The following is a 66,752-nucleotide window of genomic DNA, read 5'->3' on the forward strand; positions in this document are numbered from 1 at the left end:
ACCTCCTTGGAACAAATCTTGCCAAAACCCAATAAGTTGTTACAAGTTTCATTTGTTTCTCTTAACTTATTATGTTATAAGAAATATTTGGAGAATTGATCATTACATTATGACCCATGAAGTAACAAGCATTAAGAACTTGGATGTAACTAGTCACAGATACATTTGTTGTTGTGTGCCTTCAAGTCGTTTCTGACTTGTGGTAACCCTAAGGAGCATGGGCCCCCTCTCAGAATTGCTTCAGTGATTCGAATTTATTGGGAACCAGGGATGTTTGAACCGGTTCAAACCAATTTGCGATCCGGTTCAAAAGGTAGTGGGAATGATGATCTCCCTCTTAGTGGGACATAGGGGTTTGAGTATTTCCCTATTTTTCATCTAAAGCTTTGAGGGGGATTGGCACTCTAGCATACACTGAACCTGGGTCCATTTTGCCTGTTAAAGATAAGCATTTGAGCTTGCCATATATAAAATATTGTTTGTACATCTTAACTAGATAATTAGATCATAGGTAGATCTTAGTGCACAATGTACCTATTTTAAACAATATTCAAAATACATATTTTCATGCTGTGTTGACTTGTAGTAGGGTATGTCACAGATTGGCAAAGTGCTTCTTTTGTGGCATTTCAATGAAAGCAGAGGCACGCTTAAAGAAAACACATCTTTCCTGCACTGAAAAATATCAAAACACCATAGCTCATCATGTTGCTTTCTCATAAAAATGGTCAGAAATACTGTCTTCCTGAGCTTATAAAATATTTTATATTGCTACTGAAAATACTAAGTTGTGTTAGTGCCTCTGTGTGGCATTCTTGTTGTAAACTGTTTAAACTTGGCAATAATGCACCATAGCATTTATTGTACAGAGGTGAACTTATAATACAGACGTTACTGTATGTTTAGTAAGGTTTTCAAGAATAAAATCAGACATATTATTAAAGTCTGTAGGTGCCATCAGCTAGGTACTAATAGGGAGAGGGTACATTAAGGGCAACTGAACACAAATATTCTATTGAATATTGTTTTTACAGAATAAATATTTGAAAACTGTGTAGTAACATTATTAGTTTGTTTGTTTGTTGTTGTTTTTAAAAGGCATTATGGATGTAGCAGCAAATTAACGTTTCCTGGCCTAATGCTTACCTGGAAAACTTAGCAAAATAATTGGTAGAAACACTTGGAATATTTAAGAAAAAACCTCATAAAAGAAGAATCAATGTGGTTTCTATAAATCGCTTATTAACCTGCATTACCAGTTTTTTATTGGGTTTTTTTTTTTTTAGCAAACCACAGAAATACCTGGCAGTAACATAAAACAGTTCATAAACTGAATGATCTCTGTCCTGCTTCATGTACTTTGCATGGAACTAAAACTAAATAAATCTGAGGTCATGAAATTAGATCATTGTGTTGGAGAAGATAATAAATGCAACCAAATAAATGCAAAACAAGCTGTTTTTTATTAGAATCATCCAGTTGCATGCATCTCTTTTTAGTACAACATGTGCAATAGGAAAGTCCACCCTAAAACAAACAGAGGTATTTAATAGTCAATGAAAATGGGACTAGATCTGAATTCCATAATGGCCAATTCAACTTAACTCGTGTTTATGTTGCATCATTATGATGCATATTTCTTAACTTCTATGAACATTCATAATTGTATTGGGATAAAAGTAAGTATACAGTGCACCGAGTTGTCATTTGTCAACATTCTCATTATTTTAATAGTTCTGTCCTGATTTGCACATTGATTTGCAGGTCTGTGTAGTCACTTTATTCCTGATGCTTATTAACTGGCAATAGCTCATGTAAAAAGCCTCCAATGAAAAATAGAATTTTTGAAAAAATGTTCAGGTGAGATGAAAGTTTTGCATGTGATGTCCAATTTATGCAAAAGATAAGCATATAAGGCGCATTACAGACGCGCCCAAGGGGTGTATTAGGGTTAGGAAAGGGCGTAGTAGGGTTGAGAAGGGGCGTCACTTCTGGACGCCCCTCAACCCTAGTACGGACCGAGTCCGTACAAAACGGGGGCGCCCGTCCAAACGGGGGCCACCATCTTGATGTAGCGGACGCATTGCGTCCACACGTCGCACAGCACAAATGATGCCAAGAGTGCGCCATTGGTGCCTCGCGGCGTCATAACCGCGCCACAAAGAGAAGCGCCATTTTGGGGCTTCTTTTTGCAGCGCAGAGGAGCCATGCGGTTTGTATGCTGGGGCTCCTCTGCGCTGCAAATGATGGTGGCGGCAGACCGCCCATTTTGGGCGGTCTGTAACGCACCTATGTTAAAATAATAACAATGCAGGGGGAAAAAACACAGAAGGATAACATGCACATTTGTGAAGTGTTCCATAATTTTATACAACCTCACCACCCTGGAAATATTTAATTTTGTCTGGTTTGGGACTATAAACAAGGTCAAACCTGGTTAGTACTTCCACTAGTGAACATGAGGGATCTCTAGGTAAAACTCTAACTCCCAACATCCCCTGCCATTGTCTATCTTGGGCAGGACTGCTGTGACTTGCACCTACAGGTGCACCTAGAGGAGCTTCTCTCCTTACTGTGGAGGGAGGTTAACAGAATAGCTCAAGTAAAACTGTGGCTGTTGTCATTCCTAAAGTACACAAGCTATTACTGTAGCCACTTTCTAGTTCCAGATTGTATCCCTGGGTGTTATCAAACAATCTCCAGACAGACATACTATTTCTAAGATAACAGCAATCTGATGCTATGCACCGAGAGGGAACAGGAGCACCCAACTTCTTATTTACAATTAAAACTATAAAACAGACTCTGAGACACCTGAACAGTAAGGCATGGTTTTTTGCTGTTCTTATGATGCATCCTTGGATTTGTTGCACTAAAGCAAAGATATGGTAGATATCATATGCCCCTAGTGTGACATTTCGAGGCATTCAGTAAAAATTGGTTCCCAGATTTTCTTGGTGGGTTCTTAGGCATGTGGAAAAAAAGTTTATGAATTGGGGTCTTAGGTGGCCCAAGGGTTACATACTGAGATAGAGAAAAGAAATTGAGGGAGGGACAGAATACAGATTGAACAGCAAGAAGAGAGTTATTTGGGAAAAGTTATCTTACTTCTCTACCTCTTCCTCTCCCCTTGCCCAGTAAGTGCCAGGAGAGGAATAATTGAATTTAAATTGATTGGCCACAGGTTCAGGAGGGAAAATAGTGTATGGAATTACCACAGGATGATGTGATGATCACTTACATAAATGGTTTTAGAGATCGGATAAATTCATAGAGGAAAGGTCCATTGGCAACTATTAGCTGTGAAAGCAAGAAACGCTTCTTCCATATTCAGGGGAAATATCCTGCTCATAATTGAATGCTTGGAGACAAACAAGGGATGCCTGTTATTATCTTGCCTTGCCTATGAGTTTCCCAAGGGCATGTGGATGATGGACACAGAGTGCTAAATGGACTTCTGATCTGACCTCAGCATCACCCTGCTTATACTTTTACAATTCCTCCCCAAACATACAGCCTAGCTTAACGACAATAATATCATTTTGCAGTGGTATAGTATTTTGATTGTTTCAACTGCATTCATTCTTTATTTTACTGGCCTTTATTAACTGAATCTTTAACAGACTACAAGGCAGCAAGTGCAGCAGCAGTAGAAGACACAGGAGTTTTGAATTTATGCTGGCATTACACCTCTAATTCATTATTAATACTGCACACTGCCATGTGTTCCTAGGGTAACCTGTATGCAGATGAGTGGCAAGATAGTAGCAGGTCTTAGTGCTGATCTCAATAACATTCCCAATAAGAGTGTGCATTACCACAAAAAAGTGGGTAAGTGGTTTTGTGACAACACTTCAATGGTAAATTGTAAATTATGAAATATCCTGATGCTTCTCATCCCAACTCATTCATCTTCCATCTAACAGCCCCTTAAATTCCAACTCATAGCACAGCATTAGATATGTATGTGTAGGGTGTAGGACGGGGGTGAGGTTAAGGATGATGGTGGAAGAGGGATCTTGTAGCACCTTTGAGACATAGGCCCAGAACAGATGGGCCAAAAGTAGTAGCTTCTGACCACTTTGGATGTGTGTTGTTCAAATGACGCACACCTCCAGCACATCCCAAAGCTGTGCTGATGCCATAGCCAGTCCTTTGGAATAGACCAAAGAGAAGCTGGGATAATCCGGCTCCTGGCAGCATTGGATGGGTCCTGTGGCTGTGGCCTGCTTTTGGAGTGGGCCATGCAGTTGGCACAGTCCCAATCCACTTGTGCCTGGAGGAGACACAGGCCAATCCTTCATGCCTGTCTGCATTAGCCCTGATAGAAAGAAAGCATTTGGTAGCATAAGCTTTCATAGACTTAAGGCCAAACAGGCCAAACAGAACAGACAGGCCAAAACAAAGCTGCTTTGGGTCACTTTGAAGGTATGCTGTTTAAATGACACACGCATCTTAAGAGGCCAGAAGCTACACCAAAGCTGCGCTCCAGTTCTTAGGACTGGAGAATAGCTTTAGCATGGCTTCCGGCCTCTTAGGATGCAGACAGCATTTAAACAGCATACCTTCAAAGTGACCCGAAGCAGCTTTATTTTGGCCTGTCTGTTCAGACCCTTAAATCTACTTTCTCACATGTAGTTTCAAAGGTACTACATGATCCTTTTGCATACTGTGTCTGGTAATAATGAAAATCTGATTTTGCTCCTCCACATCCCCCTCCACCTGATCTATCTTCCCCATGCCTCCTGCCACCTGCTCTCACTCCCCTGCCCCCCCCCCCGCATCTGAATGGTCTTCCCTGTGCTCCTGTCACCTGATCTCACTCCCCCATCCCCTCCATCTGATCTGTCTTCCTTGCACCGCTCACCACTGATCTTGCTGCCTCCCTGTTGGAAGATTTTTGCATTCTCTTTCCCCTCCTTACATAGATAAGGATTTCTTGCATACAAATTCCCCCCCCCCACACACACACACACACACATTCAAACTAACCATGTGATTGGGTGACTCCCTCTTTGGGACTAACAGACATTCTCTCAAACATTTTCAACTGAGCTATTGTGTTTCCATCTTCCTGCTCTCTCAACCTTTTTGGAAAGACGGGGAGATAAATATTTCTTTTACCTGAACTATTCACTAGTTAGATTAGGCTATAGCTTCTATGTAAATATAGATTAAAGCCATTAGTAAACCTTTGTTTTTAAGCTACAAACTACGTGTTTGTTATTTTTCAGTCACACTCAGTTATTAGGAAAGTACAGTTAGACAAAAGCACATTTCTGCCACTCTGCTGTTTTAAAGCCAGGCTAACAGGCTTGGCTTTGATGTTTTGATATTTAAATGTTTTTGTTTCCTTATGAAGGCTGAAGCCTTAGGAAACTTAAATTACCCCACACTCCAGTGCCTGATCTATCTCCCTCTGCTCCTCCTATCTGCTCATCCTCACCACCTGATCTTGTTTTGCCCCTCCTTCTCACCACTGATCTCATTCTCTCCCCCCCCCCCCCTGCTCATGCTCTAATAACTGGGAGGTGGTGCGGCAGTGAAGATCCTAGTGCACCATAAAGTGCAGCACCATTGATGTGGAGGTGATATAAAGATTGCATCAATACCACTAAGTTTCTGTGTGCTCCAGAAACATGATTGTTGCGCTATAAAAGCCTCATGTGATAATCTTTTTTACTGTTTTCAGGTTACCTCTGAATATTCAGGTTGTCAAGAATTTGGAGCTGTACCTAAGAGAAGCCCTGGGGCATATAGCTGCATGTGTCTGTTGCTGATCTTCTGACTGAGTTAGAAATTGCTGTGGATTCTGCCTGAAGAAGAGCTTTGTTGTGCTGGATCAGTTCCATAATGTGATCATGCACCCTGCTGTTGCAATACACTACTTGGTAGCTTGGATACTGTGAGGCAAGATCAGTGTGCACTAATAACATTTGTGAGTTGGGAATTTACTTTACATTACTTATAGTTTTTGGTATGTTATTTCTTACTCCTATAGTTTTGCTTTGTACTTTGAGCCAGGATTGGATTGCACTCTGGAAACATTATAAGTAATGCTAATGAAGCAAGATTCTAATGGTGTGGGAAATGTGTGGCCCTCTAGATGCTGTTGGACTACAACTTCCATCAATTTTAGCCACACAGCCAATGATAAGGGTTGTGGAAGTTGTAGTCCAACAACATCTTGGACCTTATCACATAAACTTTTGCCCCCGATATGGGCACAGGCAGGGGATGCGTGAAAACACATTTTATCGCATGTCATACTATCCTCAAGGTGGCACCATGCCATTGCCCAGCGCTAAGCCATCCCTGATCAGGGCTCAAGTGCATAAATTTTGAAAGGCAGAAGCTTCTGGTTGAGCATAACAGACATGGCTAACCGAGCCCTGACCAGGTACAGCTTAGTGCCGGACAATGGAATGGGGCTGCCTTGAGGACAATATGACATGCTATAAAATGCATTTTCACTTGGCCATGCACATTCCCTGCCAATGCCCAGATCGGTGGCAAAAGTGTGTGTGATAATGTCCCTAGAGGGCCACAAGCTTTCCATCCCACCCTATGACATGTCTGCATATTAAGAGTTGTAGCAGCTTCTTCCTCTAAATCCCCTAAATCACTGAAATACAGTTTTCCCCAGTTTTTTTCAGTTTCTTCCATTTATTAATTTAGTTTCAGACTACAGAATGACATTTTTCACATGGCAAGCTCAAATTCATTTTCAAAAGATAAATAGAACCCAAAAAGAAGAAAAGGGGATGCCCAGTTTATGTAAGGTAGAACACAGAACAAGGGCATAAACTAAAGCTGCTGAAATATAGGCAGATAAATGTTAGATTTGAAACTACATCTATGAATAGATGGTGTGCTGACAACCCTGGAGGTCTACACCATGTATTGATTCACAGCACTAGTACGGCACAAGGAGAGGAGCAGCTGCAGTGCACAATTCCACATGGACTGCAGGGTTCATGTAAGATGCATTAGCTTCTCTCCAGGAGGAGTACTCCACCATTGTTATCTGCCAGTATGGCAATTTTTTGATTTTGCCAACAGCAGTACTAAAACTGGCAAAGCAGATTGGATAAGAAAGGCTGCAAGAGAGGGAATTTTTTATTTACAATATAATAAGATGTCAAACACTGTTATTCCTTTTGTTTAAACCTATGTAAATATATATGCTAGTAATCTAGTTTTAATGTTTTTAATTATTTCATATTGTTTATGTTTTTAATATGGCAATTTTTTAATTGTGTTTTAATTTTATTGCTTTTTTTTTAGCCAATTTTGTTTCATTGCTTGTAAGCTGCCTTGGAGCCTCCACTGGGATAATTGATCCAAATACTCTGATACTTCATACAATACAGAGTATCTGCGATAATTAATTCTTTGGGCCAAGTAATATTTAGGATTTGTAATCCAGAATTCCACTGGTTAGGTCTTCAAGTAGTAGGTTAGTGGGACGTGGGGGGGGATACTTGTTCTATCAACACATAATGGAACTGGAGGTGTAAAACCTCATGAATTACATAGGATTTTCTTAGGCAAGGAATACTCAGAGGTGGCCTTGCCTGTTCCTCCCTCTGAAATATAGACTAAAGCACCCAGTATTCATTGATGTTCTCCCATGCAAGTATTAACCAGGGTTAACCCTGTTCAGATAGGATCTGGAGTCTTTAGGTATTTAGGCCATGACAGAATACCACTTGTAGTGTTTGATTAGTAGAGACTTAATTGTGCTTTAAATGAAGGGCTCCAAATGCTATCCATCAGGCATTGTACAGTTATTTTGTCTTTTACACTTTATTCCCTCGTTAAAAAGAGGGAAGAAATGATGTGAAAACACAGGAATCTTACCAATGGAACACAATGCCATCTGTTCTCCTGGAAAATCCTACTGGAATCCTCTTGAGATTGTATGTTGCAACTCAGTGGCTGATGACTGGTCACAAAACTGTAGCAAGAAAATTTCATTCTGTCATTGCCAGAAAGATACCTGGAACCTCATATAGAATTTTAGTTGAACTTTATACTCCACCAGCTTCATACAGGGTCTTGGCCTCTATGTTGAAGACAGAGCATATGCAGGATAAAAATCACATCTGGAAACATCCTACAACTTATTATTTGGATTTAGACAGATAGCATTATACTCCATAAAACATGGTTAGAAAGACCTCTCTGGAATCCCAAAGCGAAAAAAATTACAAGATATCATCACCCCCTCTCCTCTGTTCATATTGAAGAATTGTGCTCTTGGGAACTACAATTTCCAAGATTTCTCAAATGGCATAATAAGTGAAGCTGTGCCACTAATGCTGGCTGAAATTCCGGGAGTGGTTCAGAAATAATTCTTTGAAGTCTGCTCCTAGCACCTGCTCCCCAATGCTTTCCTGGACTTGCAATATCAACTCACCTGTACTTTTTACACTTCAATTTGTCCTCAAATTATGTCTCTGGCTTTGTGATTCTTAAACTAGAGGGCATGGTGGGGAGCACTGTCCCTTTCCACAGCCATATTATATCACCCTTAGCTAAATGAAAGATATGCCTCTTACCACAACATTTTCTTACATTCAAAACACTCAAGGACATTGCAGCTGTTACTTCGCTATTTTGAAGAATTAGCAATATCTCCAATGAAAGAAAGTCTAGCCAGTATTCATAATATTAATACATATTTATTTTTCTATTTTGACTCCTTTTGAGTGAACGATCAGTGTATTTGCAAATACATGTTCCCCCATGGGCCAAGCCTGGTGCTGACAAAAGTTGTCTTCTGGATTGGTTCTGTTTTCATATTCATTCCCAATGTAAAGCTGATTTTCAGTTTAGTGTAAAAAAAAAATCCCCCATCAAATTATGTTGGCAATGTTAGCAGGTTCAGTAAGACAAATTGAAGGTCAAAAAAATCCACACTGCCCTCGTCATTAATCATCATGAAGTTTCAGTATTTTCCCCTATGCATGGGAAATTAGTACTCAGATAATTAAATCTCTGGTTTCACCTATACACTATGGAATTTTATAAAACACAATGGAAGGTGGTATTTTGACCCCCCCCAAAAAAAAAAAAGATGTTGACACCTCTGTTACTGTGTTACCCTTCTCCTGATGGTTCCATCATCTTTATACATTCTGAAAATTTTTCCCCTTAGAAACAGAGGCAAAAATTAGGTGGCACAAAAGCTCATTTGGTCCATTTCCCTCCACTGCTACTTGAGTCCGCCACAAAAAATATCCACCATCAATGTTTCCTCTTGAATCCACCTTTTTAATCTAGATTATAGTGAACAGAAGGTACTGTTGAAATAGAAAGAGCAACATATCAGATTTATTCAGAAAGTTTTGGAAGAGTTAAATTATTTACTAGGAGGGTGCAGAGTTTATATGGCAGAGCCAGGATGTTTCTCTCTGGATTGAGTTTCCTATGTAATAATAATAATTATTATTATTTATTTATATCCCGCCCCTTTGAGGTCAGTAGGGGGGGCTAACAGCAATAAAATACAATACATCAAAAATCTACTTCCCTCCCCCCCTTAAAAGTTAATTAAATCAATTATAATTAAAACCAACAAATTAAAACAACATCAACAGATACACATTATTACAAAACAGAACAAAACGGAACAAAACAGAAAACTATGGTAGCATTCTACTTAAATTTGAAAGGGAGGACCTTGGGGACTCTCATGGGAAGAGGATTCTTGAGGCCGGGGTTATCTATCCCGGAAAGGCTTGCCGGAAGAGATCCGTCTTGACAGCCTTTTTAAAGCTGTCTAAAGATGTCAATTGACGGGTCTCATCCGGCAGGTCGTTCCATAATCTGGGGGCAACAACAGAAAAAGCCCTCTGGGTGGTAGCCGAAAGCTTAGATCTTTGAAGCTGCAGCAAATTCCTCCCAGAAGATTGGAGTGTGCAGGGAGGATTATATGGGAGGAGGTGGTCCCTGAGATAGTTTGGACCCAAGCCATTTAGGGCTTTAAAGGTGATAACCAACACCTTGTACTGGGCCCGGAAACTAATAGGCAGCCAGTGGAGGGGCTTTAATTCCGGAGTAATATGGTCTCTCCTCAATGTTCCTGACACTACTCTGGCTGCCATGTTCTGCACTAATTGCAGTTTCCGAATCAAGCACATGTAGAGCGCATTACAGAAATCTAGATGTGAGATTACCAGCTCGTGTACAACTGTCTCGAGATCCCTTACTTCCAGAAAAGAGCACAGTTGGCGTATCAGCTGAAGCTGATAACAGGCGCTCTTGACTGTCACATTTACCTGATTTGTCATCAGGAGCGATGAGTCAAGGAGCACCCCCAGACTGCGAACACAGTCACTAGAGGAGAGTGTGACCCCATCCAGGACTGGAGGTTGCAACCCAATTCTTGGTTTCGGGGCCGCTACCGTGAGCACCTCCGTCTTGTCCAGATTCAGTTTCAATCTGTTTTTCCTCATTCAGCCCATTACTGCCTGGAGACATTCATTGAAAAAGGAGATGCCATTAGAATTCGAGGCCGACAAACGAGACACGGAGAAATAGATCTGGGTGTCATCAGCGTACTGATAACACCCAGCTCCATAACTCCGAATAATCTCACCCAGCGGCTTCATATAGATGTTAAATAACTGCGGGGACAGTAATGCACCCTGTGGAACCCCACAGGTGAGCTCCCTTTTACTGGAGCAACTGTCCCCAAGCAGCACCCTCTGAGACCTGCCCGAGAGGAAGGACCAGAACCATGTGAATAAGAATTCTTGTCTGTTCAGTGTTGTATATATGATTGTATCTTCATATAAGATTTATCTTGCCAAGGCTTTAATCTCAGTGATACTGCAGCCTTTTACTAAGATACACTGGTGTAGAATATTTTGTGTGTCACATAATTATAGAGTTAGGATTCCAACTGCCATGGGTGCCTTCTGTGAATATTGGGGTTTGTAGTTTGGTGAGATATTAGAGCTTTTTGGCTAAGACTTTCAAATGCCATTCCCTAAAGCACAAATCCCAAGATACCATAGGGTGTTGTCATGACAGTTCACAGTGCTATTATTGTGTAGCATGACAATACCCCTGAATAGCATCTAGTTCCAGTTGTCTCAAACAACATTGTCATTCTACACATTTTGTCAGCAGTGCAATTATTTAGTCTTCCAGGTACCATTGAACTGCTAGTCCCAACTGTCCTACATCAGCATAACCAATGCAGAGAAAGTTGGCAGTTCCAGCCCAACAACAGCTGGAGAGCAACACCAGCACTGCATATAGCTATGGCGAGTCACTTTTTGAGGATGAGCAGCTGATGACCCTGGACAAATATGTTTCCCTAAGCAATGTCTCCCTGTCTGTCAGTGGCCAATCTAGATCTGAAGATGGAATTACTCCCATGGAAAGATAATGTAAAAGCAGCATACTTTATGAGACAGGGAACTTTATCGCGCACCTTTTTTCCTCATTATAAAAACTGGGACTGTCAGGGCCACGCGCAACCTGCAAAAATGGATTTTATCACACAGCGAATCGTCCTCAAAAGGGCCCCATTCCGTCCCCCGACGCCAAGCATCCCCGTTCAGTGCTGAGGGGCGCCATTTTCCTCGGTCAGACTTCTGACCAGAACATTTAATGCTCTTCAGCACTGAACGGGGACAGCTTGGTGGCGGGGGACAGAACGGGGCTCTTTTTAGGACAATTCACTGTGCAATAAAATCCGTTTTTTGCAGGTTGCACACAGCCCCGAGAGTCCCCTTCCGGTTCCCATAATGAGGAAAAAAAGGTGTGCGATAAAGTTCAGTGTCTAAGACATAGGCAGAGCACACATCTAACTCATTTCTCAATATGGCAGTTTATAAAACCTAGTTGCTCAGGTGAATCTTGCTTTGCTAGAATTATTTTCTACTTTAGATCAATAAGACAAGCTTTCACACACAGAAGACTGATATAGAAAGTTAGATGCTAGAGATTTTTTTAAAGACGCTCTGAAGGTATAGTGCAAAACTGATAAAATGTAATGGGTACGATTGCTTTGTATCTTTCCTTTGAGCAAGATCTGTGCTGAAAATCCACCTCCACCCCCCACACATGAACATTCATTCCCTGAAGTGAAGCATACAAAGAGACTGGCAATGGAAGGAGTGCATGGATATGTGTGGGTGGGATGAACTTGCTCCAAAGGAACAAACATTGAAATAGCAGCATTACAATTTTGCACTTTAGCACTATGCTTCTAAAGTGTTTTTTAAAAAATAAAAAAACTGGGGAAGAAAAAGAAGACCACCATAAGATGATTGCAGCACATCTGGGGAAGGATGTGAGAGGGTTGAATGCACCCATATTTAATGTCATAGCCCATAATACAAGTAAAACACCCAGAAAGGAACCAAAATAGATCAATTTTTTTTAGAGAGAGAGTCAGTCAGTCAATAAGTCAAGGACGTTTGGACAGGGAAATGACAGGGAAATAATCCCGAAGCGGGATTAAAGCAAGTGAAAACATCATAAAATCCATCAATCAAAGAAGAGAAAGTAAAAAAAGGAAAAGTCATTACAGTATTGCTCACAGTCATGAGGATCGAGTCATCATATTCAGGTGTAAAATATTATTCAAAATCAGATTAAAGGAGATCAGTTGGATAGGCCAGCAAGAAGAGATTTGTCTTAAGCGCTTTTTTAAAGACTTCCAAAGAAGTGATATGACGGATCTCTTCCGGTAAGTTGTTCCAAAGTCTAGGGGCCATTACCGAAAATGTTCTACAAGAGGTATTTTCAACCTGGTTTTAGGATATTCTAATATTTTTGTTCCAGATGTTCTGAGAGTGCAGGGTGGATTATGTAGGGAGAGGTGTTCCCTTAAGTAACTCGGGCCCAGGCTATATAGGGCTTTATAGGTAATAACCAACACTTTGTATTGTGACCGGAAGCTAATCGGTCAAGAAGTAATATTAAATGGTGCTATATAATTTGGCAGAAATCATCAATCTGAATAAGTGCTTGCTCTAAACTAAAGTATTTCTTGGTATTTAAACTAGAACCTTAAACAAAGCGCCATGAAGTTGAACATGAAGTCTTATTAAATAGACAGTGAATGGAACAGGCATAGAGGCCAATGGAGATATGTCTTGTATTTCTAGTCACTATACATGTGAATTAATAAATCAGTATGTACATATATTTCCAACTCTTATGTATTTCTTTCACTTTAAGTTCTCATTCATTTCCTCTTTTTTTGACAAGACATGGCCGGCAACCCTAATCTGAAGCTGCAAAATCCACTGCTTCTACTACCGTCATTCTGCCGCTTATACACAGCAGGCCTCACTTCCACTGATAACTTGTGCTGATAACTGTTGTGCAGAATTATAGCCCAAGTGAACAATTACTATGACTAACAGCAGTCATAATAACATTCATACAACACACAAGATCTTTAATAGTTTAAAAGTAATTAGCTAATTAATCTCAACAATGGCCCTGTGTGACTGCTGAAGGATATTTAGAGACCAGCTCACCCACCAGCAGAATGTACTGCCTCCCTAAGGAGCTTCTACAACAGCTGTTCAACAACACTTGGCAGAACTATACAGCATTTCAGGTCTAATCCTGCAAGGAGAAAAGAATCTTAACTCATCAATGCTAGGAGTATGCGCCTGAATGCTCTTTAAAGACAAATTCACGAGCTCAGGAGAAATGTGTACTGCACAGAACAGAAGGCACAATCTAAAAAGAAGAATACTGAAAAGCAGCACAAAGAGTTGCTGAGATGCTAAATGACCATGATATCATTGGGGGGGGAAACAGTGAGGTCAGCGATATGCCAAATTTGGGACTTTACCTGGCATCAGACTAACAACAAAATAGACACCAGGTAAACCACCTTGAGGAGAAAATATCCTAGGGCCTGAGCAGATGGACAGGATATCATGTGCCTCTAGTATCCTGCTCTTGGTTCCAACCTGGATCAGCCCCAGGCCAGCACAGTGATGGTTGGGTGTTCATACACCCATCTACCACCATGCCATGGATCCGCCACTATTGCATACCCCTTACCTGCTGCCACCACATCTTCTCAGAAGGGCTTTGCTATGGCCATACAGGTGGGAATGGGGCACCTGGCTAAACCCATGGGGCCAGGTGACGCCTTTCAACATCAGAAACTGTAATGGAGACCTTCCAAGAAGACAGGATGGCAGCAGCAGGTAAGTCTCATGACCAAGGTTCCCCAGAATTCTGTTCTTTGTAAAATGCATTGTTTTCTGTGCACATGTTAAATCTTATGCAAAAAAAAGTTACTGAAATTTTCCATTATCACATGCAAGAATGAAATAAATGAAGATTTAAATCCCTAAAGGATCCTAGTATATAGTATTATTCTGAATATTGAGAAGATCCTGTAGTATTTGAGTGATGTAATATTCTAAGTATGGTTTTTCTTCTCTGTTTATTTCACAGCATGAACAAAGAGGCTGAACTGAATACAGTTCTAGCTGCTATTATGATAAATAAAACATTACCTAAACTGTAAATGTTTGACTTTGCAGCCAACATAATGCAGTCCTCTTAAAATGGTTGTATATGTAAATATGGTAGTTTTTTAAAAAAATGAAATTCTAAAAGCAAGATTTTCATTAATAATTCAGATGGAGAAACTCACCTTACTCCTTATATTTGATGTCTGCAACGTGTATACTTTTTCTCCTTAAAATAAGCATGTTTATCCAGTTACACTTGCATCTTTATAACATTTCACATTTCAGATAAAGTATCCAGGGGAATTCACAAGGCAACTGCTTATTTCAGAGCTTGGGTGTTGCAAAGTACATAAAGTTGTGCTTGTGGGATGATTTGAACATGTAAAATTCTTTGCAGCTGCCTAATTTATCTATTATTTATTCCGAGTATTTATACTCTGTCCTTCAGCCAAAAATCTCCCAGGGCAGCTTACAAATCATTAATATGACACTTCCTGCCCTCAGGCTTACAATCTAAATAAGGCAGGACACATAAGGAAAAGGGGGTGGCAATGGGGAGGGGGAGGATTAAGTCTTGCATTTGCTGCCTTTTCTCTCCTTCTGCAGCCACAGTAGTGGCAGTTGGGATGGAGGGGAGGGCCTTTCATAATTCTGTGATGGCAATCATGTGCTATCTCAGAAGTTGTCTGACTACTAATAGAGTAGCACTCTATTCTGCTTTGGTCAGGCCTCAACCTGGAATATTATGTCCAGTTCTGGGCACCACAGTTCAAAGGGGATGTGGACAATCTGGAACGTGCCCAGAGGAGGGCGACTAAAACGGTGAAAGGTCTAGAAACCATGCCCTAAGAGGAGCAATTTAGGCATCTGGGAATTTTTAGCGCAGAGAAGGTTAAGAGGTGATATAATAGCTCTGTTTAAATATTTGAAGAAATGTGATATTGAGGATGAAGCAAGCTTTATTTCTGATGCAGCAAAGACTAGGACATGGAACAATGGCATTGAGCTATGGCAGTTAAAGCAATGTCAAACTGGATTATTTCTGAATGCTGATGCGGCCATTGTAGTCCCAATCTGGGTCAGGCCTTCTGCACCATTGTCGTTCTGCTGTCAAGATTTTGGTTCCATCATACTTTCCTTCCACTATAAACAGCAGTTTTGGAAGGTGAGGGCTACAGAAAATCCAGACCTCTCCTATCACCATTTATCTTCCTTTACCCACCTTACACTTTAAAAACCATGGTATAAGAGCATGATGTCATCAGTTTGTCACCAGATCTAGGGTTGTGAGGTTAGGTCTTTTCAAGGCCTGAAATTTCATTGCTAAGAACTGGGGTCAACCCCTTGTTATAGTTACTCAAAAAGATAAAGACTTGAAAAGAAATGCTAATGGTGTCTTTGAAATGTTGGGGAATATTAATTAGCTCAAAGACTTGCAAGAGGTTGGGCAATTTGTGGTAAGATCTGTACACCTACAGTCAGCCCTCCATATTCATGGATTCTTTATCAATGGATTCAATCATCCATGGCTTGAAAATCTTTTTAAAAAATCCCAAAAGCAAAGCTTGGTTTTGTCATTTTATATAAAGGAAACCGCTTTAATTCCATTGTATTTAATGGCACTTGAGCATCCACGTATTTTTTTATTCATGGGGGGGGGGGGGAGGCTATCCTGGAATGGATACCAAATGCCCACTGTATTTATACCAAGAACAACTGCAAAGAGACTCCAGTTTCAAATAACTAAGAGGTTTTTATTTAGAAATGTCCCAAAGGTGCATATTTTCACCCATACAAGAGCACAGCCAAACAACCAAGATTCACTCAAGACTACAAAAAGGAGAGGTTTGGAAAGTTTGGATAGAGACATTAAGGGATAAAATGTGGGAGAAATTACCAGTCCAGAAGAGGGATGTCCTAGAAGAGGGATGTCCAGAAGAGGGATGGCAAGGAACATTAATAAAGAATAAACATGGAGAAAAACACTGAACACACAGAAAACAGCCCAGGGAATGCCAAGAAAGAGTGATTAAAACAGATTAAAGAGATTACAGAGCAGATTACAGATTAAAGAGTAGATGCACATGGAAAAATGAGCACCAGAAAATTTGAACTGGGTTTTTTAATACTCACAAATCTTCTGTCAAGGCATATGTGTATACCCAAAACAGTATAGAAAAAAATCTTAGATGTTTTTTCCTGGGAGGGACAAACTTTCTGGAAAACTTAAAGAGCTTTAGCATTAAAAAGTCAAAGCACTTTTAAGTCTGAAACAGAAAAGGGAAATTCAAAAAGGGGAAATGGGGTCTGATCTCTGTCAGTCTTGACAAATGCCTTCCTTTTATTGTCTTCATTTACTTTCCTATAGGAAATGCAAAATAAGCAGGTGGGGGAACTAAGATGTTAGCATAACCCATGGTGCTTGTCCTTTTGTTCTGTCTATGCCCAGCATAGATAGTGACCCCGAAACTGGTTCCTTTTAACTTCCTCATATCATAAGACCCCAAAACACGGGCCAGGCCATCATGATTTCCAGTCATATTCCCCACTAGATATTAATTATGATTTACATATATCCAGCAGAAGGGTATGCAAGGCCAGGTAATATGATATCACAGGGACTGAACTTCTATGATGTTATAAGAAGAAATTACATGGGGCTCCCCGATGATGTCAATACTTGTCATACATTAACTGTCAATCACAGTTGCACAGGGTATGCCATTCAACTAAAAATATCGAGACAAATAAATGGGCAAACTATTGGAAAACAAAGCAGCCAATCCCAGCACAGAGAAACATGTGATGGGATGGAGGGATCTCTGTGAGTGAGAGGTGTTTTTGTTTTTTGTTTTTTGAGCCGGGTTCCAGACCGCCCAAAAGTACATACTCGGCACGTACTAGGGTTAGAAAGGGGCGTCCTTTCTGGACGCCCCTAACCTTAGTATGTGCCGAGCACGTACAAAATGGCGGCACCCATTCTACATGGGTGCCGCCATTTTGATGTAGCGTCGCAGAAATGATGCCACAAGTGCACCATTGGCGCCTTGTGGCGTCATTTCCGCGCCGCAAAAAGAACCCGCTTTTTGCGGGTTCTTTATGATGCATTAGGGAATTGCACGATTTGTCCACTGCAGTTCCCTGATGCAGCAAACACCGGAGCCAGCAGACCGCCCTTTTGGGCGGTCTGTAAAGCACCTGAGATTCACTGAGAGAAACAGAGTGGAGTTGAGAGCTGGCATTTGGAGAGTCAGAAGGGAATGAATGCGTCCTGGTTGTCTGAGTTGATTGAAGGGCAAAGGTCTGACATAACCCCGGATCGGGTCTGCAGAAACCGCATGCCATGGCCCCAATCCAGCCTTTCCAGGATGTGAAAAGGAGCCCTGGAAAGGGTGCAATAGACATGGCACCATGGCTATACGGTGCTCCTTCAGTGCTGCATCATGCAAACGCAGCACCAGAGAAGCACCATCACACCACACAATTTGTGGAGTGATGCACGATGTTATGGCACCCTGGAGGATGGAATCAGGGAATGTGTCATGTGGACATGATGCCCTGACTCCACCCCCAGGCCAATCTTAATAGCTGGTCGGCACGGGGCCTCTGACTGAAACTTGCTAAAGCATTTACTTTTCTAAAGGATATAATAAAACACATTAATTCTTTTGTTATTTTGTTAACTCTGGCATGGTACACACAGTGCTAAAGCGCTGTGCTGGCACTGTACTAGGGTTAAGGGACCGCGCAGCAACTGCATGGTCCCTAATCCTAGTATGGCGCGGTGCCATAACAATGGCATCTCTCTGTATACATGGTGCCACCATTGTTATGTAAGTGCTGTGCGGCATCTGAATGTTGCTGCATGGTGCTTACATTCCTGTGGCGCACTCGTTACGCCGCCCCTGCAGCTTTAAAAGAACCTGCTTTTTGCGGGTTCTTTTTCTTCCGCAGGGAAGCCGTGCGATTTGGTGGCTGCAGCTTCCCTCCAGAGGAAAAAAGGCCGCCGTCGCTCCCACACCTAAGGAAGGTATGTACTGGGCCTCTGGGTCTATTTTTTTAAAACCTACATCTAGGGATGGTTACATTTAGCATTTGTTGTTGTTGAGTGCCTTCAAGTTGTTTCTGAATTATGGTGACCCTAAGGCAAACGTATCATGGGGTTTTCTTGGCGAGATTTGTTAGGAAGAGGTTTACCTTTGGCATCCTCTGAGGCTGAGAGCATGTGACTGCCCCAGTGGGTTTCATGGACAAGCAGGGAATCAAACCCTGGTTTCCAGAGTCCAATGGAAAACAGAACACAAAACTAAGGAGATTAGCGCACTCTTTTTAAAGCACCTTATCCTCGATGGGATAGAGGAGCTTTTAAATTTACAAACAAGTTTTATCGTATTCACCGTGACCAGGCAAATGCAGCCCATATATGTGGACTAGTGTGTCAGCCAGGCTTATTCTGTGGCTTTTCAAGAACAGGAAAAGCCTGTTTTTGAAAAGACACAGAATAAGCCTGGCTGGCATCAGAGGTGTATACAGGGCTGTATTCACTGACATCCAGGCTATATATGGGCTGCATTCACCCAGCCATGAGTAAATGCAGTAAGACCCATTTGTAAATTTAAACACACCTCTATCCCATTGGAGATAAGGTGTTTTTAAAAAAGTGCACTAATCTCCTAACACACACATTAGTCCACAGTAAGATCAGCTGGAGACCCAGTCAACCCAGATCCAGAGGTGGATTCTGAAAGGGGATTTTGGGCTAAGGTGAGAGTAGCTGGCATCCAAGGCTAGGAACTGTGGGGCTAGTTTTGGGAATGCCAACATCACAGCTACACAAACATTTTCCAAAATGTTGCTCTCACTTTGAGATTCTTTCCTCTCACCCTGAGGACTGAGAAGAAAGGCCAGATCCTGAGATTTGGGAACTCCCACTGGACCCCACAGGGTAAGAGACCATAGAAACCAATGCCTTACAAAATCATATGGCATCTTTCCACACTACGCAATTATAGCACTCTGATTCGACTTTAACTTCCATGGTTATAGTCTAGGGAAATCTGGTGTTTGCAGTTTAGAGAGACATATTGAGAATTCCAAAAAGCAAAATTTGCTTTTGCCATTACTAGTCTTTCACCAAATTACAAACACTAGGACTCCACAGGAAGCAACCATGAAGTTCAAGTGGAATCAGAGTGCTATTACTGTTTAGCGTACAAAGGCCTACAGTCCAGTGATGTGCCATTCTCATGTCTTGAATGCATTTGCCTGCTTTAATTCCACTTGAATTTTCTCTTATTCACCCATTTCTGCCTGTTTCCAGCCCATGAACTGTCAGCTGTTTCTATGTGCTATTTCCTTACTAGACCTCAGCGTCTGACTAGGATAACTCATTGTGGCAGGTGAAAAGGAAAGACCAATAGTGAAAAAAACGACATGACCTACTGAAAGAAGGCCATTAAGAAAAGGTCCAGGAAAGAGTCTTTCTGAGGTTGTCCTTGCCTTTTATTTTCCCTAAATTGCTTGGCCTAAACACCTGCACTCCATTTTGTGTTATTTGGTGTGATCTAAAATCCTTCAACACAAATCATGAGTTTAAAATAAAATATGTAAGGGAGGGAGGCTGGCCTGCTATCCTTCCAATACCTCATCCCTTCCACATTTCTGAGAAGAAGGGAAAATAAATGGTATCACAGTTAGAGAGGAATTTCCTTCAGTCATTTTTGTGTTTAATGTTGAAAGTATACATCCTGCTTTGATCATCCTACACTGTCTGTCCCTCTTTTTTACTTTCCCCCCAAAGTTCTTGCTTTGTACTCTTGATAAAACGAGAGATATTATTCAGTGCTTTTAATGAAACAGTTTTTTAAAACTGTAGGTTGGATCCCTGGCACATGTTCAAGCTATTTCAGACAGCCTGGAACTAATAGAAATGAATGAATTATTAGAGAACATCTGTGTAAATTATTCAGGATCAATCAGAACTGAATAGTTAGGGTTATGCCTTGCATACCGTGGGGGAAAAGCCCCTCTTTACATCCTTAAGCTTAAATGACAGGCCTTTATGAAGCATGGTTTTGTGTTAACGTCTGGTATTTGGGGCGTTCTCTGGATAGCTCTGGAATTCATGAGAAAATATTCTCTCCTTTTCTTGTTAGGCAAAGAGTTTTAGGACCTTCTAAAGGAAAGAGCTTGAAATCTGGGCCACTTTTGTTTGCTTCTTTGTTAAAAGGATTTATATCTGTTTGAAAATCCACTAGCTGCCTAATTATCATTAAAATCCTATGTAAAACATTGACACAATAATAATCCATAGAATAGTATAGTATTGATGGCAAATTATCAAAATGCCCAAAATAATTAGCAGCAAGAGATCAGAACCACAGTGGTCCAATTTCCTAAAGTAGAATCATTGGTTGACATAAATGGAGGTTTAATCTGCACTGCAGAAATAATGCAGTATGACACTGTTTAAACTGTCGTGGCCCAATGCTGTGGAATTCTGGGATTTGTAGTTTTGTCAGATACAGTCAGCGCATGGTTGGGGTTTAGTTCCAGGACCCTCCCCCCCCCCCCCCATGGATATCAGCATCTGTGGATGCTGAAGTCCCATTAAATACAATAGTGTAGTAAAATGAATCCCTTATATAATATGGCAAAATCAAGGTTTGCTTTTTGCAATTTATATATTTTTAAAAAATTATTTTCAAGCTGTGGATGAATGAATACATGGATAAGGAATCTGTGGATACAGAGATACTGTATTCAGCCTTCTCTGTCAGAGAATTCTAGTGTCAAAACAAATTATAAATCACAGAACGTTGTAGCTTTGAACCATGACAATTAAGGCGTGTCAAACTACATTATTTCTGCAATGCAGATTAGGCCAAGGAGAACCAGGATAGGATCCTGGACCACACTAACTAGAGATGAAATTTTGAAATCGAGTGGTATTGTGCAGACCTCCAGATGTTACTGAAATAGAGGCCCAGAACAGACAGGCCTTTGCGGCGCCCTCGTCACATGCAAGGTTTGCCTGGTGGGCGGAGCACCCACATGCCTGGCAAACCTTGCATGTGATGAGGGCGCCGCAGCTGGGGCGCACCCACCAGACAGGGTGCGTAACAGTGATGTCGCAGCTGTGCTGCTTCCAGACAGGGCGGCACAGCTGCGACGTCACCAGGCTAGCTCTAGTGCTTTGTGGCGTTGCAGCAGCGCTGCAAAAAGGAGTCGCTTCCAGTCACTCCTTTTTTGCTTTGCAGAAGCGCTGTGCAATTTGGTTGCTGTGGAGCTCCTGCAGAGAAAAGAGAGGTGCCAGGAAGGCACCTCTTTCTGGCAGTCTGTACCCCACCAGAATTCTCACATTCCATACTATTGAATACACTGGCTAGGGCTTCTGGGAGTTGCAGTCCATTAACATCTGGAGAGCCCTATAATTCGTAGACGTAAGTGCATATAGTTACTTTTCCAGTTAAGACTGTAATGCTTAAACCCTAGTGATATGTAAAGAACAATGGTTATTAAGCAAAAACTACTGTGATTCAGTTTGGGATGCCTTGTAAATCAGCCTTCAGTCTCAGTTCCATAACAGTTGTTCACTAGATTTACTAATATAGAGTATGCCACTGTTGTTTGGAACAGAAGAACGGTATTAGAAACAGCTGTTTCTCCTTCAGAGTCTTCAATATGTATTAAAGCAACCATGCATGGGACTGTTGTCTATAACTTCTTAGATGGGTAAGAAGTAGACAAGCCAGGAAGTGGAATGGAAATGCTAGGCCAAGGGAATAGAGGCAATTGAAAATCCTTCTCCCTTGATAACTAAAACAGGGGAAGAAAATATCCCAGTGTAGTGCTGCACGAGTGATATTATATTTGTCTCTAGAGTCTTCACTGGTTACCACTAAGCTCATACTGTGGCGATCTCTTTTTCCCATTGTAACTACCTCTTTGGGGGGAATACATTCTCTGAAGGTGCATTTTTGTAAGTCACCACAATCCTTCTCAGTCTGGCTTGAGTAATCATGAATGAGTCTAACAACCCAACGGTCATGAACAGAAGAGTTTCTACAGATGAAAGAAAAAATGCCAATGGCATTTTTATTTGTTTAAAATATGCAGTGGATTAAAATAGCAGCGGATCTATATTGTTTAATTTTTGTATGAAAACAACAAGAAAGGACTTTTTTTAGAGACAAATCTTTTAGTAGGTTGTGGTGTTTGTAATTTTATTCACTGGGTTGTTGTTGTTTTTAATCCAAATGATGTTTCTGTAGTCCCACACTATTTTCTGACAATTCCTGCATTAGGTGCAACATTTCATTCCCATAGTATTTATTGATTAGACCCCAGAAGAGTGGAACTAGTGGACATAGTGGAAACAACAAACACCCAAACCCAAAGTGCTATGGCATAAGAACTCACATATCTTTAGAATAAATCATCTGGAAGAGCCCCAAAACTGATAATTACGAGAATATTTTTTCAGTTATTGACTGCTTTTTAAAAGTGTAGGGGATCCTTCGTATAATGTTCTTTATATGTATGTTACCCGGTAGAACTCTTACTCAACCAAGTTCTCCCCTCTGCTAGTGCTAGGCTCCTTTTATTATTTTGCAGGCATGGTGGGCAGAACTTGTGTTTTGCTTCCATGCTGAGTCACTCATTTTTACAACAAAAAGCCATGGGAAAATCTGAACACCCTGGAACTATCAAATTAATAGATCTTTATTGATGTTGATCAAGAAAGGAATAGGTCATTATTTTCCCCCTTTCTTTGGAGCAAAGGAAGGAAAACCACTTTCCTCCTAATTTTGAAACTAAAAATGAGAAGAACCCCCTTTCTTTAAATTATAATTGGCAGCTCTATTCCCAATCTCCATTGTGGTTTACATCACTGTTTTTACTGCCTTCTCCCATCTCACTTTCCCAGTATTAAAAGGAAATAAAGAGACATTATAGGAAATAGCAGACATGACTTAGAAGGCTTGTATAATCTCTGCCAAAATTAATTTTGATAACTGTTTAGAGGGGAGAAATACACAATGCTTTGTTTCCTCCATAGTATCTGTAGCATTAACCAAATCATTAATGCCAGATATGTACTGTAAACCAATGTGATCAAATACATCATGATGTAACATAAAATTTAGGATCACATATTTCAAAAGATTATGCGTGTGTGTCCTTCTCATTCAAACATATTTGTGACATTCCAAAGTCATTAAAGCTTGGGAATGAGCACCTGGAGATTTTCTTCTCTGTTTAATGAAATACAGAAAGAAACATGTCACACAGCATTAGTAATACAGCAGTAGTTAGCACAGGTGAAGGAGTTCTGTGAACCCAACTGATTCCTTTAACTAGGAGCCCAGTGACAGATAGTTCACTTTTGCTCCTCATTGCTGCTTCCTGCCATGGAAACATCAGAGCTGAATCTAATGAGCTTCCCCTCCTGTAATCTCCACATCTTTCTCAGATGAATTGTAGTGTTCAATTACATCCCTGCTAGAAGAAATCTCAGTATGGTCCATACAGAGTTGTCAAGATTCTTTAATTCATTCTTAACTTTGAAAAGAGGATTTCATCTAGCCTTCTCCTATCTGGGGTCCTTTCACATGTCAAAACGGCAGTACCATGATTCCATTTTAACTGCCATATGGAATTCTTGGATTTGGGTTTGGTTTGGGATTTAAGGTTTGAGTATTTAGAATTTCTGCCAGAGTTCCAATGCCTCAACAAGCTGAAAGTCCTGACACAGGAGTGACATTTCACACCTGAGGACTAATGGGGCTGTGGTACAATTGGGAGCTTATTGACTGGTTTTCCCCATCAGTGAAAAAGGACATCCTAACCACACTTCAAAGACAATCAACTAGCTGTGGCAACAAGCTGGATGGAAGGAATGTATGCTTTGTACCACAGGTCAGCACCTTATAAAATTCAAATGTATTTTTAAAAATCTTGTTACTTTTGAAAAGCAAGGAAGCACAGAGTCACCAATCAAAACTGTAACTATAATATTAGCTAGCAATTTAGGCACTGGGATCATAACTGATTGCTTGTTCAAAGTAACTTTCAAACCTCTGAGAACAGAATTAGAATGCATTTCTAGAAATGCAATATTCTCTCAGTGCAGTACTATGAAAACACCAATTCAGTTGTTAAGAAAAAAGCATAAGTCATTCAAACTTCATATCAGAAAAGAAAGGGCTGATGAAGTACATGCCAAATTTTAGCCCACACTTATATCTCTCCTCCAGCACAACGTTGGCCTAAATCCAATTGTTTGTCCCAACTAAAGTAAACTCATTGAATTAATGGAATTTACACAAGCACTGACAAACCAGTCTGCAATTGATTCAATAAATCTGCAAAATGAGTTTTTTTGGACAGGGACTAACAGCTGGATTTAAGCCAAGGCTAACCACAAGCCAAGAGGGTATGGCAGTTATAATGAATAAATATTTATGTAGTTCTGCATATGGATGCCTAACAAACATCCTTCAGAAGCTGCAATCTAAACGTGTTTGAGATCATATTTCAGATATATCTAGGGTTCAAATTCTCACTCATCCATGAGGCTCACTGTGATTTGGGGTCCATATATTTTCTTTTTTTCTATTTGCAAGTTTGTTGTGAAGTTAAAAGGGGGTCCTTGAGCCTCTTGGAAGAAAAGCAGATAATAATGTAACGAATAAACAATTAAATATTGTACGCTTGTGCTTTTACCATGTCTTATCAGAAGCTGTTTTCAAACAGTGAGCAACTTGAGGTTCCAATAATGAAAGTGTATTTGTTTTGACTCACACTGTAGAAGACTGCAGGAGTCATGCTGGGGGGGGGGGGATAACAATATATATAACAATATATATTGAAAGAAACACTATGTTTCAGGGCTTCTAAGGTATCCCATAATTGTTAGAATGAGCATTGTGACAATTTTTTCTGTAGGAGAAGTGGCAGGGTGGAGGAAGAGATGAAAGCTACAGTTATCCTTTACAGTCTCTGTAGCAGTATATGGAAGAAAACTTAGAAACCTTCTGTAAGGGTATGTACCTCCCTGGAAATGTTTTGACATTTTGCACTTCCTGAGACAAGACTCTCTTAGCTCTTTATGCAATAATTTAAGAGCTTGAGTAGTTTTCCTTTTCCGATATTTGGTTAATGTGCACACTCTAGTGGCACACTGATGTATTTCTAGCTGCTACACTCCACTGTAGTGATTCTAGCTATTCAGAAATATTGGTGTAGTATTACTCATATTTCATACATGAAGCTAGTTAGGTTTTAATGAAACAGTATGCTTGTACATTAGGTGAACTCATTAATAATGGACATATTTAAGTGGATACATTAGCAACTGAAATAGCTGGTGATTATAGCAAGCAAGATTGTGCTTTAGTAAGAACTACATCTTAATGAAGATCATCAACTGCACTCCTATGCAACATATTTACTTGTTTGTAAAAAGAAGGACTTACTGAGGCCCTTGTGATTGTGTATTACTTCTGCTTTGCTATTTGAATCTAACTCCATCCTCAGCTGTTGTTGCTGCAGCTGGAGTTGTCATATCCTAAAGGTAAGATGGAAAGAATGAAGAGATAAGAAGGAAGGAATGGTGTCCACACCAACTTATTCAAGCATCAAATGCTATGAGCAGCTGTGGCAGACTCCTGAAATCCCAGCTGTTGCCTTCTGTTGGAGGGCAGAGCTGTGTATGTCCTAAGCTCCCAAACAGATCCTCCAACTCAGATAGGGTAACAAACATTATTCAGTCACCAGTATTTAAGGAAGTTTCATCTTTCACTCCAGTAAGCTTCTGTATGTGGACTGGGGAGGAAAAGGGAGAAACAAAAAACTGGGGAGCAAAAAACAGAATCCACAGGAAAAACCACAGGTGAGTCTCAAAATGCTCAATAGTTGGCTGCTATATTTTAGAAAATGTCCAATGCGTTTTGGCCTATACTATATTTACATATATGTGGACTCCCTCAGGGAGGGAGAAATTTTTAAAGCTGAGAATCTCATTCCATTCACTGGGTAAACAGACTGGAAAGGAAGAGTTATCTTGTCCTTCACCTCATGTGCAGAACATTTTGGGCTGATGGTATCATGTTGGGACTTCAGTTTCAGTTACTCCAGATAAGACTCAATTACCCATGGATTTTTATCTTGAAGTCTTGTGCATTTCACAGGATGTCCTACAATGTTTTTATGTGTATTGTTCACATAGAACACTGGTCATAAAGCTATGTAGTAGCTCAAAAAGGCATAGCTTATGCTACCTGGATTATCTTTTCTATAATCAAAAGTTCAAGATAGATTTTAGGAAAGGGACCGAAGAGGAAAGGAACAGAAAGAAAGAACAATATCAGATAATTTTGAACAACATCAAATAAGAAATGTCTATTCCAAAGTAGCCTGCACTTATCTACATTTGATAAGGTGACATTTTGGGTTGTGCTTCTCACAATCACAGCACAGAGGATTACAAAGGAAAAGGCAGCTATGTTCCAGTTGACTTGAAACAAATGAATATAATCAGCAATAAAAGGGATTCTTAAAGAACAGGTGCTCTACCTGAGATTCCTGTTGGCTGCTCCACAATGCAGTATTTGGCAATTGTAATTTGCTATTTATTATAATCACTGTTTAGTACTTCTCAGTAACTTCTACAAACATCAGTGGTAATCAGTACTCCTTTGTAGTAGACAAATATGCAATCTTGCCAGGAATCTGGTTAGAGCCAAAAGAGACCCAGCTGTTTTGAAAACATTAAAACCAGAGCTTGGAAAAGTTATTTGTTTGGGGTGTAAGTCCCAGAACCCACCAGCCAACATGGCTACTGGGAACTGTTGTTCAAAAAAGTAATTTTTTTTCCAAGCTCTGGTCATGAACAGCACCACATTAAGGGTGACTTCCAAGGGAAGGTGCTGGGTTATCCATACATTCCTGTTTTCAGAGCCAGATTAAAGTGGGAATCTTTGCTTGACTGTGTTCTAAAAATCAAAGTTTCTTGTCTGTCAAAAATCTCAAATATCATTTTAAAAATCTGATGCCCAATAGAATGCAAGGAAGATTCACTCCTCTGGTGTGTCTAGTTCCCATGGGTCAGTGCTATGGAATTCTGGGATTTGTATTTTGAGAACTCCGGTGCACCACCAAACAACAAGTCCCAGAATTCCATAGGTTTGAGCCATGCAAGTTAAAGTGGTGCCAAACTGCTTTATTTCTGCAGTGTGGCAGGAGCATAGAGGTACATTTCATACTAGTTTAAAATAAGCCAGCCCTAGGAGTTGGTTTTAAAAGACTCTGATGATACCAGGACTAACAAAAATATTCTGCAATTATCAAAACATTATAAGGATCTGCAAAATAAAATCAGAATAGACAGGAACAAAACCAGAGACTTTTGGGATTTTCCCATCAATGCACGAGACCTTTGTTGCCTTTTGCCAGTGATCAACTCATGGCAACTCTGTGAAAAAGAGACCTTCAAGAGCTTCCACGCATTAACTCCCATGCTCAGATCTTGCAAACTCAATGTTGTGGCTTCTTTGATGGAATCTTTCCATCTGCAATATAGTCTTCCTCTTTTCCTTTGGAGGTTTCAAGACCTTTTCACATTATACAATTATAGAACTACAATTTCCTTGGCAACATTCCATGTAATCCTGATGTTTGTAGTTTGATGAGGCACTAGCGATCTCTAGCTAATAATTCCCTACTCTGCAAATTCAATAGATGTTGTCATGACAGTTTAAGTACAATCATAACACTAGAACTGGAAGACCCCCAGGGCTTTCTGCTCCAAGCAGCAGGATCGCTCTGTTGGGCATTTATATCTGAGGGCCTGAAATCCTGAGAGTCAGCATATTGAACTGTATGGATTTTAGGACTGTGCAAACCTCCTTTCAACAAATCTTGCCCAAAGAACCCATGATAGGTTGACTTAGCGTTGCCATAAGAACAACAATAATAACAATACTAGAGTTGGTACAAAAAAATGGGGGGGGGGGAGACAGCAAATATGAATGCCCATCAGATAGATATTTTCCAGTTCTAATTTTCAACTTGATTGCATTTTGAAACTAATTCTATATGCAGGATTAGCACATAGTTAACTACAGATTTGTTGTTGTTAATTGCTCTCAAGTCGACTTCAATTCATGGTGACCCTATGGATGAGATATCTTCAAGACCCCTGTCCCCTACCAGTCTGCTCAAGTCCTGCAGGCTCAGGCCTGTGGTTTCTTTGATTGAGTGTAACCATCTGGTATGTCATCTTTCTCTCCTTCTACTGCCTTCCACTTTTCCTTGCATCATTGTCCTTTCTAATGATTCACTTTTTCTCATGATGTGGCCAAAGTATGAGAGCCTCAGTTTAGTCATCTATGGCCCGGTACAGACGGGCCCCAAAGGACGCCCTTGTCACATGCGAGGGGCACCCCGCCCACACTCCCTTTGCCCCTTGCACGTGATGAGGGCATCCTCGCTGCACAGCGCCGAATAGACGGCGTGGGTAGTGATGATGTCACTGCCGCGTGGCCTCCAAATGGAGCTGCGCAGCAGCGACATGCTTGCACCACTGCCAGCTATTTGCAGAGGTGCAAAAAGGAGCCACTTTTTAGCGGTCCTTTTTTTGTGTAGCCGCGCCGTGCAATTTGATTGCTGCAGTGTGGCTACGCAGCAAAGAGAGGCAGCTCCGGGCCGCCTGTTCCTGGTGCTCTGTACCGCACCATAACTGCCAGAGAGAGTTCAGGCCTGGTCTGTCCTAGAACCCATTTGTTTGTCTTCTTGGCCATCTATTCTCAGTACTTTTCTCCAGTGTTCCATCTCAATTGAGTTTATTTTCTTCTTTCCTTTTTCACTATCCAGCTCTCACATCAATACATGGTGATGTGAAATACATTTTCTTGGATGATCCACACTTTAGTGTTCAGAATTATGTCTTTACATTTTATGATTCTGTCCAGTTCTTTCATAGGTGCTCTTCCCAATTCTAATCTGATTTCTTGACTGTAGTCTGCACTCTGGTCAATATTTGAACCAAGGCATGGGGACACTTTGGCTATTTCAGTTTTCTCATTATCTAGGATGAATTCTTGTATCTCTTCTGTGATCATTATTTTTGTTTTGTTTTATGTTCAGCATTCATTCAACCTTGGCACTTCATTCCTTGACCTTCTTTGTTTGTTTTTGCTAGTAGTATTGTGTCACCTGCATAGCTTAGGTTGTTAATGTTCCTTCCTCCTATCTTCCCATCTTCACTCCTCCTGACTCTGGTTCCAAGCCTGCTCTGTGTATGATATTTTCTGCATGAAGAAATAAAGGTATAAGTTTCCCTTTTGACAAGATTGTCTAGATTGGCAGAAGCTGGGACTAGTGATGGGAGCTCATTCTGTCACATGATATTTGGGCCTCGAACTGCTGACCTGCTGATCATGCAATTGTCAGAGTCAGCTAAGACACTGTGTCTATACACACACACAGAGAGGTTAAATATATAGGGTAATAGTATCCATCTTTGCCTGCCCCCTTTGCAGAATGGGAACCATTCAATTTCTCCATATTCTATTTTATGTCAGCCTCCTGTCATGAGTACAGGTTTCTCATCAGAAGAATCAGATGCGGTGGCAGTCCCATTGTTCTAAATGTAAGCCATAGATTTTTATGATCTATGCAGTCAAAGGCATTGCTGTAGTCAATAAAGCACATGCAGATTTTCTTCTGGAATTCACTGGTGCACTTCTGACAAAAATGGATCCACCAATTATTATTTTTCTTTTCCCAACCTTCAGTTTTCTATGATTTCCATTTTAGTGGCCAAACCTATAGATTTATGCATGTTAAGCATAGATCTATACACTATGACAACAGAATGGAAGTGGTCCATTTGTTTGCCCCCTTTCTCTCTGTTCACACATGTTCAATAAAGGATTCTGGAGATAGCAGCTCTTTACTTTGCCTGTAGTGGGTAGGCACACACAGCTAAAGTGCAGAATCCCATTCTTTCTCAACCCAAACATTTATTGCATTGTTCATTGAAGACAAGCTGCTGCAGCACAACAGTGAAAGTCTGTGTTTCCCCAGTCCTCTTCCACTATTGACCCACTGATGAAACTGCTTTTAAAAAGTCAAACTAGACAAGGGCAAACAGAAGAAAAGAGCTGGGAGTACTAAGCAGACTTTGTAAAAAGGAATTTCATTGCTAGGCACATTGGCCTGTTACAGACCGCCAAAATAAAGCTGCTTCGGGTCTCTTTGGAGGTATGCTGTTTAAATGATGGATGCATCCTAAGAATCCGGAAGCTGCACCAAAGCTGCACTCCAGTGCTTAGGAATGGAGTGTGGCTTTGGCACGACCTCCGGACTCTTAGGACCCATGCATCATTTAAATAGCATACCTCCAAAGAGACCTGAAGCAGCTTTATTTTGGCAATCTGTAACAGGCCTTAGTTAACTGAACTATATGCCATACTGTAGCTGCTAGGTAGTAAATCCACAAGATGACATGGTTTTTGCTTAATTTGAAACAATTGTCTCAAGAGTTTTCAAATTCTCCTGACACATTTTCTCCATTAATATTGTAGATCCTTCTGATTTGAAAGGCACAGCCAACTGGTTCTGATGCTTAGTAGTTAAGTATTGCCAGAAGCTTAGTACAGTAGTTAAGGCAGCAAGGTAGCCCAAGTTTAAGGAATGGGGTCATCATCAATAACAGCATTGATTTTGTAAGTCTTTTGGATACATGTTATCACACATTTCCTCAGCAGTTGATAAAATGACTGTCTCTGCCTTGTGCTACTTTCACAGGTGATTAAACAGAACAGTAGTTGTGATGATTTGTAATTTGTATGTGTTTGTGCACAGCTGAAAAAGTAAAACACTGAAATTTATGAACTGTGAAGTAAAACCACTTGTCTAAGGCCTACTAAGATTTTTTCTTTGCCCTGCCTTTGCAAATATAGCCTAATGGGACAATTTCCAGAGATTTATTTTCTCTCATCAGACTCCACTGTGATTTCGGTTGCTATAGAAGATTTGCACATACAAATCTAAGTGTGCACTGGACTGCACTCATAATTTCTTTTAGGATGCAATGACACAAATTAGTCAGAACTTGGCAGCATCATGGTATGACTTCACAGATAAGTTTCTATAAGACTTCTCTTTCAATTAATAATATGTAAAGTTCAAGAGCTCTCTAAAAAACTTGTGTTTAACATGTCCATGTCATTTTTTTTAAACAATCAGGTCACAGATTTAAGGCAGATTTGATTCCCGCACTGAATGAAGCATAATTAACCTTTTTGGGTTTGTTATTATTGGGTGCCTTCAAGTCATTTCTGAGGTATGGTGACCCTGAGGCAAATTTATCGTGAGGTTTTCTTGGCACGTTTGTTCAGAGGGGATTTGCCATTGCCATCCTTTGAGGCTGAGGGATTATGATTTGTCCAAGGTCACCCAGTGGGTTTCATGGCCAAGATGGGATTTGAACTCTGTTCTCCAGAGTCAGTCCAATGCTCAAACTACTACATTACACTAGCTCATCAGTCCACAGATCTTTAAACAGCATAATCCTGAGTGTGTCTATTCAAAAGTAGATCCCACTGAGCTCAGTAGAGCTGATCTCCAGAAAACTGAGGCCTAATTCCCACTTACCTTATAGTCCGGTTCCAGATCCGAATTCTTCATTCAGTTCTGGTCCTGGTGTGGTTCCCACTATGTTTGTGTGGGGTTCTATCACAGCAGAGGAGGTTGCAAAGAGGGACGCTGGGAAGGAGGTTGCATGAGCAACACTGGCTCTTTGGCTTAGAAATGAAGATGAGCACTACCACCTATAGTCAGTTACGAATAGACATTCATGTCAAGGGATTGCCTTTACCTTTACCACTTTGAACAAAGCATAAGGAAGAGTAAGTTACCTTTGTTCTTGCTAGTTACCTTTGTTATCAGTGTCGTTTGATGAAAAAACAAGCCAGGGACAAGCCATCTTTCCAGGCTGGCATGTGATAGCAAGGGATCTTTTAAACAAGCCAGAATTTTTAAGGTAACAGAAAACTATAGATTCACGTTGTATTTTTGTAGCTTAGTAACAATCTGTTTTTTTACAAGACATGCAGATTTTGACAAACTACAGCATTGCTTGTTGGGATGTGAATGCTGCCTGTGGTTACAGTGCTTATTGTACATACATGTATTCTAACTTTTTTCAATATTCTGAAGGGTTTTAACTACTGAAACCTATTAAATTTCATAAGGTATCATGTCATAGATGTACAATGAAGTCAAGTTAACACTGCCAACCTGATGTTGCTTATTAGTCAATTCATATTTTATGATTATTATTTTTTTGCCATTTTGAATATTTTGAATATTGTAACAATCAGCATTGCATTACTGTCATAATGATACCTGTGAAGACAGCTGAAATCCTCCTGGAGGTGTTAAAGATCAGACACATTAGGGGCTACTGGCATAACACTGTCACCAGTGTTTTTTCTCAACAGTAATGAGGCAGGCAAGTACCTTCAACGAGAACGAAGCATTCCCTCTTTTAAAATGTTATTTCCAGTTACTGTATTCCACTTGGCTTCCACTAAAAGGCTTAAATGATTTAATATCATTTAATTATTTAATAAAGTAACCAACATATAAAAATAGCAGTGTGTGTGTGTGGGGGGGGGGGTGTCTTGTGGTTTTAAATATCATTAAGCATGGAAGGAGACAGTGATGAAGCAAACTTGTGAAACAATAATGTGTCTAAAGAGGAGAAATTGCCTTGAAGTAGTCTCAAAAGATTCTAGAGATGAATTAGTTTCAGGATTAGTTAAAGGCAAAAAAGTGAAAGCTGCTGACTCCTGTTTTTATAAATTATTATTCATAATTAATTTATATTAAATATTAACATTTTTAGTATTTTGCACTGATTTTAGTCCTTGCTACTAGCCATCTTGGAATTTTTTAAGATTGCTTGGCAGTTTATAAATATTTTTATGAATAAGGTGATGAACAGTTAGATAGTCAAACAGATGCGTATTATAAATGTGCTTGTTTTTGATCAATTTTCTTTCAGTATATTTCTAGAAACAAAGGAGTTCTGTATAATAATGGCATTACAAGCAGGCTTATACCTGTGGTTGTTGCTGTTGTTGGGTTCACAATAAAAGAAGCTGATTCAAGCCCCTTCAAAACCTTCAAGGTTGTAGGTCTCTGTGAAGTCAAAGGCTTCTAGAACATGGCCACATAGCTAGGGTTGCCATAAGTCAGGACCTCCAAATCGGGACAAATGTAGGACAACATTTTCAAATGGAGGACACAGTTTTAAGAAATGGAGGACACGCAAAAAAAAAATGATGATTTTTTTAAAAATGTTAATATAAATGCAGGTTTCTTAGCCATGATCCAAATGGAGGACATTTTGAAATTTGACCGAAGAGGACATGTCCTGGAAAAGGAGGAGGATGTCTGGTCACCTTGTCTCTGGTCCAAAATACACTGCAGAAATAAAACATAGCTGGACTGAAATGCCCAGAGTTCCTCACCAAAGCTGCATCCACACTGAGGAAAGAATCCAGTTCGAGAGTGACTTAACTGTCCTGGGTTAGTGCTGGGGAATGCTGGGAATTGTAGTACATTGTGGCCCCAGAGCTATCTCTGACAGGGAGTCCCATAACCCTCCAAATGTAGTTGAACTGCAGTGCCCTGAATTCCTCCCCAGGTGCATCCACACTGAGGAAATGGTCCAGTTTGAGACTGCTCAGTGCTGGGGAATCCTGGGAATTGTAGTCTATTGTGGCCTCAGAGCCATCTCTGACAGAGAAGTCTCAATGTCTCCCAAACACTCGCATTCCCAGGATCCCCTACCATTGAGTTAAAGCAGTCTCAAAGTGGGTTATTACTCCTGCAGTGTGTGAGAGAGATAGAAAGGCTAGGGACTGGATTCATTCATTAACTCACAAAAGGAGGATATCTGTGTCCAAAACACACTGCTTTGACTGCCAGGGCTCAGTGCTATGGAATCCTGGGAATTGTAGTTTATTATGGCACCAGAGCTCTCTGACAGAGAAGGCCAAATGCCTCACAGACACCAGAATTCCAGAGCATTGAGCCCTGGCAGTCAATGTTAGAAAAAATACACAGGGGCAAAATGAATATTGAAAATGGCCACGCACCTCCTCCTCCTCCTCCTCTTCCTCTTCCTCATCATCATCCTCGCCTCGGTGCCAAAGGAAATGGCCCTCTCCCCTCTGCTGCCTTGGGGACCAAACAGAGGAGGAGCTCCTATTCCTGAGTCTGGCAACAATTGTTGCCAACAAGCCTCGAAGATAATTCCCCAAACGTTTGGCCCAAAACTCACCAAATCCCCCCATATCTCACCAAATATTCAGTCAAAATCCCTGGAAAGTCCCTGTAATGTTAATATGGCAACAAAACGTAGCCCTAATTGAATAAAAATAATTGGAACTTATTTCAACTCTCAAAATTACCATTAAAACCAACCACCAAAATCACACCAAAGGCTCTGAAAAGTACCCATTTTGGTGTGAAAGTCACCAGATTAGCAACACAAACTGAGTCAAGGAGAAAACCGTGCAGGGACGCCCCCTAGTGGTGAAAAACCGGGAATGTCCCGCCGGCAGGAGAGTTATGGCAACCCTACACATAGCCCAAAAAACCCACAAAAACTATAATTGTAGGTCTTTCTTCTTTGCTACCATCACTTGTTCAGCTTTCCTTTTTCAGTAAAGGATTACAGATTGAATATTCTTTACCCAAAATCTGAAATCCTCCCAAATTGTCCACATGAGTGGCTGAAATAGCTTTCTGATGGTTCCAACATCATTAAAAACATGTCTAATATAATACAGGACCTTCAGGCTATCTGTATAAGATGTATACAAAACATACATTTTGCATTTAGACATGGATCTCATCTCCAAGATATTGCCTTGTATATGAAAATATTTTGAAATCCAAAATACTTCTGGTCCCAAGCATTTTGGATAAGGGAAATTCAACCTGTAGTGGCAAAAGCTATAGCAGCTTCTGGTTGGTATGGTGTGTTGTTGTTGTTGCTGTCCTGTGCCTCCAAGTCATTGTATCTCCCCATTGTACAGGGATGCAATTCTTTGCTAATTTTCTTCTCAAAGAAAGCAAAAAGTAATCTGAGCAATTTCCTTCCTGCTGCAAGGATATTTTCAAAAACTGCAGACTTTGCAAAAACTACAGATTTTTCCCACTCAGCAAAAGGCATGCTTTGACAAATGTCTCTCTTTGAGAAGAGAAGAGAAGTGCTACAAGGGCATGTGGAGGGGCATGGTGAAAGCTACTCCTGATCAGTTTTACTTCGCTTTTCTCTTGTGGTAAAGTCCCTAGTCTACTCATGAAGTGGTACCCAGGAACAACCTTTATAGCAACTGCATGAGTAGCCACAGAATTGCAAAACTTGTGGGTTTGGTGATGAGGTCATGAGTTCAGCTTTAACTATGGTTATTGAGGGACAAAGGCAGGAGGAAAGATGTTGCCTAAGGCCAGGGTTGGTGAATTATTATATGAATAGTGGAGGAAGTTTTGAAACCAGAAAGGAACTATTCAAGAGCATCTCATGAGGCTGAGGTGTTAACCAGTGTTATAATATATATAGGCGGGATACATACTGCCATTTAGTATGTATAGGATACATACTAGGGTTAGGAAGGGGCGGTGCTTCCGCACCCCCCTAACCCTAGTACGTATTCAATACGTACAAGATGGCGGCGCCCCTTGTACATGGGCGCCGCCATCTTGACGTATCGGACGCTGAGCGTCCGTACGCGTCGCGGGCGTTGTGACGTAGCGAGTGCGCCCCTGGCGCCTCGCTACGTCGCAAACGCGACTCAAGAAGAAGCTCCATTTTGGAGCTTCTTTTTCAGTCTGCACGGGAGCTGCGCCGTGTGGAGGCTCCGGCTCCCCCGCAGACTAACCGGCGGCGGCGGCAGACCGCCGCAAAGCGGCGGTTTGTATCCCGCCATAGTGTGCCAATAACCCATTGTTTCTGTTCAACCCATTGTTGATGGACTGGAATTTGTGAATATATTCAATTTAGCTGTTTCTCTTTCCAGTCTTTCTTTGTAGCTTTTTTGTTCAATGACAGCTGTCAGGACAAAGTCTACAAAACATCTTTCACTCAACTAGTCTTAAAGGGGCTGCAAGATCCCTTTGCATACACATATTCCTCCATGTTAAAATAAAACTGATATTTAGTACATTTTACTACAGTACAAAATAAAGAAAACACATATTATAAATAAACATCTCAAATAAATTTGTGCAAAATTCAGTAAGAGTTTATCATCCCAGTATGGTATATTGGTAACTGATCAATATTTGTCCAATATAGTAGGATCCGAGGGGGGGGGGGGCTTTTTCAGTGCTGATCATATAACTCCCTCCTTTAGGCATACTAGACCTCTGCCTTGTTTTGGTGAGACATTGACCTCGCTCATATTCTACCCATTCAGGCTTTTTTGCTAGGCCAGGAAGGGCAAGAATTTAACACACCTATTACCTCTCTCACCTTTCTAAGACTATCATCCACATTCCCAGGATGTGTTGACATGTATCCTTTATCACTGGGCAAGCAGGGATCAATGTTACATCCTCTGGATCTGTATGAATTATAGCACCCTGGCTGGAGAAGATTTGAGCAATTTTATTTGCAATGTGCTAAGCGAGCTATTCACAGCAAGCTGTTGAGAGATCTGGCTTCTCCTTTCATGGACCTATGTGTAAAAGACCCCTGACAGTGAGTCTCAGTACTCAGTACCATCCTAGCCTGTGGTGAAGAATGCTGGGAGTTGCAATTCAACAGCATCTGTAGAGCTGTACTTGCCATAGCGCACCCTTAATGGTGATTCCAATTGCCTTCCCTAAATGTTCAATTTTTATTTTTAGATAAATTACAAAGGGGTCTTTCAGAAAGCTTTATATTGTGTAACTGCCCTGCCTCATTCATATGGGGTCACAATGATATCTTCGATTTCTAATCCTCTCATTTTTCCTATTGTTTCTTCCTTCTTTTTTTCATTTTGCACTGCATGCTACCAGAGTGCTCCTATTACTACCAATCAAAAGATATTGTGCTATTCCATTTTTACCCTCCTTCACAGATTTTAAAAGAAAGGAAAATGACAGAAGCAACTGTGGGAAGATGTAAAAGGCTTAAAAGTAGGATTCTTGTAATTCGGACCTCCCATTCAGTTTCTTGAATGTGGCAGGATTATTGTATGATAAAAGCCGGAACAAATCTGATAAGGAGGCAAAAACCCAGAGTAGCTGTACAGCATCCGGTGACCTGTAGTGCTAGGAAACATCTAAAGTCCCTACCTGCTCTGACACAAGTAGACAAATGGAGCCCATGTGGTAAGCAATGGCTTTGTGTGAGTCTTGCAACTGCAGTCCTGAGAATATCTACTCAGATTTAACAACTTCCAGGGGTTTAGCTGTTTCAGTCTGTTGCGATAAAACCAGTAAAGAATCTTGTAGCACTTGAAGGACTCAACAGGTCTTATTTGGCATATGTACTCCACAAAGTTAGCCACTTTTACTCTGACGTATTCAGGAGGAATCTGGCTGGTCTTATTGCATCCAGTGGGATTTGCATTTATCCAACACTGCACAATTGTAACACATTGCTACCACTGTGGCCTTTCTGAATTTTTTCATTTTGCAGAGGTTCTAGAGCTCTCTGGAAGAGAATTCTAAATACCTCATGAAAAGACAAATGCCAGAGTTCACAGAAGACACCCTTGGCAGTTAAAAAGGTCCCAAAATGCTGTATTTGTGTGGTGTTTGTAAAATGTCTTACTCTCAGCTGTGTATAGCAGGAAGGGGAATCATGCAGCCCTCCAGATATTGTTGAACTGCATCCCCAAGCCCTCCTCCTCATTGGCTAGGCTGGCAAGGGTTGATGGGATATGCAGTTCAATAAATATATATGCTAGATATCCTGCATATATGTGTATATATATGTGTGTGTGTGTGTGTGTGTATATACATGTGTGTATTCTAGTGAGTGTATGTGTGTGTATAGAACATATGTGTGTGTGTGTGTGTGTAAAAATATGTGTATGTGTATTCTAGAGTGAATATGTGTGTTTGTGTGTCTAGAACATATATATATGTTGTAGACACACACAAGATAGATAGATAGATAGATAGATAGATAGATAGATCCACAACAAATGCTTATTCTGAGACATTTGTAAGGAGGAGAGCTCTTTGGAAGCCAGAAGTGGGCCTGGACTGGAGAGAAGGCGGAGGAGGAGCAGGAGAAGGAGGAGGGGAGGCCTTGGAGTCAGGAGGGGCGGGCTTTTCCGGGAGGAGCAAACTACACTTCCCAGCATGCCTCTCTCCGCAGCCAGGGGACTCCGGAAGCGTTGCTGGAGCAGCTGGACTAGTGTGGAGGCGTTTGTGGGTGCCCCGAGCAAGGTAAAGGAGGGCTTCATTAGGGGGCCCTCGCTCTGGCCTTCCCTCCTCTCTCTGCCCCTCCCTTTCCCATCCAAGAAGAGCCTTTCAGCCCCTGGGTGACCTTGGGCAGGCCACACTCTCTCAGCCTCATGTGCAAGCCCCCGTCTGGAGGAACCTCCCCCTAATTGGAACCCCATGGCAGGGGCCCCATAGGTCTGAAGAAAGAGCAAGGACAAACGTCTGCCCCAGAGCCTCGTCTCCCTGGACTTTGGAGCCTGGGAAAGCTTCCAGGTTTGCCACCCAGCAGCAGGAGCCCCAACAGCTCAGAGCATACTCTATGTGAAAGGGACACACTAAAACAAAGGGCAGGACTTGCCCAGAGGGAAACCAGCCTTGCCCACAGAGAATCGTTGCAGAATATTTACCCATAGGGAAACATTGAATACTTGCCCTATGCTTCCCTATGGGAAGGTATCCCCCAATGATTCCCTATGGGCAAGTATTTTGTTTCCCTGTGGACAAGTATTTCCCTGTGTTTCCCTATGGGAAGGTATCCCCCAATGATTCTCTATGGGCAAGTATTCCCCTAAGTTTCCCTGTGGGCAAGTACAGTATTCTCCAGTGATTCTCTATGGGCAAGTGTGGTTTCCCTATGTGCAAATACTGTCATTTGTTTTAGCATGTCCTATATTACATGTAAATCCACTGCTGCTTAGCCCTGTCTCAAATGGAGGGCGTTTTGGAATTCCTCCTGGGAGAGAAGGCTGGAATGTAGGACCTGTCCTGGAAAAGGAGGACTCCTGGTCACCCTGGAGGGTCCTGAGAAAAGTGCAAACCCCTTTTCAGAAAGCCTTTTTGCACTCATCATGGAGCTCCTCTTTTTCCTACTATTTGCTTTCTGTCTAACTGGAGGTTTTGGTCCTTTTTTCAGCAGCATCAGCATTTGGAGGACAGAGAGCTGGAGAAACCTATCATTTCTTTCTTTATTTTTATCCCACTTTTCTCCCAAAGTGGGACCCAATATATATAAAGCACATTAAAACAACCATTAAAATCGTACAATTGAAATTGTAAAAAATATAAAACATTGCAAATATAAAATTTAAAACATACAAATTTAAAATTAATAACATAAGACGAGCCCCTTCACCCCACCCCAATAAAACCAAACCTGTAAAATTTTAAAAGGCCTGTTTAAATAAAAATTTCTTTGCCTGCCGGTGAAAGGCCATCAGTGAGGGAGGCCAGCCTAGTCTCCCGTTATTTCTGCACTGTAGAAATAACACAGTTTGATGCCACTTTAACTGCCAAGGCGCCATCCTACACCTGGGATTTGTAGTTTGGTGAGGCACTCTTTGTCACAACCTTCTCTGACAGAGAAGGCTAAATGTCTCACAAAACTACATTTCCTGGGATTCCCTAGCATTGAGCCAGGGTAGTTAAAGTGGTCTGAAACTGGATCATTTCTGCAGTGTGTTTTGGACTTACAGCAACCCTGAGAATGAGAGACCTCCAAGTCTCCCTGCTCAGGTCTTGCAGACTTTGCAAGGCATTATTGTCTTTGCTGGTGAATCATGTCTACTCATGGTATGGCCAAAGTACACCAGTTTCATTTTAATCATCTTGGCTCTGAGGGAGCCAAGTTCAGGCTTGATTAGCTCTAGGAATTATTTCTTTGACTTTTTGGCAGTCCACAGTATCTGTAGAACCCATCTCCAGGAAGGTTTAAATTTCCTCTTGATTTCTCGGATCTTGTTGAAGAGACCTCTTGGTCTTCGCTTTATCCTCTCATCTTCTGTATCTCTACATTGATTATTATAGTACTTCACTTTGTCCCTTCGTACAAGTCACTGAATAGTTGTGTTCTGGGTTCTGTCTCCTTTTACAGTGCATCCTTGGTATACGCGGGGGATCCGTTCTGGACCCCCCAGCGTATACCAAAAGCCGCGTATGCTCAAGTCCCGTTGTCCCCAATGGCAGGGCGTGTGTGCACGCGCGCTGCCATTGGGGACAACTTCCCTCCCTACCCTCTCTTCCCCCCAACCCTTTCCTTCCCTCCCTCCCTCCCTCCTTCCTTCCTTACCTTTTTGTCGCCACCGCCGCCACCTCAGCCAGAGCCGGGGGGAGGGCCGGGTGGGGGTTTTGGAGGCCAAGAAGCCTCCAGCCTGCCACCCGGCCCTTCTGTGGCGGCAGTGGCGACAGCGGAGCACCAGCGCCAGAGGCCTCTTCCGTCCCCACTCTGCCGCCGCCGCCGCCGTTGTCCATTGGGGACAACTTCCGGATTTGCCATGCGCGTATGCTCAAATCCGCGTATAAGGAGGACCGACTGTACTTCTCATTTGTCCTTAACTGCTTGGAGAGTTTAATCTGTCATCCATTAAGGCTTCTATTTCTTTTTGGCCACCGATGGTGACTTTTTGCATTCCTCCTTGTTTTCAGTCCAGAGTTCTTCTGGCTCCTGGGGCAGGGTTCAAATCTCCACTTAGGCTGCATCCATACTGGATAAATAATCCCGTTTGACAATGCTTGAACTGCCATGTCAGAGAGCTCTGGTGCCACAACAAACTACTATTCCCAGAATTTCATAGCATTGAAACTTGGCAGTTAAAGTGGTGTCAAGCTGGATTATTTAGGCAGTGTGGATGCAGCCTCAGCCATGGAAACCCACTGAGTGGCCTTGCAGGTTCTTCTCTTGTAGCCTTAGAGAAAGACAATGACAAACTGAATAAATATTTCTGAGAAAACCCTATAATTGGGGTAGGAGGGTATAAATTAGAGTTGATTTGAAGGTAAATGACAACAACAAAAACTCTGTAAACTGTGATATCACTTTTCAGCTACTTTGTAGCTACTCTGAACACCATATATGTGAAGTGTAGCTAATGCACTTTAGAAAGCAGAAGAAATTTGTTCTTCAACTGAATGTACAGTATAGCATATTCCTAGTGGCTAAATAAATAAATAACAGTGACAAAGGTGTTTTTTAAAGAATCAGTCCTAGTGTACTAAGGGAAAATGCTGTCAAAAGTGAACCCCAGAGAAATAGTGGTAATACTATTGAGCTGCTGCTTCTGACATCAACTGTTAAAAATTATAAAGCAGCAGCTTGAAAGTACTTCTGTGTAAATGAAAGCTGGTTGAATCAATGATAATGTGCTTCATAATGTTGTGTTTCTAAGTCCAAGGTAGTTGTAGTAATAACTATAACATGTCGTGGTAGATACGTGCTTGAGTCTCAAGAGCTGTTTGTGCTTGTGACAGCGGTAATGCAGAGTAGACTATAAAATGGGTGGAAATCATGTAGGCCTGTTGTTCATGTTAGACTGCAACTCCCATCAGTCTTAGTCAATGTTAAGGAATGTTGGGCAATGTAAATTTGACCACATCTGGAGGGCTGCACTATTCCCACCCTTGATGTATATAAATTGAGAGTACAATCCTATACAGTGGACCCTTGTTATATGCTGAGGTTTGCTTCCAAGATCCCCCGTGGATAACAAAATCCATGGATGCTCAAGTCCCGTTAAATATAATGACACAGCAAAATGGTGTCCCTTATAAAAAATGGAAAATCAAGGTTTGATATTTGAAATTTATACTTTTTTTGAACATTTTCAAACCTTGGATGCTTGAATCCGTGTATAAAAAAATCTGTGTATAAGAAGGGCCGACTGTACATGTTTGCTCAGAAGCAAGTACTTTGTGATTCAGTACTGTTCACTGCCAGTTAATTGAATGTATTTGGGGGCCAGTACATAAAGAGGTTTTATGTCCATATTCTGGATAGTTCTAAATACAAATGGATACCAAATTTCATGTCTAAAACTGAAAATACTTTGTGCGGAAATATTTGCCTAGATATTACATTGGAAGATGGCCTGTCAAGTAACCACTGAAACTATTTTTGAAATAAAGGGCATTTAATCTTCTAAACAATGGCATTTTTATAAAATTTATTGACAAGCCGATGTGTATTGTATCCTGAGTGAAATGTCAATACAATAGAAACTAAAATGACAATTAATGATTGAGACTAATTATGATTTGTCCTTCAGCCACAATGTTGGTCTTGTTCCCACTACGATTAAATTGGGATTGGGATCTGGGTTAAACGGGCATGGTTCCCCTGAATCCGATTTTAGAAATTGATTCAAAAAGGGGGACCTTGCTTTTTGACCATTTTTACTCATTTTACCTACACCAAAAAGGCACTGGTAAAATGGTGTGTTTTTTGCGCTGAATCGATTTATTTGGAAATAAATTGATTCAGCCCAAGTGGGAAGCAGATGGGTTCTAATCCACTCTAGTTTCCACTGGCAGCCCAGCCCAGGGGACAGCTGGCATGGCCCGGCCCATCACTGGGCTCTCCTGGCCCCAAAATCCCCTGTCCAGCCTCCATGACTGGCTTCCCTGTGCCCGCTCCTGGGGAAGCCGGAAGAAGGTCACAGAGAAGCCGGAAGCCTTGTAACCTCCTTGCCAGCTTACCCCTGGCATCTCTGCAACCTCTTTCTGGCCTCCCAAGCCACTGGAAATTTAAAAAAAAGATTGCAGGGAAGCCGGTCAGCGGTCAAAGAAGCCGGTGAGGAGACTGGCCCAGGGATTTTGGGGCCAGGAGAGGCCAGTGACGGGCCAACAAGCTTTCCCCTGCCACTTGCCGATTCCTGAAACGATTCCTGAAACCGACACAAACACAGTGGGAACTATGTTTTTTCTGAACTGGTTTCAGGAATCGGTTCAGGAAATGGAATTTCCAGTAAGTGGGAACAGGGCCATAGCAGGTTTGATCCTGGAGGGCTCCAAGGTCAACTCAGCCTTCTATCCTTTCGTAGGCTGGTGAGTACCCAGCTTGTTGGGAGCAGTTGGCCCCACATTGTAAACCACTTAGGGAGTGCTAGTTCACTGATTAGCAGTATAGAAACATACTTGCTGTTGCTATTGCTATAGAACTTTTCAATACTAGTACATTTCAAGTGAGTTAATCTTCCTGTAAGCTTTCTTCACTGCCCAGTCTTCACTACCACTACCAGAGAGTCCTGGTGGTGCAGTGGTTAAACACCGGTACTCACAACCAAAGGTTGTGAGTTTGATCCCAGTGGCTCCAAGGTCCACTCTGCCTTCCATCCTTCTGTAGGTCAGTAAAATTAGTACTCAGCTTGTTGGGGGCAATTAACTTACAGACTGTAAACCACTTAGAGAGTTCACTGATAAGTGGTATAGAAATGTACATGCTATTGCTAATGCTATATATAGAGATGGATAATCCTGACTTTGGTATTCAGCGGTAGATGATGATGATGATTATGATTATTATTATTATTATTATATTTCCCACCTCTCCCTGCAGATCGAAGCGGGATTGCAACCGATAAAATCAAGCAATACTTGAATATCTTATCTAGTTGCTTCATAGCTGCCCTTCAAAGGCTTGGTCTTCTAATTTCTAGACTGCACTCTCCATTTTGATTAATGGCTGAGCCAAGGATAGGATATCTTTATTTCATTGTCTTCATTACCCACTTTAAGTCATCTCCTGTAATTATTATTTTTAATTAATATTCAACTGTAACACCACTTTTGCACTTTGTTTATTAACTTTCATTAATAGTCATTCCAAGTCTGCTATTTTCCACAAACAAAATGGTGTCATCAACATATCTTAAATTGTAGATGTTCCTTCTTCCTCTTTTCATGCAACCTTTTCATGAGTTCCTTCCCTCTTTATCTATGATAATATTCTTTATACATTAAACATTACATATACTTTAAACAGATACGGTAATGAAAGACAGTGTTGTCTGACAACTGTGATTTAAAAACTATTCTGTTTCTCCATGTTCAGTCTTGACAGCCACTTCTTATCCTGAATATGTTACACATTAGGACAATAATATGTTGTGGCAAATCCATTTCTTTTAAGGAGATCCATAATTTTTCATTGTCTACACAAATCCTGTTCTATAATCCATAAAACACATGTTCATTTTCTTATGAAATCATTTGGTGACCTCCATTATACAACATATTTCAGTATTATATATAGTGCCTGTTCCTTTTTGGAACACAGCTGGAACATGCAGCATTTCCTACCCCAGCTATGGTGGTGGTGGTGGTGGTTGTTGTTATTGGTAAAATCTTGAGTATGACTTTGCTTGCATGAGAGATTAATGCAATGGTCACTACAATCCTTGGTGCCATCTTGAGGATTGAAATGTGTTTCGAGCATTTCCAGTATTTAGACCAAAAGCTCCCAGTAGAACCTCTGGGAGCCTTACAAGGCTTAACAACCAGGTTTTGATCAGGACTGCAGCTTATTTCCTCTCTGAATGCCATCATCCTGACAATCCACTTCCACCCACAGAAGCTGTTAAGAATTATAAAAATGATTGTAGTAGCTCAAGTAGGATGCTTTAGTGTCATGGCTAGTTTGGCCCACAATCACTGTGTCAAAAATAATAGTGTGTGCCACTCATGATTAACAGTATTGTTCCTGTAGTCAATGTGGGTCAAGGTAGACATTAAGAAGAAGATCCCCGTGTATAGTTTGGGATTCATATTTTTTTGGCTGTGATGTGATTTCCTCAGAGATAAGTGCCTGAACTCTCACTCACTTTGGCAAAGTAAACTTGTGTTTATCTTCCACTAAATAAGTAAAATGCAATAGTGAGAAAAAGCATGTGCTATAACAAACAGAAAACTTTCACCACTCAAGGGATCACTGCATCTAAATATGTTCAAAGGATATCATGTTGTTTGACCCAGTATTTTATAGAAATGTGAGCTTCTTTTATGCAAACTGCCTGTTTTGTTGAATAAAGTGAAAGACAGGTATGCTGTCTGTAATATTGCCATACAATATTAAATGAGTTCTTTGTACTATATACTGATAACATTTTAAACACTACAGTTTTATCCAAACAGACAATGGCAGATATCCAAGAAAATCCAAAACAACAATTGATTTCTGAGCTTCACGGTTTAGCTGCTGTTGGAGACAAGGCCAGGCTTGTGGTCCTGGTCAATCATTCTCCATCCCTTATCAATGAAACTGCAAAGAATGGTTGGACAGCATTGATGTATGCTGCTAGAAATGGACACTTTGGAATAGTACAGGCTCTTCTTGAGAAGGGGTAAGAAAAATATAGAAAATTAATTGTTAAGATTGTAAAACGTATACTCAGCTAAGATGCAAAATGCAACAGCATGATTATATAGGGATAGTTGTTTTTCCTTATAATTGCAATTATACAGACAGAATTTCAGAGCTTAAATTAAAATTGGAATGTAAACAGATTAAAACCAATCCGCTTATATCTCAAACACTTTTACTCTGGGAACAAACAATATCTATATAAAAGTCCATTGATCATTTTACAATCCAGGGAAAGAAAAGGTGACATTCAGCAACCCATTAATCACCCTTTTTAATGAGCTGCTACACTTGTAATGTGGGGGGGGGGTTCCCAAGATAATCAGTAGACGGTGAAAACTTATGCTAGGCTATGCTGTTAATTCAAGTCCTAATAATATTTAGATTGAGAGAATTAGGCTGAAGTCCTAAACATGTTACTTAGGAGCAAGTACCAGTTACACTTAGTTCTAAAAAGATATGCATTTAGATTGGGACACAATGGTATTTGTTGGTCAGTTCTGTACACATTTAGAAGTAAATCATGCTGATCATTGAATCACAGCCCTAAGCACACAACTGAACAGTTAAATTGTATTGTTCTTAACACAATAACAATGTCACCATAATTCAGGAGCTGTAGTTAAAAAAAAAACTTTAAATTGTTGGTGATGCTAATTTGATTTTATAATTTGATTTTTTTAAAAGGTGTGACAAATCTATAACCAATACATCAAACCAGACTGCACTGGACATTGCTCGATTTTGGGGTTATAAGAACATAGCTAATTTGTTAGTTAATGTGAAGGATGGACTAGAACCCTTTTTCCTGACCACTCAAGTCAGAGAGCATGAAAACTATTTTTGCAGAACATTTCTGGATAGGAAGAGTGAGAAGAGGCCAGATGCAAAATGGCTAAATGTAAAACAGAAGCTGTCAACTACAGTATACATTCTTTTTTCAAATTTAAGTCCATTGGTTATATCAGAGCATGGTGAAGAAGATAGCTTCCAGTCTCCAAAAACTAAACTTCACCGGCTTGGCTATAAAGATGTAAAGGAATTCCTGGAGCACACTGAAACCGCCACATTGATTTTTCTTGGAGTAGAACTTGCATTGAAAAGTAGCTCACTTCCACCTTTGAATGGGAAAGATTCCAATGATGGTGAAGATGATGGGCTAGTTGTTTGGTTTGCTGTTAGTATAGATGCTACTGCTGCTGACAAGTTTCTGCAGAAACATCAGAACTGTTATTTCCTTCGTCCACCAATGCCTGCATTGTTCCAGTTGTCTGAAAATGAAGCTGGTAAGAACCTGAAACATTTCTTTTGATTGAGGTTTTGTACAGTAACATAAGACACTGAGGACAGGCAAATTATTAAATCAAATGGGGCAGAGATATAAAACCATACTTCTGACTTACAGCTGATTTAGCGAAATTTTAATGTTACTTTGTCGTTCTCCTTCAGTACAGTACAGAGTACAGTGGTACCCCGGGATACGAATTCACCGCGTTACGAAATTTCCGGGATACGAAAAAGTTACATTGGAAAAAACTGTTCCGGGTTACGAAAGATTTTTCGGGTTACGAAATTCATTTTGGCGCGAAATTCAAATGTGAAGCGCGGCTAGCGGCTTTCCAGCGGCTTTTCGGGTTGCGAAATGTATCGGGTTACGAACGGCGCCGCGGAACGAATTAAATTCGTAACCTGAGGTAGCACTGTACCTAGAAATTCCACATGAGCTCCATTCTGAAACCATAAGTAATGTTCAGGGCACTTCTTCTCCTTTTTAAAAAAATATATTTGTTTTAGTTTCAGTGTGGTGAGGAATAATGATTTATCACTTAGCTGCTCATTGCAGATGTGTGGTTTTTTTGCTTTAAAATGTCATTTTCCCAACTCTTGTACTGACAAGTTTTGGCAGCACCTAGATTATAGAACTCATTCCCCCAAGAGATGATATTGGCCTCTCCCTAGTTCTGCTTTACTAGGACACTAAAGTCTGTCATGGTCTACCTTTCTTGTAGTGACTCTTGTCATTCATTTAAATTTCCTGCTTTCAGGTTTTGTCCCTTGGTTCTCTGGCTTTTATGTCCAGTTATAATGTTTAATGCACAGCACAATACTGTGAGAGAAAAGATACAATTTTATAAATAAAGATGGGGAGAGCATAAATCACTTGTTAACATTATCTTTTGTGATAAATTAGAAAGTTGGCATTGCAGTAATTCCTTTGATGATAGAAAACCCCACAGATTGATTATTTGTTCTGGTCATTTTTAAGGAATCATTGCCCAAGCAAGATCTGTTCTAGCCTGGGATAGCCGATATCAGTTCTGTCCAACATGTGGCAGTGCAACCAAATTAGAAGATGGAGGCTATAGGAAATCTTGCTTGAAGGAAGACTGTGCCAGCCACCAAGGAGTTCACAATACATGCTACCCAAGAGTTGGTAAGATAATTTTCACAGTTGTCCTCTCTAATAGCAAGAAAAAGTTAAGTATGACCCATTTATAATATGCAGCCTGAAATTACTATCTATCTTTGTCTTTTGTTACATTGTTCTCCAAGTAATGCTTACAGATCTGAAAGAGCAAAAATGTGGATTGTGCTCTAAACATGTGCTCATATCAGTTTTCAGTGGGCATTGGCAAATACTGTGTATGAAATGTTAACCCTGGTTAAAATTTAAGCCATATTCCAACCTCCTCATTCCAGTGGCTGCATTTATATAATGATAAATCAAGATTGCTGGTGAACCTTGGCTTTACATAAATGAGCTGCCTGTTTGTGCTCGCAATCTGCTCACATCACCAGTAGTGGCTTACTTTGCATGGCATTCAAACCCAAGATGTTGATTTGTTGATCCTAGGCAAGTTAGTAGAAAAGGTAGTAATTGTTGTTGGCTTGCTGATCCAGGATTATTTCAGAGGAAGAATCCAGGACCCTAGTTCAGATGCTATACAATTTCTAGCTTGCTTATCCTCTTATAATGACAGGAGGTGTAAAGAGAGAACAAGGGAGCTATAATGGCTGGCATGTTTCATTCAGTTTAAGGATTTCTAGCAGTCTGAACATAGCTGCTGTGTTCTCATTACAAAAAAGAAATGCCTGCGTACAGCCATCAAGAGGCCCATTTTTAGAGCACAGGAGATACCAGTGCAACACAGATGTAAATTATTTCAGTACATACTGTGTATAGCTATGTTCAAACTATAAGTTGACCTCACATATAAGTCGAGGGCAGGTTTTGGGCCAAAATTATGGATTTCTGTATGACTCATGGATAAGTCGAGGTAAATCTTAGGGGCATTTAACAAAGTATCTAAAGGATGAAGCACTGGAAAACAATGCCCACAAAACTTAAAAAATTCCAGAAGGTATGTATAACTGTTTGTGCTCACACTAAAGGCTGGATAGGTGAAACAGTAAAGGGGAGTCAGTGCTTCCAGGACAGATTACATCCTTGCTTTTCACCAGGGGATGAAATCCTTTATATATATATATAAGAGTTAAAGTATAGTACTTACATTGACACGTGGGTAAGTCGACCCAGGTTTTTTGGGTAAATTTTTTGACTGAAATTTCTAGACCTATACATAAGTATAGGCAGGTTTACCAAATAGGAGTGAGCAGAAGCTGTGGGTGTAGTACTGGGGGTTGAAAAAAATTCAGTGTCCCTAATTGTTGCAAAGGCACATGGCTAAGCAACTTTCTAATATCCTGTGTGGGCTATTGTACCTCTCTGTGCCAGTAGTAGCCCACTCCTGCACTAGATGTGCTTTGTCTTATTCACTTCAATGTGCAATTATTTTAGTGTTTTTTTTTAAGTTTTTATTTGCTCTTTTACTTTTCTATCTTAACAGTTTTATATCCTCTACTATTCTGAGGTTGTGTGCACATTGCTTTATTGTCATGTAACTTTCTTCTTCCCTTCTCTCTCATTGTATATCCTAGGCTTGTCCCTTCTCTTTCTTCTGGTTTGTTAATTTGTCTTCCAGATTTTGGCTGATGTACCAGTTTTTTTGAATTTTACAGAGAAGTATGCAGAAAGTGGTTCTTAAATCTTCCAAAGCCTAAATAAAGGAAAGAATTGTGAGCAGGATAACATGGACAGGATTGCTGAGCCAACAGTTGGTGTTCCTAGTGACATTTTCTTAACAAAGCTAGCAGTCAGCATGATTTGAAACTCCTGCTGGATGCCTTACAGCATATGTATTTTCTACAAGTCATCAGTCTTCGAAACTTATTTACCTAATGGGATTGTCATATCCGTCATTTTGACAGCAAGGAAACAGTACAAGATGAAAAGCCAACAGAAAGGGCTAGAAATACAGCTGGAAGGTTGAATATCAAAGTGCGAAAGAATTGGGTTGCTAAGTCGATACTAAAAAGTGGTGCCCAATCTGTTAAATGCACAACACTGGAGAGAAGATGTCACCACCACATTTTACATTGCATTACTTTGCTGGCCCTTTTGCTCACTGTCCTCCCCTGTCCCTTCCTCACAACATAGACAGGAAGAGTCCTATTTGCTATAATGGCAGAAGAAAGCAAGTGGACAAATGGAGAGGCGGGCAGGGACAAACAGTTGCAACTGTTCTTAGGATCTATGATGATTTTTAATTTCTGGGTAAAGACCTGGAAATCCTGCAAAAAAAGCAAGAAAAAACAATATGCAGAGGTGGGAGAATAAAAGGGAAGTTTGAGGAGAGAAGAAAAGAAGCAGAAAGGTCCAGGATAAGAAGGAAGAACAAATTAGGCGGAAAATAGAAAAATATAATAAAAATGCAGAATATGGAGAGGAACGAAAGTAGGAACAAAGGTTTGGTCCCTTCAAACACTGCAGTGGTGCTACGTTTGCTTTCCTTGGGAAATAATACTTTATAGGTGGAAATGTTGTAAGAAGTGCAGCAAAATGACCCTCATGCTGTCCAGCATTTTAACAATTTCAATAGGGATTTAATTCTTTGCTTTCTTCTCATCGGAAGCAATGAGTAATTTAAGCAATTTTCTTCTCTCTGTATGAACATCTTTAAAAAACTGCATTTTTCAAAGACTGTTTGCAATTTGGGAGTTATTCTGCACAAAATTAACACATGGCACTTTTATGCACAAAGCAGCATTTTTACACAGGAAATTATATTTTTGCACATAAATATTATTTGATTTGCAGAAAATACTGTTTTCTTTCTATAAGATGCTGTTTCCTGCACAGAAAGTGTTATTTTCTGCACAAAATATCTGTACAGATTTGGTGTAGAATAAATTCTGGTTCCCAATTGACAAAGGGGTTAGGCAAGTCTGCATTCCGTCACCCTATTTGTTCAGCTTGTATGCAAAGAATATCATAAAGAAGAGCATGTTTAGATTCAGAAGGAGGAGGAGTGAAAATCAGAGGAAGAAACATCAAGAGTCTAAGATATGCAGACAACACCATACTACTAGTGGAAAACATAACAAATTTTGAATAATTACTAAGGAAGGTAAAGAAGAAAGTGCAAAGGCTGACTTAATGCTGAATATAAAGAAAACAAAAATAATAACCATGGAGAAACTACATAAATTCAACCTGGACAATGAGGAAATAAAGAGTTTCTATTCCTTAGATCAAACATTGATCAGAATAGAGGCTTCAGTCAGGAAATCAGAAGACTGGGAATGGGAAGGAACTACACTCATCCCTCCATATTTGCGGATTTGATTAATATGTTCTCTCTAGGACTCTCTAGGTCCTCCAGTGCAACTCTGTAGCCAACTTTAATTAAAAGTTGCACTGAACGACCTAGAGAGAATACTCTACTAGGCATTTGTAGCTTCTCCAGTGCAGTTCTGTGGTCAGTGTGTGTCGGACGTTGACCACAGCGTTGCACTGGAGGACCTAGAGATTCCTAGAGAGATTCCTCTCAGGTAAAAACATGGTGTTTTTGTTATTTGCGGTTTTCCCATATTCACGGGGGTCTTGTGCACCCCTAACCCTAGTAATATGGAGAGAGAAGTGTAGTCAAGATCCTAAAGAACAGAGATATACAACTCAACACTAAAGTTAGAATCATCTAAGTCATTGTATTCCCCATCACCATGTATGGATGCGAGAGCTGGACAGTGAAGAAAGCAGATAAGAGAATAATCAACTCATCTGAGATGTGCTAGAAAAGAGTGCTGAGGATACCATGGACAGCAAAAAAGACAAACAAATGCATCCTGGAACAAATCAAGCCTGAAATCTCCTTGGAATTCCAGATGATGCTAGTAAGGCTGTTGTACTTTTGCCACATCATGACAAGGCAAAATTCATTAGACAAGACACTAATGCTAGGAAAGGTAGAGGGCAGCAGAAAGAGAGGGAGACCACATATCAGATGACTAGATTCTATCAGAGAAATCACGAGTCTGAATTTGCAGGACCTAAGCAGAGCAATGGAGTATAGGGGAGCTTGGAGAGGTCTCATTCACAAGGTTACCATGAGTTGGGGACAACTTGAGGGCAGTTAACAACAACAACAACAACATGTCCTGAAGTTTCTGAAAATTATTCTACATATAAGCATGCACTTTTGCACAAAGGTGGGGGTTTTCTGCACAAAAGCATTTTTCACACATTAAAAAACCATTTCCTGGTTAGCTACATTATTGTGCAAAATTGCTGTTTTGCACACAAAAAAAGCAATATTGAACAAAAATGTTGCTTTCTGGAAACTGTTCTCTGTAAAAACAACAACAGTTTTTGTAAGAAAAACATTTTTTACACAACCCCCCTCCCCATTTTCCAGAAACCCATATGATTTTTGTTGTTTTTGCATAATTGGTATTTTTGTCCAAAACAACTATTGTGGGTTTCAGGAAAACAACTGGGATTTGTGTGTGAAAATTGTAGGTTTTATTCAAAATCTATTTTTTCTTACAAAGAAATCCCATTTCTAGAAAAACATGCGTGTTGCAAAAGTCACAAAAATCAAGTTTTTTTGTACATAAAACATTGATTTTGTGCAAATGTGGGTTTCTGGGTATGAGTGGGGTGTTTTGTTTTTGCAAAAACAACCTCTTTGCTCAAAAATATATTTTTGCACAAAATATAGGCACACTTTTCAATGCAGGGTTGCTAGAGGAGAGTTATACAAAATCCAGGAATTTGGTACATTAATATTAAAAAAAACCCACGGCTCTCTGGAATGTTTTTGCATTTTAAAAAAAAATGGTTTTTGTTTGGAAAAAAACCCACAAAGCCAGAGAACCAAATGAAAGGGGAAGAAATACAAGAAATGCTAATGAGGGACAGACAGACTGAAGAACAAAGTTTCAAGCAGGACATCGATACGATGAAACAGCATTGAGGGAAACTAAATCATATAGTACTTCGAACTCCATAATGTTTGGAGGGAAATATATTCCACGGCCTATTAATCTGTGACTGGAGAGTTGAAGGCAAGATTTTTTGCTGGTTAAGTCACTGCTTTCTGTTGGGTGTGTAAGTAGGTCACTTATTGCAGTATTTTTAGCAAAAGCATGCTGTAGTTCCAGGTAATTTATCTCCTGAGTTTTCACTTTTGGTCTGTGTAAGTATATTCCTCCAAGGCATCTGTGCTACGAAAATAGGTGAATAAGTATCTTTAAAAAACCTGCAATAAGATTACTAGCTATGGGGCTTCTGGAGAATTGGATTTCAAGCTTTTAAAGGAGATATGAATACTAAGTGAGAATGGTACATTTATGCTTTTTGTGGCTGTCTTTTGAAACTGTTAAATAAGAACCCATTTCTTTTACCTGTATTCCAGATCCTGTAGTGATAATGCAAGTTATTCATCCAGATGGTAACCATTGTCTTTTGGGTAGAAAGAAGACATTTCCTCCTGGCCTGTTTAGTTGCCTTGCTGGATTTGTAGAGCCTGGTGAGTTTTCTTTTTTCATGCTGTGTCCGATGTTTTGTTTTGTTTTTCCTTCCTGTCCTAGGTACTCATTTTCCCTTTGATGTCTAAATAATAATTTGGACTTTGTTCAGCCAGTAAAAAATGGCAGTGCAAGGTAAAGATACAATAATTGCTGGGTTTGTTTCAACTGTTAATTTATTTTTTCTTTAACTCTGCTTTGCAAGGTATCTGAATAGACTTCTGTTTCCAGAATTGGGTCTGTGATCATTTCTCATTTTGTCCTCTCCTGCAGCCCTTTACCCCCTTCCACTCTTCATATTATCCTTGAGTTGCTATGTCAGTACATACATACATAGACATGTGTTGTGGTTTCTTCTGCACTCTGATTCTCCAAGTCAGCTACAGAAATAAAAATAGAAGAAAAGCCATGGCCCTATCTATTCCAGCATACTGTTTGGACAGTGACCCATCAGTTGTAAGGCTGTAAGCACAAATACATCCTCCTTTTCATATTGCCTGGCAGCTGAAATACCGAAGTATGCTGCCTCTGGTACTGGACGTAGCATGTAGCCATTCCGGCTAGTAGCCATTGATATTTACATCCTTCATGAATTCATTAAATCCCCTGTTTTAAAGCTTACCAAGTTGGCAACCATAACTAAACTTTATGAACTCCATAATTTTGCTATACACTGTGTGAAAAAAAGTTCTTCTTTTTATCTGTCCTGAATCACCTACCATTTAACTTCAGTGTGTCTCTTTAGGTTCTAGTATTAGGAAAGAGAAAAAAACTTTGCACTATCTACCATCTCCTCTTACTTTCCTCAGACCCTTGATCATGTTGATTGCTCTTTCTTACATTTCCAGATAGAAGTGAAACTGTATTGGACCATATGTTCTTTGCTACTAGTCAGAATATTTGGGCAGATAGTACAGTTTCTTTGTGGGCCATTGGATTCAGGGCTACTGTCACCTGTGGCAACATATCTGTTGCTAGCAGTAGCCTCTGGTGTAATTTTGCAAAAACCAAGAACCTACAATAAGATTCTTCTCATAGGCAAGAGTGCAATTTGTGGATCACCACAATATAAACTACAATTATGTTTTGTTACACTTAATATCTAAGGCAGTGGTTCCCAACCTGGGGGTCGAACGACCCCTTAACAGGGATCGCCTAAGACCCAGGGTTGGCGCCATAATCTATAATACTCCAATGCATTAGTTCTCAGTCTGTCAGTCGCAACCCCTTTACGGTTCTCAACGTGTGGGTTGCGGCATCAGGAAGGTTAAGAACCACTGATCTAAAGACTCCCATGAGTCTGGACATAATTTAATTGATCCCCACTGCTAAAAACATTGCAATACATGTGTAGATTTTAAGATTGCAGCTTCCATTCTCAAAGTACTCTTCAATCCTTGTTTACTCTACTGGAACTAGAGCGGTCTGCGTGCTTTGAAGAACAAAGATTCATATTGTCAGGCTCATGAAAAGTGATGCCAATATAATTAAAATGGAAATGCTAAATCTATAAAATCAAACAAGTAATTTGAAGTGGACTGCAGTCTCTAATTAAAATCAGCATAAAAAGCCATTTCAGTGTCCATTTGTAAATGATTGAACAGGTTTCCAAGCGGAAACTTCTGAAGGTACTTTAGAAGTATTAATTATTGAAGAGGTTATTCAGAATAGTTCTAGCAGCAGTTACTGAAACTGAGGTGGTTTAAAAGTTGTTTTAAAGTACAGCCCAAACCTCTTGCTGTTGATGGCTGAATGAGTTAAAATGGTACCTTGATAGGATAGAGGACTTCCTATAAGTACCAAAGTAAAATGGCATTCCAGTTAAGCTGGTGAAAAGTTGGTGATTACTGGAGGAAATCCCTGGACATAGGCTTTCCCAAGACTCAGGAGGAGCCAAGTTTGAATCTATAGGATCTAGCATTACAGTCAGCACTCTGTAGCCACCGATTCTTTATTCACAGATTCACAGAGCCATGACTTGAAAATATTGAAAAAAACATATAAATTTGAAAAATGCAAACCGTGATTTTACCATTTTATATAAGGGACACCATTTTACTTTGCCATTGTATTTAATGGGACTTGAGCATCAATGAATTTTGCTTTCCACAGAAGGTCACAGAACCAAACCACAGCAGATACCAAGGGCCCTTCAGGAGAGATCTTTTATTCCATTTCTCTCTGGTCCTACTTCAGGATTACAAATTTTAAATTCATTTTAAAAAGTCAACATTTGACAGCTGCAAGCTTTCAGATCCTGCATTTTATCTAGGCACCTAGGTTAAGTGAACACTGTAAAAGTGGATTGTAGTAAATTATAGGGTTATATAAAATAAAACTTTTAAATATATGTTTATATTTAAGAAAGCACTGAAAAGCTGCAAATGATGTATGATAAAACATGCATCCCGTGAAAACACCAGCAGGTGTAACCTTAAAGATCTGATTTGTTAATTTATTTGTTTGGTGTGTATGTTTCATCTTGTGCATATGTTCTCCTTTATTTGTTACATTTCTGATGTGTGCTCTGCATTGTTGTTAGCTGCCCTCAACTCAACTTGACTCATGGCGACCCTGTGGATGAGGCATCTCCAAATGCCCCTGTCCTCCACTGCTCTGCTCATTTCCTGCAGACTCGTGCCTGTATCCTCCCTAATTGAGTCCAGCCATCTTGTGGGCGGTCTGCCTCTCCTTCTGCCCTCAACCTTTTCCAGCATTATTGTCTTTTCCAATGTGTCATGCCTTCTCATGATGTGGCGAAAGTACACCAGCCTCAATTTAATCATTTTGGCCTCCAGGGGTATTTCCGGCCTGATTCGCTCAAGAACCCATTGGTTTGTCTTTCTGGCTGTCCAAGGTATCCTCAGCACTCTACTCCAATACCACATCTCAAATGAGTTGATTTTCTTTTTATCTGCTTTTTTTTTTCCACAGTTCAGCTCTCAAATCCATACATAGTGATTGGGAAATTTATGTCTGGGTTGATTCTAACTTTGGTGCTCAATTGTATATTTTTACTCTTTAGGATCTTCTAGGTCTTTCATGGCTGCTTTTCCCATTACTAGTCTTCTTATCTCTTGATTGCAGTCTCCATTCTGGGTGATGTTTGATCCCAGGTGCAAGAAATCTTTTGACTATTTCAGTTTCCTCATTGTCTAATTCTAATTTATGTGGAACCTCCATGGTCATTATTTTTGTTTTCTTTATATTCAGCAGCAGGCCTACCTTGGTACTTTCTTCTTTGACGTTCCTTAGTAATTCTTCCACATCATTGATGTTTTCTGCTGTTAATATTGTGTCATCTGTATATCTTAGATTTTCTTTCCTCCTATCATCACTCTTCCTTCTTCTAAGAGAAAGGAACTGAACCCTTCCCACAAGGCATCTGACTCCATCTTGGCCTGTGAGGGGGAGAGAGGGTGGGCCAATGCCATCAGGCCTATCCTTAAGATACAGAGCCCTCCATCTGTCCATCTGCCTTGGTCCAGGCCTCAGAGGGAGAGAAGAATGCTGGACCTGATCCCCTTCCCCTCAACCATTCCCTTCTCCTTTTGTGTCGTGTCTTCTTAGATTGTAAGCATGAAGGCATAATAATAATAATAATAATAATAATAATAATAAGATTGTGGAGAGATTCTGGGAGATTTTCAAGATAGCTTCAGTTCTTTTGAGATGCTTACAGCATGGGATGTAATCTTTGCACGGAGCTTTGTCAGTTAACAGTTCCCTCCTTTTCTTTGATTAGGTGAGACAATTGAAAATGCTGTTCGAAGAGAAGTGGAGGAAGAAAGTGGAGTTAAAGTAGGCCATGTTCGGTATGTCTCTTGTCAACCATGGCCAATGCCCTCCTCACTAATGATTGGATGCATAGCAGCTGCAGTGTCTACAGAGATTAAAGTTGACAACATTGAACTAGAAGATGCCCGCTGGTTCAGTAGAGAACAGGTAAAGTTCAATTTAATTTCCTTTTCTTATTGATTGCCCTCTGACTGTATTGGTTAGGGCATGCAATATGGATGTGCTTTTTCAGGCAGACAAATGAGTTCTCGTACTCTACCTATTGTACAGTGATTACACTGAAATTGAAAATTATGTGGTACTAAAAGAATTCTTCCTCTGTTTAGCCTAAAGATGCCAATACTTTCTATGGATATGTTTCAAAAGCAAGCATCAAAAGTATGATGGCTTTCTGGACATGCAACTTTCTCTCAGCCATTCTATAATGGAAAAAGAAATAAAATTAGGCAATTATATTTTAAGGAACACATTTGTATAGAAATGTCAATTTATCAGGTTTTGATGCGATCTTACACCAGTAGAAATGTGTATCACAAAGTAACTTGCTCCACATTTTCTCCCAATCATCACTGTTTCAGTATTATATTTATACAGTGTGCCATATGTGGGCGCACTATACGGAGCTTCCTGCTTACGTGGAAGCTGTGCAACAATATAAACAATGGGGCACATGTACTCCATTGTTTCCTATAGGGTGCGAGCATACGCGGATTTCCCCTTACACGGGGGGGGTCCAGAATGGATCCCCCGCAAAAAGAGGGCCCACTGTAATTCCAAGATGTTTAAACTTGCCTACTTTTCCTTTGCCTGTGCCTACTGAAAAACAAGATGTAACATAAAGATATAGTTGTTAGACCTACAACAACAACAAAAGTGTTGATGTTTTTATGAAAATGTCATGCTGCCTTAGTCTGTGGTTTTCTGTCATCGAACTTAGGAATCAAATCACCAAAACAACACTCTGGAGAAATAGTAGTTGTTTATAAAATGTATAAGAACAAGCTAATGTATGGATGAAAGTAGTATTAGTTTGCCTTGTTGCACCTCTCTAATGAAAAACAATTAGGCACATCCTTGTGAAGGCCTTAAATTTGTAGTCCATTATCTCTGATGAACTACACATATTCCTGTTTTGGTGTTAATCTGCTTGTATATAATTTTTATGTTTCAGGTCATTGAAAGTCTCAATAAAAGGACCCAGAGTGCTTTTGTTATACCACCACAGCAAGCCATTGCTCACCAGTTGATAAAGCACTGGATTGGAACAAGTGCCAATCTTTAAATCCAGCAAGTTGATTAATCTATTTTATACCACATCTGCTACCATGCTAGAATTAAACTATGTATTATCCATCCCCCAGTTGTGTGTGTGTGTGTGTCCCATCATTTTGGAGTCTGAATTTATTAGCCTGTATTGCCCCCAAAAAATCACACAGAGATCTTTTTTGAACTCCCACGGTCTGATACTGCTTATATTTGGGAGAGTAGGAGAAAAGTGAGAATGTGTGCGGGAGTGTGGAATCTAGCAGACTATATAAAATGACTGGATTTGTTTTAGCTTGAGTTTTGAAGGATTTCAGTCAACACAGAGCGCAAAATCCACAGATATAAGCACTTACAAAATTGTTGGGATCCGAGGGGAGAAAAGTGTCATTTCTATTTGATTATTTCATTTGAGTTTGGTTACTCTTGATTTGATTCTTGCCTAGAACAGATTTTAACTTTCTCAAACTTTCTCTATCATAGCTGAAAGGATTCTACCTAAAGGCTTTCAGCCATTTCTCAAAGCCTGAACTGATAAAATCGCACTTTCTCTGCTCTGAAAAAGCATTACAAAGAGCCACTTAAAATTGGCACACGGATACCTGTATTTCAGCTGTTTTTATTATTTTTCCAAGAGGGAAGCATTATGATAGAGTCTGAGAAGGACAGCATGTAATCAGCAAAGTATCCTGGGATCTCTAAGCTAGTGTTCTAAGACTTCCGTATCAGCCATATGCTGCAGTAAAAGCCACTTTGAAGTGATTACTCAAAGGACAGTGCCTTGGGATTGTTCTGAGCAGAGAATAACACACTGCTACATCCTGTTATTTGTAGAACTGGAGCTTGGGCAGTACGTGCACAACAGTGGTGCGTAATGTGACTTGGGAGCAGCAAGCTCCCTCTTGTGCTTGTACAGGTGTCATAGTTTAAACTTGTCAGATTTGGCCCACTTGGAGAAGAACTGTAAATGATTACCCTATACCTTTCAATATAATTTTTGTAACACCCAGAAAGCAGATGCATCTTGTTGTTTCCATGTTTAACTTTAACCAGCACAGCAAATTTGAACCAGCACAGCAAATTAGAGTGGTATTCTGCATTAATTGTTTAACCCTCTTGAAGATAGGTCCAAAACACTCTGCAGCAATAATCCAGTTCAAGACTGCTTTTAGTGCCTTGGCTTAGTGCTAGTACCATCCTGGCAATTGTAGTTTATTGCGGCACCAGAGCTCTTTGACAGGCTAAATGTCTCACAAAACTAAAGTTCCCAGAACTTCCTAGCATTGAGTCAGGGCAGTTAAAGTGGTCTCAAACTAGATTATTTATGCAGTGTGTTTTGGACCATAGTCATCAAAATAACTTCCTTATCCCCCCGCAAAAAAAACTGTGGCTATGACCTTTCCTGCTTGGAAACCAGATTGATTCTTCCCCAGGGTTACCATTGTTACAGGCCAGACAGATTTTAGTTGGCAATTCTTCAGCCTGTGCATATACTATTAAAATGTTGATATATCTTTCAATAAAGACCTATAACCTGCTAAAAACCTATAGATGGTAGAATATATTTATTTATTTACATTATTTATACCCCGCCCTTCAGCCCTAATGGCTCTCAGAGGGGCTTACAATTATTCATTTTAATAAGACGGTTCCCTGCCCTCAGGCTTACAATCTAAAAGACACGACACAAAAGGAGAAGGGAATGGTGGTGGGGAAGGGGATGAAGTCCAATGGTTCTTCTCTCCCTCTGATGCCTGGATCAAGGCAGATGGACTAGAGGGAGGGCTCTTCATCTTCAGGCTACCCCTGGTGGAGCTGGGCCAGCCTATTCACTCCCTCCCAGGCCGAAGGATGACAGTTATGGAGGGAGGAGCCTCTATCTTCAGGCTAGCCCTGATGGAGATGGAGCCTGAATATAGAGCCTGTGGCAATGTCTGCCAATTATCTGTCCTGTAAAAAAAGAAGGGAAATGATTGTTTAGATTTCAAGTCTGGAAAGAATGCCAGATAGCAAGTAGAAATAGCAAGTACATTTCTATACTGCTTATCAGTTCACTTAAGCACTCCCTAAGTGATTTACAAAGTGTAAGCTAATTGCTCCCAACAATCTGGGTACTCATTTTAGCCACCTCGGAAGGATGCAAGCCTGAGTCGAGCTTGAGCCCTTCGCTGGTATTGAACTCGCACCCTTATGGTTTATGAGTGGCTGCAGTAAAGGCATTTAACCACTGTGCCACCAGGGCTCCTTATGTTGTTGTTGTTGTTGTTGTTATTATTATTATTATTATTATTATTATTATTATGCTTTATTTATATAGCACTGTAGATTTGCACAGTGCTGTACATACAAACAATAAAATAGATAAGAGTAAACCTGCCCATGGCGTACAATCTAATTAAAAGAATGTAAAAAAACACCTCAGAATGACCTCAGATAACCCTAAAAGTTAGTACATTAGACATCTGATTATAGGTATTAGGGTGCAAACTAAAAGTGGGGTGTGCACTAGATTCTAGTGTACCGAACACAAAAGATAACATTACTTATTGTGAAGCCTGTTAAGGAGCTGAATAGAAAGAAAAGCCCTATGAAAGCCCTGGGAGTATATCACACGGAGCTTTTTGGTGGTTTTGTAGCTCAGTTCCAGCACACTTCCAAAGTGATTGCACTTCCAATGATGCGGTTTCATGTCATAAAGAGACTGTTTTATCAGACGCCATTGATTTCTATGGGAGCCCCTTGTGAAGTGCTTCAGCAGTGTTTCTGAAGTCACCCCTCATTTTGGTAAAAACAGGAAAAAGTGACTTCACAGAATTCGCTTCCAGGCTGCCTTTGATTGCACTGCGATTTGGTCTGGTGTGGAAAAGCACTCCGATGCCAGCCCCCTTGGCCCCTGCGTCCTGCTCCGTCATCCCCCTCCTCCTCCTTCATGCCATCTCCTCCTCTCTGCCAACCAGCCAATCCCATCATCCCCTGCATCCTCCTAGATCCCAGTCTGCTCCCCTCCTTCACCCTGACACCTAATCCGTCATCCTCTGACTGCTCCTGCATCCCCATCTCGCCCTCTGTGCCACCTAACATATCATCCCCTGACTGCTCCTGCATCACCATCTCACCCCCTGTGCCACCTAACACATCATCCCTGCCTTCTCCTGCATCCTGATCCTGGCCCCAGGGACCCCCAGCGACCTATCCCATCATCCCCTGCCTTTTCCTGCATCCTGATCCTAGCCCCAGGGACCCTCAGCGACCTATCCCATCATCCCCTGACTGCTCCTGCTTCCTGATTCTGGCCCCAGGGACCCCAGCGACCTATCCAATCATCCTCTGCCTTCTCCTGCATCCCAGGGACCCCCAGCGACCTATCCCATCATCCCCTGACTGCTCCTGCATCCTGACCTTGGCTGCAGGGACCCCCAGTGAGCTATCCCATCATCCCCTGCCTTCTCCTAGACACCGATGAAGGATGACAGCTAAGGAGGGGGCAGGGAAGGAGGGCAGCATCCAGAGCCCCACTGAGCATGTGCAAGGGTGCCGATTTGAATCGTTGAACCCTCAAAGTATGCTCTGGTGTGGTAATACAATGTGCACTCACTCCCCTTTGCTTGAGTCCGCATCACGTGACTCGCTTGGAATCGAACTGACTTCGCTTGCCCCTCACTTCGAAAGGACAACAGAAAGGCAACCAGGTGTGGAAAAACATCACGTTTTAACCTCAATCCACATTGCTAGAGAGGAGTGACTCTGTATCTGGTGTGAAAAAACATCACACTTTGCATTGCTAGAAGAGGAGTGACTGCGGATCTGAGCTGCAAGCCCCCCCCCCCCCCATGTGTGATAAGGTCCCTGATGAAGATGATGTGATGGCTATATGACTGAATATAGGATGCACTGTAATCTAATAAGGCCTATATGTAATGTTATGGAATATACCTAAGCTGAAGTGCTCAAACATTGCTATGTCTGTGATTCTCCTTTGAAGTGAATGTATATGTACAATGGGCCCTTTGTATCCAAAATCCACAGATGTTCAAGTCCCATTAAATACAATGGTATAGTAAAATGGTGCCCTTTATATAACATGGTAAAATCAAGGTTTGCTTCTTGGAAAGTGTATATTTTAAAAAAAATTCAAACTGGATGCTTGACTCCGTGGATAAAGAAACCCCATATTCGCTAGGGTTAGGGGTGAGGGACCCTATGAATGTGGAAAAAACACAAATAAAAAAAACACTATTCTTTTTACCTAAGATAATATCTCTCTAGGATCTCCAGGTCCTCCAGTGCATCTTTATGGTCAACATCTGCCAGAAGTTGATCATAGAATCATGCTGGAGGACCTACAAATGCCTAGAGAACTGTTTTTCTAGGAACTTCTAGGTCCTCCAAATCGCACTGGAGGACTTAAGAGATTCCTAGAGAGAGCACATTGATCAAAACCGCAAATAGTCAACTCTGTAAAAGTCAAAGCTGCAAACGTGGAGGGCCAACTCTATATATTAAGGAATACAATAAATAGCCTAAACAATACCAAAAGTATCTATTCCTTCCTATGTAGTTAATTTCTCCAAGGAGGAAAGGCTGGTCTTCTTTGTCCTTGTGCTTGGGTGAGATCTAAACTTTTATACTTTGAGCTACTACTGTGGGAGGAGCCAGAAGCCTAATTCTACAGAAATCTGGGAGAGGCGCGCACCACTTTTTCTTCTTCAAGGAGATTTTGGAGAAGAGAGGAGAAGCTGACCTGGGAACATTGTTGGAGGGGCTTGTGGGAACTTTTGCTCAGAGAAGTGAGACAGAGACTTGCCTCTGGAAGGAGCTAGTAGCCAGGAGCTCTCTACGTAACTATAGTTCCAGTTGTTTGAGCTCTTTAACAGAGCTTGGGGACAAAAGCCAAGCCAGCAGGGATTCTTTACACTGGTGTTTAGCAGGGGAAGCCCACAGTCTTGTTCAGTGCCTCCTTAAGACTTCTCAGTATAGACACTGAAGGACCTGCTGCAGTCACCTGCAACACTTGTGCAATGTTTGTATTCTTGCCTAGAGATGTGGGGAACTTCACCTGCACCAAGTGCAAGTTGGTAGCCCTCTTAGAAGAGAAAGTCTGGCAGCTGGAGGCCCAGGTATTTACGCTTCAGCATCTTAAGGAGCAACAGGTTTTCCTAAACAGAACGGACAGAAGGGACTTGGATGGGAAACACACAGAGGAAGTTGCTGGGGAGGATGAGATCACTTCACATACAACAGAAGTAGATGGTTGGAGGACAGTCACACACAGAAGTAGGGAAACCAGGGAACGTTCTGGGAGTTTGCCACTACAGAATCAATTTGAATCTCTCTCTGTTATCAGAGATGATGAGGAAGAGCAGCATGGACTGACTTCAGGGACAGAGCAGGGGGTCCTGGGAGTACCACCAAAGGGAACAGCTGCTACTAAGCCTCGGAGGAGGCGTGTGGTTGTGGTGGGGGACTCCTTACTGAGAGGTACTGAACCAGTGGTTTGTGGGCCTGACAAAATGTCTCCCTGGCGCAAAGATCCGTGATGTGACAGAGAGGCTGACAAGACTTGACAAGATCATTACCCCTTTCTTTTGGTTCATGTGGGAACCAATGGTACTGCAAGACACAGCCTTCAGAATATCATAAGGGATTATGAGGCTTTGGGTAGGAAGTTGAAAGAGATGGATACACAGGTTGTCATCTCATCTCTTCTCCTAGTTGAAAGGCATGGTCCAGGAAGGGAGAAGAAAATAGCAGATGTAAACAACTTGCTCCATAGATGGTTCCTCCAAGAATGGTTTGGATTCTTGGATCATGGACTGAGGTTCCATGAGGAAGGACTTCTGGCAAGGGATGGGTTGCATTGCACACCAGTTGGCAAAAACGTTTTTGCCAATAGTATTAAAAATTTGATCAGGAGGGCTTTAAACTGAGTTATATGGGGGATGGAGACAGTATTCTGGAAGGCAAAAGGGCTGGAGAAAATAATCAAACTGTCATAGAGGTACCAAGACAAACAGTGCAAGGACCCAACAGTGGGAGGAAAAAATGTTTGCACAGGCAGCAAGTAAAGGGAACACATGGTCTTAAATGTCTCTACACTAATGCACAGAGTTTGGGAAATAAGCAAGCTGAACTTGAACTCCTAGTACAACACAGCCAATATGATATAATAGACAACACTGAAACCTGGTGGGAGGAGTCTTATGATTGGAATGTAGAAATAAAGGGGTATAACCTTTTCAAGAGAAATAGGCAAAACAGGAAAGGAGGAGGAATAGCCTTATATGTCAGGGACATTTACACCAGTGAAGAGATCCAGAACATCAATACTGGCAGCCAGGTGGAGAGCATCTGGATAAAAATTAAAGGGGAGGGAAACAACAGGGATATTACTGTGGGAGTCTATTACAGACCCCCGAGTCAGACAGAGGAATTGGATGATGCCTTTCTAGAACAGATGACCATACACTCAGAAAGGAGAGATGTAGTAGTGATGGGTGACTTCAACTATCCTGATAGTTGCTGGAAGTCAAACTCAGCCAAATCCTCAAGGTCTAGCAAATTCCTCACTTGCCTTGGAGACAATTTCATTGTCCAAAAGGTGGAAGAGGCAACAAGGTGATCAGCTATTTTGGATCTGATCCTAACCAACAGGGATCACTTAGTTAATGGAGTGCAAGTGGTGGGATCCTTAGGTGGGAGTGATCATGTACCCCTGGAGTTTGTTATACAATGGAAAGGAGAAGCCAAGCATAGTCAGACACGTATTCTAGATTTTAGGAAAGCGGATGTTAGTAAACTTAGAGAAATACTGGGGGTGATCCCATGGTCAGGAATACTAAAAGATAAGGGAGATCAAGACGGATGGGACTTTCTCAAAAGGGAGATACTGAAGGCACAATTTGAAACAGTTACAAGGAGGAAGAAAAATGTGAGGTGTCTCAAGAAACCAGGATGGATGGCTATGGAATTTTCAACTGAGCTACTTTTTAAATGGAACAAGATGACCCCCAAGTCTCAGGCCGGCAGCGTCCCTGGTGTCCTATAGGCTGAAATAAGGGGGGTCTCATGCCCACACGCGCTGGCTTGAGGGAGCCTCTGTGGAGGCCTGTAAGGCAGGTACCGCAGCCAGGCTCCCTCGGTGCCATTGCTGGAAAAGGCGGTGGAGAAGCAGCTCCAGAGCCGGTCGGGCCAAGGGAAAGAGGGAAAGAGCCAGCCCCTTATTCCTCACCGCCACCGCCTGGGATTCTCTGCTCCTACAGCTGCTTCTGTGGCATGTCAGAAGTCCGCCGTGGAAGCCGCTGGAGCCGCTGATGGGTTGTGTTCTGTGGACACTTGACAGTTTTTCCACAGACCACATATGTAATCAAAGCACTACCAATTCTTGAAGGAAATGTGCTATTAACAGAGATAAATCTGGGTTATCTAAGCAACAAGGAAAACTGAGATTGGTCAAGTCAATTTAACTGTGATGGAGACAGATGTTGTTGCTGTTGTTGTTGTTGCTGCTGCTGCTGTTGTTGTCTAAGTAAAACATGTCTCTAATAGTATAATATTCCTAAGTTTTGTGATCATATTGGACCAACAAACAGCAGGCACAAAGTTCAGAATTCAGAAAATGTACACTTTGTTTTTTATATATAAGAATGGAAGTTTCTCGTCCTGAAGATTTTGAAAATATGCTTTAAAATGTGTAACAATGCTTGATGGCAAGTTTATAATGCAAATAGTTGTATTCCACATTAATCTAGAAG

The 66,752-nt window shown here is 40.9% G+C and overlaps 1 protein-coding gene across 4 annotated transcripts; it reads left to right on the forward strand.

The window, feature by feature from the left end:
* The first annotated feature begins 38,207 nt into the window (after nt 1-38,207).
* On the forward strand, nt 38,208-60,513 carry LOC149323804 (NAD-capped RNA hydrolase NUDT12-like). Of its 4 annotated transcripts, none has more exons than XM_089492540.1 (7): nt 38,208-38,278; nt 45,829-46,051; nt 46,759-47,357; nt 48,338-48,505; nt 53,829-53,942; nt 57,686-57,885; nt 58,910-60,513. In XM_089492540.1, exons 2-7 carry the CDS (start codon nt 45,846-45,848, stop codon nt 59,018-59,020), a joined length of 1,398 nt encoding a protein of 465 aa, XP_089348666.1. In that variant the 5' UTR covers nt 38,208-38,278; nt 45,829-45,845; the 3' UTR covers nt 59,021-60,513. The 4 variants fall into 4 exon arrangements, with proteins under 4 accessions (XP_089348666.1, XP_089348654.1, XP_089348660.1 ...); XM_089492528.1 differs by lacking the exon at nt 38,208-38,278 and adding an exon at nt 38,851-38,945 and having other exon boundaries at nt 45,843-46,051; XM_089492534.1 differs by lacking the exon at nt 38,208-38,278 and adding an exon at nt 38,873-38,945.
* Nucleotides 60,514-66,752: the final 6,239 nt, after the last annotated feature.

Source organism: Sceloporus occidentalis, unplaced genomic scaffold (assembly GCF_023333645.1).
Source record: "Sceloporus occidentalis isolate IW3139 unplaced genomic scaffold, rSceOcc1.0.p SCAF_1, whole genome shotgun sequence".
Classification (NCBI taxonomy): Eukaryota; Metazoa; Chordata; class Lepidosauria; order Squamata; family Phrynosomatidae; genus Sceloporus; species Sceloporus occidentalis.

Excerpts from the sequence above, each read along its gene's own strand:
- LOC149323804 (XM_089492528.1), top strand. The coding sequence starts at position 38,859 with ATGCCTCTCTCCGCAGCCAGGGGACTCCGGAAGCGTTGCTGGAGCAGC. Across the intron at positions 38,946-45,842 it reads TTGTGGGTGCCCCGAGCAAG|ACAATGGCAGATATCCAAGA; the intron begins GTAAAGGAGGGC and ends TTATCCAAACAG. Across the intron at positions 48,506-53,828 it reads TACATGCTACCCAAGAGTTG|ATCCTGTAGTGATAATGCAA; the intron begins GTAAGATAATTT and ends CCTGTATTCCAG.